Below are 51,474 nucleotides of genomic sequence, written 5' to 3'. Positions count from 1 at the left end.
ACCGAACTGCTCTAATTTCACCGTGCCGCCTAGCCACGGTTGCCGTCGTGTGGAGCTCATCGTCGGTGACCAAAAGGTCCGCAGTCGCCACCACCCCCTTTTTCCTTCTCCCCTCCTCTTTGCGAAGCTTTTGACGCAGTTACTTTTTATTTTCGAAGCACCAAAGCTCGAGTTCGCCGTCATGCCCGAAGCACGCTGCCGGCCGCCACCGTCCCGACCACCTAGGCGTCGCCTCCGTCGCCCGCGAGGAAGAACTCCACCGCCATGAGGTTCGCCACGTCAAGCCGCACCTCCCCCACCTTGTCCGCAATCCTTGGAGCTCGGGAAATGGCGGGGAAGAAGTGGCGTGTCGTGGCGGTTCTCCTGGCGGTCAGGTTCCTCCTCGGGGTGGCCGGAGACGAGCGGTGGAGCTCGGGTTCCTGGCGGCGGCGGCGTGGAGCTTCGGTCGGGTCGGGTCGGGCGCTACAGTGCACAAGAAAAAAAAAGCGAGCGCGTCACGACGTGCGCAATGAAAAGAGGAGAAGGAAGCACCAATTAGCAGCGGCTAGAATTCACCGGTTAGTCGACGGCGACCAAGAAACACGGCGGTGTCCAAAGCTTTTCCGGCGAGCAATTTGGGCAGCCTGGCGGCGTGGAAACGGTCGAGCGAGAGAGGGGAAAGACTGCGGGGCTGAGGGGCTTTATACTAACGCGGTTAGTTGCGGGGATGGGGGTCGTGGGCGAGGAGGACGCGGGGTGGAGTCGTGGGCGTGGCGGACGTCGCCTGCGTGTGGAATTCGGTCGGCAGTTGAAGGAAGAAGGCGAAGCTGACAGGTGGGGCCCGCCTGGCAGCGGCAGCGGCTACGGCTCGGGCACGCGCGGAGTTGGGCTGCGCGTGCGGTTCGGTAAGTGGGCCGGCCCAGTAAGGGCCGGTCCGGTTCCTTTTCTTTTCTTTTCTTTTTCCCTTTTTCATTTTCTGGTTTTAAACTAAACTTTTGATTCAAAGCTCCAAATTGAGTCAAATAAAAAGCAACAAAATTTGTAAAATCATATCTTCATATGATTCAACTTTTGGGACAAAAATTCCCTCAAAATAAAATATATAAAAATACTTTTGCCTATGAAATTGACTTTAGGGCTTTAAAACTAATAAAATTTGTAGTGTTTCAAATCCAAAAACAAATACCAAAATATGGGGTAGCATAATCATGCACTAAACCATCTTTATTAACATCACCCTCATGGGTCAAAATCAAATTGGCAAAAGAAATGTAACAGGTAAGATTCAAAAGGGAAGGAAACTTTGTTATTGAATTTTTCAAAGTTTAAGTTCATGGTTTTAAATGTGGTGAAATGCAAAGGTAACATGATGCTCATGGAATGCAATGCATTACGAAAGGTTTTGGAAATTTGGGATGTTACAGAGGAGTCCATCTCGAAGGACTCCATGAACGCTGCTTGATCTCCTCGAGCCCATTGCAGCAGCAGAAAACAGCTAGTATCGTGATCAACAAAGAGCTCTGATACCACTTGATGCGGACACGGTTATGGCGATCTTTCACGATACCAAATAAACAGCAAGAACAACTCAAGAATAGCCAACACAACACTCAATATTCGATGGTGGATAACTAGTTCGGTTTACAACGACGCAACCCAAACTATAATACTTGTGAACCTATGGAGAATCACAAGGAAGAATCACCAGGATCCTATCTAGATCAAAGGACATGCCCTTCAATCCACACACGAAAGCTAACGCTCAACAAACACGAGTCCTCTCAGCACATACACAACCACACATGGGTGTCTACAACTCTGAAATCTGAACCCCTGTCAAGTAGAAGGGTGGGGAATACTTATACTAGGAACATCCCTCCTAGTTAGGTGTGAAAGCAACCCAAAATAAGGTTAAAAAACGTGTGGCTCTGCCTTGGAAAGGAGAAAACTTGTGGAGCCTCGCGCAGCAATTAATTCCTGGACACCTTGCATTGGAACTCTCATATCTATTGACTTAGGCCTTCAAATCATGCTCCTTTGTTGCGCCTGCAAGCTGACTTCAAATACTAGTTATTATTGCCTTCCACTCATGCTGGACCCTTCCGGAATGGTGTGGAAAGAGATGGAAACTTGGAGCACGAAATCTGAAGTGGTATCTCTCCAATGTAGACAATTGTGGTATCCTCCTTTCGCTTTTCTAGCAATGTGACATCGGTAAGAACATGGTTTGCGACATTATCTTCTTTGATCATTACCTGTGCCGTATCTAATGGTCTCTTTTACGGTTTTTCTATAAAAAAAAGTATAATATGAAAATACAGACTTAGTCAAAAATCGACTTCTGGAAGAGCGCTAACCTCAGAGGCATCTAAGGGTTATAACTTATAATGGAGACTTTACTGTGGAACCACAACGCCTGGTCTCCATATTGGCCTCTGGCTTTGTTTGTTGTTTGACTTCCAGTGCCAATGGTACCAAGTACTCGGCGAGAGCTACACACGAAACTGTTTGATTCAAGCAGAACCTGATTGATGAATTCCATCGGCAGTGGCCAGAACATGGGCGTGAGCACCCCCTAGCACGCAAATACGAATAGTACGCATGGCGTGTCACCAAAGGCGCGCGACAAACTCCATGTTCAGTAGCACCAATACGTGCGCATTCGTGGAGGCATCGCAAAACATTTGAATTTTTTAAATATTTATGGATCGCACACGTATGCAAGCTACTCTACCTAGTAGGGTCTCTTTTCTCGTTTAGGGCAGGCACGCTAGCTACAACAGTGTACGGTGGGCTCAGGTTGGGTATACGTTGTGATGGGAAAACACAGCACAATTTGAACTTGTCGATCATCTCGAGGATTATGTATCGGTTTGTCTTTCACACGTAGTACATTCAGACGGCCAGCTGGTACATATACCCAATCCGACTATCCGAGGGGCGAGGGATCAACGCACATGCAATGCAATGCAAATATGCGAAGCGAGTGAACTCTAGGGCTCGGTCTTTTTTCGCTTGTACTCGTTCCGTCCAACGTTATATTCATATTATATTAAATAATTTTTTATTGCATGTAGCTAGACGTTTTTTATAGATACATTCATATTTGGATAAATTTGATTCACTTAATATGAGACGAAAGGAATATAAGACGACGAAGTAGGATCAACGAATTCGCAAGACTGTAACTCGTCCATGCACGTCGGCCACGTGCGGGTGAAGCGACGGCGAAGGCGACGAGCGTCTGGCTGGCTTTCGGAGCCGAAAGACGTCCTGCATCTTGCCACGTACTCACTCCGTCCTGCATCCATGCAGGTCTCACTTATTTTGAGACGATGGAGTAGAATTGACTGTCCCAGCCCACGAGCCGCACGATGTTACGACACTGTCCCACCAGGCCAGCGGCCGTACGCCTACTGTCACGTGACGAGTGGACTTAATCATAATTGGGCCGAGAGGCCGGGATCGTGGATGGCACCTAAATTAGTTTGGGCCATTTTATTTTTCGCTACAAAGTTTGGGCCATCTTTATAGACACCACAAACTGGAACCAAAAAACTCAAATACGTATCTCGTTCCATTTCGCTCTATCAAAATTCCCTAACGAAAAGAAATGGGACGAACATGTGAGAGAACGTTAAAAGGTTACATGAAAAGGAAGGGAAAAGAGAAGCAAGGATTTCAGCTCTGTCCCCCATACATCCCAGTATCCCACACACTTTTGCCGTTGTGGACTCTCGTACGTAGCAATGGATGGATAGCTTCTCCTTTCCTTTCAACCCAAGCAAAATAGTTGGAAAGCTGAGCTGCCATCATAATATTTTGGGGAAAGCAAATGTAGCGCCTTGATGTTCGCGTACAATCAAAAAGCTGTTGGCTTCTCTTCCAGACTGTAGAGTGGTGCGACCAGTTCTTTTTCACGTTGACTACTTATTGCTGCGAATCTATTTAAAAGCACGCACAAATTAGAGAGAGCAGAAATTCTCATAGAATGTAAAGTTATTAGTCTCATGAACCTATCAGCGGGATCGCAACAAGTACATCTATGTATCTGTGATTGTAATTAAGGCACAGTCGGTAAATCCAGGGAGCAAATGAGATCCTGCGAATGCTCCACTTCTAGTTTGACTGAGAACAAGAAATGGACCATTCGCGGGATCCGCTTGCATCCATGGGTGAATCCCCTAATCAGTTTATTACCAATAGATGTTCACAACTATATCCAAAACAAATCAAAATTGACACGTCATCGGAACTACGCTCAAATAGAGCACAACCCTGTAGATCTTCGCATTTGTATCTAAGCATATCACACCTGGCCGATTTGCATCATTCCATCGAAAGAAATTGGGACTTTATATCTTCGTAACTTTACTTAAACATACCAAAGCCGATAAATTAACATAAGAGTTTCCCAACTTAGGAGCCTTTGTAATTTAGAGTTGTAGACGGAACCAAAATGCGTCATTTGTTGGTTCCATTAATTTAGGATTCCAAATTATCTTCTGTTACATATACATTTGATGGTATCAACTCATTTTGGTTCCATCTAGAACTCTAAATTGGTTTTATTGATTCTATATGATCGTAGAGTTGCAGACGGAACCAAAATGACGTGCAGCAATGTCTAAACAACTATAGCGGGATCGATTTGTAATCACCCAAGGATTTTTATAATTGACTGTAAGCTTTCCAAACTAGTCACGGCGTGAAAAGAATATGATTAATTGTGATTAGTTAGGTTTCTATGACCTGTTCAGCACACAACCATTGAAACAATCTAACTAAGATGTTGGATTTGGCCAATTGGATGACTGAGATCTTTTGGAGTTGTATAGATAAAAACAACATACACCAATAAATGAGTCAGAAACATATCTCCAACCTCTTATGCGATAATCTAATATCTAATTAAAGTAGCAGAAATTCTATGGCGTAGATTGTTTCAAAGTAATCATACGGCTGAGGATAAATCATGCTTGAACATAATCTAAAATCTTATTGGGATGCCATACGTGTTGGTCCAAAATCAATCAATTAGTATTGTAGTAGGAGCCACTGAGTACGATGCGTGTACGTGTTGAGTCCGAAATGTACACCGATTAAGAACTTTGAAACAATCTACACCATATAATTTCTGCTAGTTTAATTAGATATTGGATTAGCTATTAGAAACTATGCGGTGTAGATACTATGTGTAGCGGATGAAAAAACATGTCTAGCAAGCACATTCGCCTTACATAAATCCGCATATGCACTGCCACGCGAATCCATGCATGCTTCAACATCCGCTTTCCAGTGACAGCATGCCCGCAAGAAAATGTCAGTCGGAAGCCAAACTACCATAGATGTACCGAAATCCACGACCACGACCGTAAGCTGGAGGACACCCAAATATCTCTCACTACCCGACGCCAGAAGCAACAAACATCACCAGAAACAACATGACAAAATAAGAGAGATTTCGTGTCAAACGTAAAAGGTAATCGGAAAAGTCATAGAGGCCAATGGATGATGGCCCTAATAGATACAAATTGGGTTGGATAAAATTAATGCTTAATTAGTGCATCATCCGTACAAAAAAATTAAGGATAATTTTTTTAACGTATATAATAAATGTCTAAAATTAAACTTTTCGGATATCTAAAATAGACGCAACAAAATCACATACGTTGCCAATAGAAGCTCAATACTTTTGTATTTCACAAGTTATTAATAAAATATGTAATGACTACCTAATCTATAGTATGTCATGAACTTAAGCCCATCTAAGTATTCAGATCATTTAGTCTTATCGTTCAGAAGATTCATAGCAACAAAAACAAACGAAGAACTATATATTTTGATAGATAAAAATATAAAAGAACTAATATTTCATAAATAAAAGAATTTCAAATACAATACATCTAAATTGCAATATATAATGAATCTATTAGCTAGGAAACAAAACATAAAAATATCATTTAATTATAAAAGTCTGCACGGCCACCGTGCTAGTTACTATGGAGTCGAGGGTGTAGCCAGATTGGCGAAGTGCAAAGAAAAACTGTTAAAACCAAACGCGACTATAGCAACCAATTCAACGCAATGCCCCCCAAAAAAAACCAATGCAACACAATGCATTGAGAATTTTACTGCAACGTTCAATCAACAATCAAGTTATTGTTCGAATAGAATTCCGCAAAATTCTCATGGTAATCTCTCAAATTATCAGCTGCATTGCATACATTAAAAAGTGTATATGTACTGTACATGATTTGTATCCTCCTAGAACAACATCTCATCTGAATCCGTTCAGCCGCCCTTAAGGCCCTAAGCAGTGTTTGTTAACCCTCTACTACTTTCTCTGCTCGCCGTTTCTCATTCGCAGATAAAACAGCCACTGCTATCCTGGCTGGGGGCAGTTTGGGGCGTACGTCTCAGCCATGTACAGTACAAAACGGAAGCTTCCCATCAGCTGGCTCGACGGAAACGGCGTAGTCGAACGAACCGCAATCAGTTTGGGATTAAGACTTCATTTTTCTACCCCCGACGTGAAACTCTCCTCCAGCTGGTGCTTCTCAGTTCTCAGGAGGCGCGGGTAGCCAGCAAAGAATATGCGTACATACTAACTTGACCGCCACGAGCATATACCGTAAATAGGTTTGGATTACAGGGGCTAGATTTGGAGTAACTTTCGAATTTGAAGTTTTACTGCTAAGTAGTAGTGGTGTCTTGTAGTACTACTGGGGTGGAGAGCGGCCGGGACGGTGGTGGCTCAGCCGCTCAGTGTGGCTGTCTCGCTTTATTTACTCCTTAAGAATCGTTCCCTTCAGCTGACCTCCTCTTCCGTCTCTCCGCGCTCCAGCTGCACGCCAATTAAACCCTACTCTCTCTGACTCTCCCTTCTCTCTCTCTCCCCGCTTTGCGTTATCTCCGCTGCTGCCGTGCCGCCCCCCTCGCGCACACGCAGAAAACGAACGAACGAACGAACGAACAAACAAAAAGCGCCGAGTAACGCAGAGCCGCAGATAGAATTGTCTAGTGCCGAGACCGCTCTCGCGGTGTGCGGCGCGGCTTAGAGCTACCGAGAGAGAGAGTCCGAGATGGAGGCGACGGCGCCGCCCGAGTACGACGGCTACTACGGCCGCGACAAGAAGGCCGTCGTCGCCTGCGCTGGGGACCACTTCGTCGTGGACGACCTCCTCGCGCTGCCGGCCTGCGACGACGACGACGAGGAAGGGGACGGGGGCGAGGCGTTCCTGGCCGTCGACACCCAGCAGCTGCCCCCCGCCAAGGAGGAGGGCGGCGGCGGCTTCGGGAACGCGTCGGGTGACTCCTCCACCGTCACGGCCCTCGAAAGCTGCACCAACTCCTTCTCCGGCCTTGCCGACGGCGACTTCTCCGGCGGCCTGTGCGAGCCGGTAATTGAAAATTCTTTCATTCTTCTTCTCCCCGTGCGTGTCAACTAAGCACCTTTTAGAGTTTAGACGCGTCAAACATTGTTTCGTCACTATCTTCCTCCGTAAATTCGTCTGAATTCTTCTGTTTTCAGTTTGCTCAAGTGACCGAATTTCTTTCCGTACTGCACGAGAGAAATGGAAATGCATAATTGCATATACGATTTTCCTTTAGGAGAGCGATGTTACAAGATTCCACAATATTGCCATTAAACCACTCCAAAATTATCGTGCAGAGAAACTCGACTTCAGTTTTTTTGTCGCGGAGTAACAAATTGGAAACAGCTGCCCCGCATAAATAGTGTACTAATAATACCAAAAATAGCAGCTTTCAAATTCAACGCTTGAGTCTGGAGTCTGGACTGGACACTCCCGTGCATGCACACACAAGAATTCTGTTAATTTTCCAAAGTTTGTTTTAGCTCATAAAAGCCTCCGATTAATCAAGCACATGCATGAGCAACTGCTAAACTTGCTGTGAATTATGGCGCAGTACGACCAACTGGCGGACCTGGAATGGCTGTCGAACTACATGGGCGAGGGCGAGGAGGCCTTCGCCAGCGAGGACCTCCAGAAGCTGCAGCTCATCTCCGGCATCCCTTCCGGCGGCTTCTCCTCGGCGGGCGCACGGCCGCCTGCCCCCGCGGCCCAGGCGGCGGCGGCGGCCCAGCAGCCCACCATGTTCCTGCCGGAGGCCCCCGTCCCCGTCCCCGCCAAGGCACGTAGCAAGCGCTCCCGCGCCGCGGCAGGCAACTGGTCGTCCCGCCTGCTCGTGCTCCCGCCGGCGCCGGCCTCCCCGCCGTCCCCAGCTTCCATGGCCATCTCGCCCGCGGAGTCCGGCGTCTCGGGCGCCGCCCAGGCGTTCCACGTGAAGAAGCCGTCGTCGAAGCCGGCCAAGAAGAAGGACGCGCCGCAGGCGCTGGCGCCGACGAGCGCGCCTGGCACGCCCACGGGCGTGTCGGCGGCGGCGAGCGAAGGGAGGCGGTGCCTGCACTGCGAGACTGACAAGACCCCGCAGTGGAGGACGGGGCCCATGGGCCCCAAGACGCTGTGCAACGCGTGCGGGGTGCGGTTCAAGTCGGGCCGGCTGGTCCCCGAGTACCGGCCCGCCGCGAGCCCCACGTTCGTCACCTCCAAGCACTCCAACTCCCACCGCAAGGTGCTGGAGCTGCGCCGGCAGAGGGACATGCACCACCATCATCACGGCGGCCAGCAGCAGCAGCAGCAGCCCCCGCAGCACGTCGTCACCGGGAGCCTGATGCACATGCAGAGCCCGCTGCTGTTCGACGGGCCGTCGGCCCCGCCCATCGTCGCCGCCGGCGACGACTTCTTGCTCCACCACCGCTCGGCGACGGATTACCGGCAGTTCATGTAGGTGAATGTGGTACTGTGCTAGAACTGATCAGTTAGCCAAGGAATAAAGTAAAGCTGCAGCAGCTGAAATGCCCGAGAATTCCGAAAAATCGGAAGAACTACAGACTCTATTTTCTCTTTAGGACTACTCCTTTTCTCAGTTTTTCTCTTTGGTTTGCTTAGCATGTGTGCTTTTGCTCAGCTCGAAATTTTCGTGTCGATTTTGTTTTTTTTATCATGTTCAGCTTAATTTTAGTTCACTCCTAATTACCCCTTAGAGACTAATTCTAGGGACCGGATGTTTTTCTTTCTTTTCTAGCATCTTGTAATACTCCGTTCAGGTCTTCTCGAGAACCTAGTAAAATATGAAAACGAGCTGATTTTCTTTTCGCCTCGTCGTTTTGAGACAATTCCGTTGATGCGATCTCAAGCACATGCATCTACCATGGTAGTAATACTCCAGTACTAATTAAGGACGATTCTCTTCAGCTAGCGTCAGCCATGGCACGCTGTTGCATCAGGCGTGCCAGTGCGTGCGTCGTCCATGTCACAGATGTTGTGTGCGCAACCAAACAAGCAAATTTAAGCCGTAGCGCAAGAGGGCACGAGACTGCCATTGCCCACCCACGGTTCGTCGGAACTCGCACGTGATCGTTAGAATCTCGCGTGAAAAACTAACATATGATTCTACCCTCTAAAATTGTGGGATCCAATCAGATCGCCCTTCCACGCTGTAAAACTTTGGTCCGGCCTTTTTGCTGTTGGTGTTGGTGGTGGCACATATTGTTGGGTACAAGTACTAGCAGTACCAACTTGGGTTCATCATTGCGCTAGCTGCACCTCGCGCGGGTACCACCTGCCGTGGATTTCCGGATAAGCAAATTTACATGCCCTGCAAACCTGCATTGCCCTTGCCAACCAAACTGGCCAAGTGAAGCTTCGTTTTACCTTGGCGTACGTACGTAACTAAAACTGACGACTGTCAGGAGTCAGAAAGCGCAGCCGCAGGACAGAACAGGCCAGACAAAGCATGCAGGCTGCCGTACGCAAGCCACGCTGGCGTATTATTATCAGCACTCCATAAAAAGAACTGGACGTTTGTCTTTTAGCGTACTACTAACAAGCTCACCACCGGCTCTCAGAGAAACGTGAAGTTTACCGCGTGGATTTTACCCGGCTGGCTGGCTCTGAGACATTGAATGCAGGTGGCGAAGTAGTGGGAGCGGTAATCCGATCTCCGTAGCAGCGGAAATGCGAGCGCATGTTGGCGCCCGGAACGTATCAGGCGGGGACAAGTGGAGGAGTTGTATAAAAATGGGCGTCGTGCTCGATCGGGGCGGCATGCAGGGCGCCCGGCGACGCGCGGAGGCGCTCACATGGGGAGGGTGGCGATGGCAATAGAGAAACCCGAGATAGAGGAGAGAGAGAAGAGGAATGACGCAGTAGAATACTCGTAGTACTGGTACGAGCGAAAGGAGGTCTGAATTCTGACGGAGCGCGGAGTACAATATTTGCGTTGGCCCGGGCGTTCCTCGTGATCCCAGACATGCAGGCAGGGAGGCAGGCGTTGGCGATCCAAATGGAACAAACGATATTCCACTATGCCATTGCCATCGGGTGCTGTACTTTACGCTACTGGAGTACTACTACCCGCGTCAATCCGGTTTGACAAGCGTGACAAAATTTTACGGTTGAATTATGCTCCCGGTGTTGGAGTTTGTACGCACTCTCTGCTGGCCTCGGTAGCACAAACTATATATCGTGCCTTGGTTTTACCAGCATGCATGGTGATTTTGCTAGGAAGCCATATATAGCTACCAGCATTGGACGCACAATGTATTGTATCTGTCTGCTCGATGCATAGTCTACGGAGAACAAGATTGCACGGATCAAAGCTGGGCTTTGCGCATCTTCGATATGCACGGACGTACGTGTGCTGGCTGGCTGCTCCGTGCGTGCCTACATACATGGTCAATGCCACGGCACCTCCAAATATACTACTGACCAGCCAGAGTGGTGCTGATCAGTAGTTTGGTTAGTATCGGCAAAAGGCCCGGGCAAGATCGATCGAGGGGATCAAATTTAAGAGTAGATAAGTGCACAGATTCGTCGGGGAATTAAGTAAGCGCGAGAGGGCGCGTGCAAACCGGGCAAGCGTAGTGGGGTGTGTCGACGACTCACATCACATGCATGCGCCGTGGCCGGCCGGGGGGGAGCGCTGCCGTGGGCTTTTGTTGGGGGGTAACGTGCTTGGCCCCCGTGCATGCATGCAGCTGCTAGCTCTTGCCTCCACCGCTCGGTCGCCGGCGAGTGAGGTGAACAGTGCGGCTCACGACTCCCGGCACGTGCGGGCACGTGGGCGTGCGTGAGAGCACCCACCACCATGCACCGGCCCTCCGGGGCCGGCTTTTCGTGGGGCCGTGCCGGTGAGAACTGACTCAACTGAGAAGCTATAGGCAGATGCATGCATGCGCTTGCCCCGGCACTGCAGGCAAGAACCGCTGAGTGAGCTTTGCCATACATATCAGCATATACCGCCACCGCCAAAGTTGATTGCCGTAATTACGCCTAGCTATCTGCTTCGAGTTCCTGCTGCCTGCCGGTCGGCCTAACCTGCATGCTTTTCGAGGGGATGATCTCTGATTCATTATCGAACTTTTTTACTTACGTACTCTCCCCGTTCCAGAAAACAACGAAAAGATAGGATTTTTACTTCAGTTTTACAGTCCAGATACGACCGTAAACCGGACGCACACTTTTGCTCGATCTTTCTGTAAGCAAAATTAGGGTCAGTGTAACCCGCAAGGAAGAGTTCCCGTGATTGATCGATTTTGGAGTGGAATGACCTTTTCCTGGAAAAACCGATATGTTCAGAGAGGCACTGTACACGATAGCACAGGAAACAGACGCTTGCTTCGCTTCGGATGAGAAAAAGGCTCTGTAAAAGTCTCACGCGTAGCAACATATACATCCTTCCCCTAGTTCCACCGATGCACGTGACGTGCGTGCACCCTTTTCGTTTCATCCGGGGAAAGATGAACCGTTGCCGCACTCCTCAGCTCGATAGTTACTTGAGGAGATCTCTTACTTGAGTTGCTCTCCTTCTGTTTAAAATGTAATAGTAACAAATTAACAATTGGTCAAAATCATGTAAAACAGAAACTGCCCCCGTGTGGCGACCCCCGTCGCCCACCTTCGGCTCCTCCTCGCTATAAATACGTCCGTTTTAGATAAATTTGAGTCACTTAATACGAGGAAGGAAGTATCAGAAGGGGCGACTGATTAAACCACATAAACGAGACCTTGAGAGGACAAGGGAAGAAAATACTGATATTTATGCGGTCAGGACAGCGAGCATATGCATTCGAGAGTTCTTTTCGGTTTCCACAACGATTCAAGGCATTATATGAAATGAAGCTACTGCTCACCCGTTGAAATAAGCATTTATAGGTATCCACTGAAACAAGTGAAAGGAAACGGAGATCATATATCATATAAGTATTGAGTCTAATGCCAATCTCACACAAAAAATATCTCCTCAGAATTCACAATTGGTTCATTTGAACAAATTTTCTCTGTACTTTTATTTACCACACCTGACCTTTTTTCTCTTGCCTTTTTAAAGGGAAGACCGAAGACCTTTTGGTCTTACTGGAGGCGGCAGGAGATGATGGGCCAAATTAATCGTACCAAGCTTAAATAACCGAATTAGTTCCACTCGCCTGTTCGCTCAAAAAAAAAAAGTTCCACTCGCCTCTCTCGTTCATGGCCCATCTGATCTAAAGGCCTGATCTTGCTCACGGGCCATGCTCTTTCTTCGGTTCATGGCCTACTTACACTGTTGCGCGCAGCTTGATCAACACCTAGTATCTAATTTTGTTGTTTCTTCTTATTAGGTTTGTGTGTTATGGACCCTAGAGATGCGTTGTCTAGAGTTTTATTGTCTTGGACCCGTCTTCGTCTTGGTGTAGGTGCCGCGATCTATACCGTGGAGTCATTGATTCTTGTGGCTCATCTTTGATGTTTTTGTTCTTTTTCTCCTCGATTCATTGATGAGGCATTGGTTAGACAACTTTTTTCACGAGTCATGTCCATGATGAGCTCATTCCACTGCTTGAAGTGGGCAGCTCATGCGGCTTTTTAAACTCTACGAGATTAGCTTAATTTGTATAAATATGGTGTTTTTCGATTTCATCACCGAGTACGCGAAAGGACGTAGAGACGCGTAAAGCGGATATAAAGGCGTTGATTTCCAGGTCTATGATATGGCTTTAGTCTTGCCGAGTAACTTCATTGTTTGTGTTTATTTCTATTGTGTCGATCTACTGTATTTTCTTTCATGAATCAATAAAACAAGCAGAGTAATTCATTGTTGTGAAAGAAAAAACTTGCACATGTTCCTACGTAAAATCGAAGAAAGAATGTCCTTAAAGAAACACAACTGATTAACTCTTTTAACATAAGCTGATTAAATGCTACTCCCTCCGTTCCTAATGTAAGAAGTCCTATCTTTGTCTTAAGTCAAAATTTTAAAGTTTGATCAAATTTATAAAAAAAATGTCAACATCTAGAATACCAAATATGTATACTATGAAAATATGGGTATGTTTGGTTTAACCCCAAACTTGCCATACCAAAAATTTGGTTAGTCAAATAATTGGTTATGATTTACTAACCTATGAGCTGGCCAACTTTGATAAATAAAATGTACTACTCCCTCCGGCCGGAATTACTTGTCGTTGATTTAGTACAACTTTGTACTCCCTCTGATTCTAAATTGTTGTCGAAATATTACATGTATCTGGATGATTTTTAAGAATTGATACATCCATATTTGGGCAAATTTGAGTCAAAAATTTAGGATCAGAGGGAGTACTAAATATGAGACAAGTAATTCCGGCCGGGAGGAGTACAAGAGTTGGCTAAAAAGCATTGTCTTGACAAATAGTTGGCAACCATCCAAACAAATGCCAAAGTTTGGTCAATGACAAAAAAATTGGCATGTTATCTTTTGGCAAAGCCAAACACACCATATATATCATGATGGATCTAATAAATTATTTTGTAGTCGTAAATGTTCATAACTTTTTTTATAAAATTGATTAAAATTTAAGAAACTAGCAAGGTAACGCGCGGGAAACGCCTTCATAATTCATAATTTTTTTTGGTTTTTGGCGCATATACATATTTCTATTTTATTTTAAAAACGCTTATCAATTTGTGAAGTCACAATAGCCATATCCTCCATGCATTTCGGTGACTCTTCACCATATGTCATTGACATGACGTCTTGACTAATGTTTTCATAACTCGTCAAAATAAAAATGTATCTATCTCCCAAAACCTAGTTGTTTATGTTCCAAAAAAGCATTTCCGCTCCACTGCTTCCCGCAGACGTTGCGAAGGTCCCCTCCTCCCCCGTTTGCCACTACGGTAGGAGGGGTGGGACTGTGACCTGCGTTGAGGGGTGGTATAGTTAGGTTTCTTAGAGTTAGTTTTGGTTCCTCGGCTGCGACGCTATGGTGGATATCGCGATGCCATGCGGTTTAAGAATTATGTTTCCTCGACTAATGATCCACCTCATCAGTGACGATCTCGTTGGCGGCGACTCTTCTAAAATAGTGGATTTGTTTCTGTGTCTTCGTGTTTTGTACATACTATTCTTGTATGTGTGCATTTTCTCTGATCGGCGAGGTTCGGCCAACTTCGGCTTCGCCTCGGAACCAGTAAGTTTAGGTCTCAACTAATTTGATTGGCCGAATCTAAGAACGGTCTGCTTCTCAGATCAATATCGAAGGCGTCTTCTGGCTCAGACCGGTTACTTTCTGGCTGCTACGTCAAAAACATTGTCATACCTTCGACGTGGTTTGGAAGTGCGGAGTCATTTTCCTCATGGAGTTGTGTAATTTTATTTTTATCCAATTGAATATAGTACTGTAACAGTTGATTGCTTTAATATATGACATTTTCCTTTCGCAAATAGAAAAATGGTTGCCAGAACACAGGTCGAATGAATTTGAGCCTTTATCTATTAGACAGAAAAGTTGTTTCGCTACCGTGAATTTTGTTTCTGTTAGTGTCAAGAAAATACGCTTTATGATCAATCAGAATGTTTTCTTTTATCAATCAAACATAATGTTTCCCTGGCATAAATCATGGTCCATGAAAAAAAACATGCATCTTTAAAACACAAATTTTTATTGATTGTGTAAATTTTTTTTTCAAAAAGAAAAATCATCATGGAAATCATGTCAGACGTGATTCACGTAAGCACATAGGTCCAATTACAAATCATGTCCGGCAACTACCTTGCACATGTTTATTAATTTGTAATGGCCGTAAGTGATGTTTATTTCTAGCCCATCAATGAAATCAAATTGCCATCCCGTGATGTTTATTTCTAGCACATCAATCAAATCAAATATGTCATCCTCATAAAATCTTGACCAGGTTTCAATCTTCATCGGTTTCCATCGTCTCTGATAGCCTATTGGGCGCCCAGAGGTGTGGGAATCCATGGATCAATGTCTAACCGTTGTATTAGTAGTACCTTTTTGTAAGAATTTGTGTGTCCTTGACGGCGGCCTACGATGGAAGCTACGATGCACGGTAAAGGTTTTCCGACTCCATCCTTGTTCCAGCGTGGCTATCATTGTATACGACATGAAGATTGTGGATATGGAAGCGGCGATGCAAATATCGAAGGTCTTCCGACTCCATCCCCGTCCTGGCGTGGATATCATCGTATACGACATGAAGATTGTGGGTCCCACTGCTCGTGATTTTGTACGTCTTGTCCTCTTCCCCATCGGCTCGGCAACGATTCAATGGCCTGACAACGTTTCTTGTGAGGGGTTTATCTGGCCACCGTGCGTTCGATGATCTCAATTTCTCACCCGCTAAGACGGGCGGCTCATGCTTCTTAGTAAAACCTAAAAGGACAGTCTAGCATATGCATGTTTGGTCTTCTAATGTTTCGTTACATGATATTTAAAGAAATATCAAGATGTGAATTGCGCAGTTAGAGAAGTTGGCTTTAAAGTTTTTTTAATTTAATTTTAGTTGTTGTTATTTCGATCAATTGAAATTCTAGAGAAAAACATTGCTTGTTTTTTCATGGGAACATTGCTTGTTAGTCAGTTGCAGAAAGAATAATCCGATTTACTGATTCGTGGGACGCGGGGTCTGGTACTGAAACCCATATAAAAGACTAATGTCGCATGTTTGCTTTACAAAAAGCTAACGTCCGTGCAGCTAAAAAAAGAAGCTGATGTACGTGGAAGGCGTTACGTGGCTAAAAAAAACAGCTAACGTACGTGCAGCTAAAAAAAACTAACGTGCATGCGTGGGAGGCGTGGGATTCAGTCGTTCCGGACTTCCGGTTCTGTTTTAAGCAGCTTTTTTTTCCAACCTGACATGTTAAACGTGGACTCTTAATCTCATATCTAACGATGTACGGATCTTGTGTTTGACACAGTACAACTAAATATAGATTATGACGGATGGGGCTAGCTTGCTACTTAATATTCTAACTATTTGTGACATAGATGTACTCAATCCATCCACGAATAAGTTTTCTTGTAGTTTTGTCCTAAATCAAAGATATCATATTTTGACCGGTTTTATTGAAAAACGTAGCAACATTTATGATACTAAATTAGTATAGTTAGATCGGTTTTGAAATTTAGTTTCGTAATATACCGATCTGATGTCATATGTGTGCTATTATATTCAACAAAGTTGTCAAACATGAAAAAAAATATGACTTAAAACAATTCTAGAAATACACTTATTTGTGGACGGAGAGTATCGTGTTGGGCCTAGGTGAGTTCTAGAACAATTTGATTCCTTGCATCTCTAATGGATTTGACTGAACAATTTGATTCCTTGCATCTCTAATGGATTTGACTCCTAGCTTCTCGGTTTCTGAGACTGACATGCTTCTTCTTTTTATCTAAGGATTCGCTTTTTGTTTTTCCGCAGCCTACGTGACATTTTTTTTAAACCAAAAATCAACGTGCCATGTACAACAACGTAGCAGCCATGTCACATGCATGGTTTTAACGTAACGTACATGTACGGATCTTAACGTGTTTGATGGCAGAAGGGCAATGTTTGCAACGGCCCTTTGATCTCAAATCTAACGGTCCAAATAATTCGAATGATGTGGATCAACGTGGTGACTTCTCTCGATACCCCTCGTATTGCTTTTAGTATATAATAGATAATAGATTTGAATTACCATAAAACTCGTTACGTTCAAGAACGGAGGGACTAGTACTAAATCATAATTCAACGCACGAGAATAGACCCGTCTCGTCCACACGCTGGGCTGAATGTGCGAGTACCAACCGTCCGATTCCCATCGCATGCACGAAAATGGTTTCTGTGACGTGTACCGAGCCGCGTTGGGCCGGAAGCTAACGGAGTAGTACTACGGAGCAACCGCGAGAAAAAAAAGGCAGAGAGTTTTCCGCCAGAGAACCGAGCGAGATGGGGTTCATCGGCGAGCAGGTGGAGTCGATCCGCTCGATGCAGGTCCGCCAGGTGCTCACGCAGATCATCAGCCTGGGTAACGCCAGCTCTCCCATCTCTTCTTCTCCCCGTGTTCTTAATTTCATGTCTTCTTCTTTCTTTCCGAAAAGTATTTTCCTCAACGTATTTGTCGCTCAGATTGGTGGGATTCGAGGCTAGGGGTTTACTGCGTGATTCCATTAGGTTTTCGATGGTAAAGGTGGGATTTTCTTTTGTAGCTTCAGGGTTCTTGCTGGTAAGATTGGGCAGGGAGGTTTTCCGGTTCTTCATCTGCTTCCGTGAGCTTTATTAAGGGAGTATTATGGAGTAAAAAAAATAAAAGGAGCAGACGTGTTGGATATGCCAGCATTAGAGATGTGAATTTGGGGCATTTTCTACCCTCTGCGCATCATTGAGTCTGTTATCAGGGATCCAGGAGTGTACAATGTCAGGTTACATGCCACAAGATGATCCAGACAGTGACATAGAAACAAAAGAATACTCCTCAAGAGCATAAGCAAATCCGTTAATCTGCCAATTGTTGATCTAGCAAAAAACAGCTCGCCTTTCCAGTTGTTTCACCCGGTGGATCCAAAACTTAAAAAGTTTCTGCAAAATTGTCTCGCAGCCACCATGGTTTTGATGTTGATAGCACTAAACACCTTATGATTTCCTGCCAACTAGATATTCCATAAGGCGGCGATGATTTCAATTTTCAAAGTCCGTTGCCTATCTGTATCACATCATCTTTGCAAGTGGAAAATAAGTCTCCAGTATTTTGTGCACCTGCAAAATTAATCCCCAGAGTCTGAAGAATATCTTAACTGCTATAAAGATGTCAAATGGTGGTGGTGCCCCGTTTACCTTCATATCTAACACAAATGTTTGGGATTTGAGATGGATATGAATGGTGGAACAGGCATTGGTTCTTAGTTCGAGACCAGCTGAGAGCAAAGTGACCCGCCATTTGTTTGCTTGCACAATCAAAAGGACATTTATAATCATCAAGGAGCCCTTGCCGTTGAAGAACTGTTCTTACTTTAATTCTCTGCATTACCCATAACCATGCAAATTTTTCTAGTTCTTGAAGAAACCCATCACCTATGTATTCCCTCTTAAAGTGTGCTTGCCTGACCCAAACAGTATGAACTCATGATATTTATGGAAAAGGGGCACAAGGTTATTCTTTAATCTTTTTTGTTAGTTTTGCGTTTTGCTTCTCTTGGCCTTATATATGTTGATTATTGATTGCAACAGTGCTCTTACACGAGTTTTGAATATTTTTTCGTAGGTATGATTGTTACGTCAGCATTGATCATATGGAAAGGGTTGATGCTCGTGACTGGGAGTGAGTCCCCGGTAGTCGTGGTTCTTTCTGGTAGCATGGAGCCTGGTTTTAAAAGGGTTAGTTACCTACTTACACAATACAAGAATCGGCTCAGATGTAGTGTGCTTTTGTTATCATTAGGCATTTAAGGTGGACATAAGTATTCAATTGACTGCTTGTATGAAAATACGCACTCACCTGTGATCAATCTGAATTTCAGAAGCTTTGCAATAGGTATAGATGATTCCGTATATTTTTAAGAATATATTCAGAAGTCTACTGTTTTGCAAATTGTGTAAGATTGCATTATTGCCTTGTCTTCTACCGTAAGTCTTGCTCTCGTTCATTCCATTTTTTCCGTTTAAGCTCTCTTAAAAACAATCAATTTCATATCATCTACTTGTACTTAGTTTTTCTTTCCACTTCAGAGTACATTCTCCCGTCCTGGAATGTGCCATCATCTTTTACACGCTGTTCCGGAATGATTCATTATTTGCTTTCCAGGGTGATATCCTGTTTTTGCACATGAGCAAAGACCCCATCCGCACTGGCGAAATAGTTGTTTTTAATATTGATGTAAGTCCTAGTACTTTGCAAGCCAAATCATAGCAGGATCATGAATTCATCAGTTGTTGCTTCTATATTCAAATTTACTCTGTACATCCTCATAACACTAAATGTGCATCCGATTGTTATGTATGTAGGGCCGTGAAATTCCAATTGTTCACCGTGTTATTAAGGTAATTGTTTCCTTACTTCATCACATGAGTAATCCTATTTATGTTAGATTATATGTTTTTTTTTTTCCTTTTGCTTGGTTTGAGTTTATTCTTCTTCCTTTCCAGGTTCATGAACGCCAGGAAAGTGCAGAAGTCGATATCCTCACAAAAGGTATCCATGCTTTATTTTCCAGTGCCTTTCTTCAGGGATCATAGTGCTGACTTGTAAAGCAGTTTGTGCAATCCTGCATTAATAATCAACAGCTATTAACACATAACTTACATCAGATGCCGCTACACGGTTCTGTCTCAACTAATCAACTGTCTTTCAGGTGACAAAAACTTTGAGGACGACCGATTGCTATATGCACAGGGTCAGCAATGGCTTCAGCAGCATCACATTATGGGGCGGGCCGCAGGGCGAGTATCCATGATATTTGCATCACTTATCTGCCTTCATGCTGGTGAAAAATCATTCAGCCAACATTACCCTTTTGTTCTGTGAACAGATATCTTCCATATGTTGGGTGGGTTACTATTGTGATGACTGAGCAGCCGATCATTAAGGTATGTTTATTCTTGTCAAGTGTACTGGCCAGCCTGGAGGTTAAACAATGATTATTGCAGTCCATGAAGCAATTTTTCCATCAGATTTTGATAAAACTTCTCGCTCATTTACCTTCAGGTTAAGGGGAGATCTAAAATTGAAATAACATAAATTTACGCTTATTGCACGTAGTAGGGTATTCCTGGGAGTTCTTAGCACTGCTGAAATGTTGATATATGTTGCTTCTTGCTGCAGTACATCTTGATCGGTGTGCTGGGCCTGCTGGTCATAACATCGAAAGAGTGAAGGTACCTACCTTGCCACATGGTTTGGCCTTGTGGTGCAAAAGTAACTTAGGGCAGAAGGCATTCTGTTGCATCGTGTACCAAATGAAAGATTTCTTTTATCTGTTTTGACTATGTATCTGCCCTGTCGAATTGGGTCTTATGCAACATCCATCTTCTGATAGCCCTTCCTAACCAATGATTTCAGTTTCTTTATTGCATTGGGTAAAAAGTTAGGCTTTTCAGGCAAAAAAAGAAAAGACATTCTTATACCAATGAGAAGTGAAAATTTGCCTAATGGTTGGATAATACCCCTGAAAAGAGAGTGAAATAAGGATTAGAATTGCATGATTTCACTAGTGATCTTTCAATTGCAGAAATGTCATTCTGGCAGTGATCTACATATGACGTTTGCATCTACAGAAGTCTCCACTGATTCAATGTGCACCTGCTGCCTGAAGAAAATATTGGCAAGTAACAGGCTAATGCTGATTTTACCATGAGCTGGTACTATCTGTACTTTTCATACTTCACACGAATGGTGCTTGGGTACCTGCAATACCATGTCTCTGAACATTGTTCTCTCAGATAATTGAATAGATTCCCCTCTCTCTCAAAAAAAAAAACATAACTGAATAGATATTTTCTGTGCACTGTTTGTCACCGGGCTTGTGGAGCTTGGTGCTTCTCAATACAGCAGCTGTACTCATACAATGGACGGAACAAGTTAGAGATGTCTGATGGTTCAATCAGCTTATAGTTTCTCAACATCGGATGTCTCAAGAAATGTTCCACTTATTCAGTAAGAAAGCAATTTGTTACAAACACCTCATTTTTATGGATAAACAGGAGAAACCAGATTCACAACATGCATAGTATTCTCAAAATAAAAGCCAACGAAATAATGGGTGCAAGCTGCCTTGCACCTATTCGAAGAGGCCGGACTTCTTCCTCGACACACTGCTCGCAAGAAGGGCAAGCGAAGAGCTGACTGAACATGTCATCCAGAACGATGTTCCTGACGCTAAGCTTTGGTTGTTTATGATGATGGAGTCTATGCGGACATGCAATTTCGCGGTAATTTTCACAACTCTGTGGGCTCTGGTGGGCGCGCCGTAAGGCCATTCATGAAGGACAGTTTCAGAGTCCACTGCCAACCTTTTCTTTTATTCAGCCTTTTCTCGAAGATCTATCGCTGATTGTTGATGAGAAGGTTGCTGGCCGTAAGCTGCTGACTGTGCCGCGGCCTGGACCTCCTAAAGCTTCCCACCGCTGGATCGCCCTTCCTGTGGGTTTGTGCAAAATCAATGTCGACACTGGTCTCGTGGCGTCAGGTAATCCAGGTGCTTGTGCTGCTATTTTTCGGGATGAGACGGGCAAGTTCCTGGGTGCTTCATCAATATCTTTGAAGGGCCTGTCTGATCCGACCGCCGCGGAGGCGATAGCGTGCAATGAAGGCTTGTCTTTAGCTCAAGATCTTCAGTTGGCTCGTTTTGTGCTGGCGTCTGATTGCTCCAATGTGATTAACGACCTGAAGACTCGGAGCTTAGGCTACTAGAGCGCTATTCTGAAGGAGATTGATGAGAAACAGCAGTGCTTTGCCGAGGTATCTTTTAAGCATGAGAAGCGCTTGTTTAATGCAGATGCCCACAAGCTTGCTAAGGCAGCCTCCACGTTGCCTGCTGGCCGGAGGATGTGGCTTCTTGGAACCGTAGATATTGCTCGTATTCCTATGTTTGCAATTATTGAATAAAGTAGGGTTTTTCCTAAAAAAAAACTTGGCATAACGACACCAACCTTGGCTAAATTGCATGTGTCCACTAACTGAGAACCAAGAAAACCACATGACATCAACAAGCGCCACGACAAATAGAGTCAAGAAAACTAAGATGACATGTAACATAACATCCATCTGACAAGTGTGACAGCCTTTCCCTTGTGCACATTTCGTGTTTTTCTTGTTCACCATCTCCGTATTTTTTACAAGGCTTTGTATCATGAATAATCTCATTGGTTTCTTCAAAAAAGTCACCATTTCATGCCGCCGGCCAAGATTTCTGTTTTGCAATTGCTTATTATTGGTGTATGCTTTTGTTTCGCTTTATGTTTTCTCTTAGAAGTGGGCAATTTACAATTGTGCAAGGTATCAAAATGGAACCAAAAAATTTATTCGCCTGAGTAAACAGAGGCCACTGGTTTCTTGAAGCTGTCACCATTTCAGTCCCCAGCCATGATTTATGTTCTGCAACTGCTTATTTATTGGTGTATGCTTTTGTTTCGCTTTATGTTTTCTCTTATGAAGGGGAAAGTTTGCAACTGCGCAGGGTGTCAAAATGGAACAAAAAGAAAAAAAAATTCGCATGAGGTAAAAAGCAGTGACGCCCACCGTGGGGCTCGAACCCACGACCACAAGGTTAAGAGCCTTGCGCTCTACCAACTGAGCTAGACGGGCTTGGTCGAGTTGTTTAAAAATTATATATTAAAATACTTTTTCAAGTCCAGTGCCTCCGTCCCACCACGCAATCAACCGGTCGGTCGGATCCGAGCCCCGCCAGCACCAACCATCCCGCGAGAGAACCCCACTGCCGCGGCCGGAAATCTCATCAGCCAGTTCAGCTATCTAGCTCGTCGTTCTCGCCGGGGCGGTGATCCGATAGCTCCCGCCATGGCCTCCTGGCTCAAGGTCGCCGAAGGTACGCCCCAGACCTCCCTCTTCCCTCCCCTCCTTTCCTTCTGGTTCACCGCCGAGATCCAACACCTCCTCCCGGCTAAGATCTGGCCATCCCCCCTCGTACTGTATTGGCGGCGATTTCTCCGTGGGATTATGATGCCAGCTGCTAAATCTGGCGAACTAGACTTGATGCTGTGCTTTGTTCGGCCGCTTTTGGTGTGCAGGCCAGTTGCACCCACTCCGAACCAATTGCCATCTCATTGCCTGCCTGAATACGCTGTTACGCTGTGATCGAGTTATTCTTAATGTGAAGCTGTAAGGGTTGCCTTTTTTTGTAACAGACTTGCTCGAAGTTGTCGACCGGAGGGCGAAAAGCGTGGCTACCGAGTTGTCCGATGAGCAGCCTAGTTCTCAGCCCTCAGGTATAGACGATTCCTTGTTTACTTGGTGCACATTTTTAGCTGTTCAGCGAGTGGGATAACTAATTAGTAATAGCTAATGCTTGTTTGGTGAAGGATCGAGTGGCCAAGAAGGGCAAGCGAAGAGGGGAAAGTCGAGTGAGAAGGTCACAACTGGATAGGCTTCTTGAACATACCCTATGTCTTTGCAGACTGCGTGCCTGATGTTTAATATTTGCTGTAATTTGCATTGCAGGGTCCATTGAAGCTCACTACTGTGGATGCCAGCAAGAAGACAGTGGCTCAGAAGGAAAGGAAAAACAGGCAACCACCTCGGGAGAGGATTAAGATTGAGAAGATCAAACCTTCGCCCGGTGGAGATTCATCCAATGTTGTTGCTATTGCTAGTGCCAGTGAACCTGAAGTCATTTCCATTGATTTTAAGGGAGCAAATGATGAGGGTACATCAGACAAAGCAGAGAACACCACTGTTGACCTTAAAAATGATAGAGGTGTGAATGCTATCGATGGTGTGGTTGAAGTCCAGTCGTTGGAGAAAAACCCTGAGGATGCAGGTCCTGTCATGGATGGTGTCGCAGATTCTGGACATTTGGAGAGTGCTTCCGAAAGCTCTGTTCCTTCAGTTCCGGATGAAAAAAGTGAGCCCAGCAGCAGTAACCAGGCTACTGAGATTGCTCCAGCAGTCAGTTTGGACGAGAAAGACATGTCTGTGGCTGTTATCCAGGAGAGAAATATCTCTGAGATACCCGATATACAAGGTTCTGGCAAATTACAAGAATCAATGAAGGATAATTTGTCAGGTTCACCAGAAATCATAGAAAATCAACAGGAAGATAAGTCCGATTCAGTTCCTGTGAAAGATCAAGACCAGCTTGAGGAGGTAGGCTGTGGCAGATTGCACCCATAATTTGCCAAGATGTGCTGATTTTAAATGTTTCTCGTCCCAACTATAGCATTGTCTTGTTGATCTTTTCCAGGCTCAGGGATTATTAAAGAGTGCTGCAAAAACTGGCCAATCAAAAGAAGCTAGATTAGCTCGGGTAAGAATAAGCATAAGCTTAGTTACCCTGCCATGTTGCCAATGTTGTGATTAGATCCATATGTTGAATCGGCGGTCTATTTTCTACTTATCAACAGGTCTGCGCTGGACTTTCATCCCGTCTCCAGGAATATAAATCTGAGAATGCGCAGCTAGAGGAACTTCTTGTTCACGAGGTCAAATTATCTTACCAGCACATTCTTTGATTTCATTTTTGTTCTATTTACCTTAACCCCATCCATGATAGAGGGGTTTTCTCTAATATATATTGATGTTGTAACACATAACAGAGAGAGAAATGTAGCTCATATGAAGCTCATATAAAGCAACTACAGCAAGAACTATCAGTGTCCAAAGTACAAGGTTCACGAGTTGAATCTAACATGGTTGATGCTTTGACGGCAAAAAACTCAGAGATTGAGTTTCTAGCTAAATCACTGGATTCCTGGAAGAAAAAAGCGGCAGCTTCAGAAGAAATGCTCGCATCTTTACAGGTTTCATCTTTCATACTATTTTTAGCTATTTTTATTTTTCTAAAACACTACTACCTTTACTAAAGGACCGTACTAGTAGAGTTTGTAGTGCGGAGTATAGACTCCATAGTGGCACTTCACCGTTGTCTTGAATCAATGGCGGAACCAGCCTACTACTGGAGTCCAGGCAAACCTATATGAATTAGTATCTGGTCTAAGAAAAGCCACCTCCTTAGCCTTCAGATGACTGTACCAGTTAGCAAAATGTTTTTGGTTGAGCTTGGGCAGCTGCCTGGGGTCACCAGGCAGTGGGTCTGCCACTCTCTTGAATCATTATAATTGTTTGAAATATTCTAGTTTGTAATATAGTGGTTATTGTTTCTGGGATTTGCTATAGTTTTCACCTGATTTTATCTAATCATGACTACTTTGTAATATGTGTTTTTATTTCCTTTTTGGAATACCTTAGAGGTGCACATAGAGTTTTCTTTCTACTCTCATGTTGCTATAAAGTCTCAAGTAGCCATGATTTGGAACTGGACGAAGAAGATTCTGGATCTTTTGCACTCATTCCAATAACTCAAGCTGCCCAAGTGATGTGCAGATTCTTGTGGCTTTGTAAATATCCATTGTATTATCTCTTAAATTTTGTAGATGGTGTTCAACTTAGCATAAAAAACTAGTGGTGATATAAAAAAATCTGGCCCCTAGTTCCGGACATGGGAGTTGTTCATTTTCAATTTTATGTACGTACCAGCACTTGACTGATGTTCTTCTCTGCCTTTCTCAAGCATCAACGTATGTAGAGTCAGCCTTTTGTCTTCATGGTTTTAATTAACAGGCCTTCAAGTTTAACCTCCTTCGAGTTTAACCTTTCCAAACTGGGAGCTCGAGCTGAGTGTCCGTGTAGCAAATGGGCAGTTATGAACCCAAAATATCTTAATCCTCTCTCAAATGTGGATTTTTTCAGATATCATTGGAAGTTTTGGACTCATTCTCAGGAAATAGTACCAAATTGTGTTTAAGTTGTACATCGTGATATTTTGGATATAGATCTTAAACAGTATGACTGGCCACTTTAACATTTTCTTGTGTCATCAGATAGATAATAAATTGATTTTTGTTGTCTACTGAAACTAGGAAGATATGGATGGCCTCAAGAGGAACCGTGAGCTTACTGAAACCAGGATCATCCAGGTTAGTAAAATAGGCCTTCTGGAGTAGGAACAGCCTTATGTGTTCAAGCAGCTACATGATCTTCATATGTTACATTTTAGGCTTTACGAGAGGAACTTGCTACCGTAGAGCGCAGGGCTGAAGAGGAGCGGATTTCACATAATGCTACCAAGATGGTAATTTGTCGAAGTACTCTTTTTATGGTTTGTCTTTATCATATTTTATTCTGTTATGTATTATCACTTTCTACTACATTGCAGGCAGCTGTTGAGAGAGAAGTAGAATTGGAGCATCGGGCTGTTGAAGCATCAAATGCTCTTGCTAGAATCCAGGTAATTTTACAAGGTATAAATATCAGGCATCATCATGATTTACTTTGCAACAATGTCAACGTTTTCTTTTTTTGCGGGGAAATGTCAAAGTTATCTGCCAAATCTTTTGAACACTAACAGTAAAACTGCATGTTGGTGCTCTTGGGTGTTTATTTCATGGTCAACCTCTTGCCACATCATGCACGGTGGAAGGGGCATTACAGCCCGATCTTTTTTGTTTCCAACAACTTTAGTTATGCTGCAGTTATGTTTACTCCTGTAAGATCAAAATGTTTTGGCATACACAGATACGCTGTCCTGTTCAGCTGTTTTCCCCATTCCTTGGAGAGTCATGTTCAGCTGTTTATTGGCCTATTTTGTTCTGTTCTCCAGAGACTACATTTGAAAATCTAAGTAGAGGTCGTCCTCAAAACAAGTTTCATACTCCAACTGCCAACATGAGTTAATGTAACATTTAGAAGGGCCAGTACTGTGACTAGATGCAAACATACCGATCTAACTTTTAGAGGTTCGTCTTAAAACTAGGCCAGCATGAGTACTGAGTAAACCGGGTAGAATATTAGGTAAATTTTATCTTTCAGGTGCCGTGCTCCACTCAATATATGTGATCTATACAAATCCAAGTCACTTGTTTCCGGACGGAGGGAGTATGTTTCCACCAATTTATTAAGCTCTTATCTTTTAATACTTTGATCGGAATCTTTCTCTCTTCTGGAAAACAGTTTAATCCGAATCTTGTAATTTGGGCAGAGTTAGTTATTTTAGCTGATTGAGATCATATTTTAGCCGATTGATCTATCATGTGGCAATGATTATGTTCCTAAAGAAACAAATGAAGTTCAGTTTGATTTTGACTGTTCTGTTGCCATCCAGAGGGCTGCTGATCAAAGCTCATCAAGAGCAATGGAATTTGAGCACAAAGTAGCTGTGCTTGAGGTAAATTCCTGTCCACACTGTGTGCCATCTCTGAACTGTTCAGTTTGTTATATTCACTACCGATATCATGGTTATCTCAGGTTGAATGTGCATCGCTGCACCAAGAACTACAGGAGATGGAAGCTCGTAATCGTCGTGCCCAGAAAAAGCCTTCTGAAGAAGCTAATCAAGTTCTTCAGGTTATTTATTTTTTCTGAACCGAGTCATCTCATTTTCCATTACTTAAAACATATATAACAGTTCACTGCAAAGGGAGGAAGGAAAGGAAGACAGGTTTGATGCCTATCAGGGAACTCACAGTTTGATCAGGACCTTGTCATGAACTATGCGGTGAAACCTGATAGCACCTCCCATTAGTTTTAGCTACCCCATTACAGACTCTCTCAGCCAGAATGAGATAGCAGAAAGGAAGTAGCAAAAAGCTGTAACAAGTGAGAGACCCCCAATTCCGCAGCACTGAGATTCCCATTCCAGCTCAAACCGTTTCAGCATGATGACCTCTAGATCCATCACTAGACACAGGGAGTGAGTGCATGACGGAGCCAACTGACACAGGGAGTCAGGGACCGAATTATTTTCTTGTCAAAGCAAGCACGATTTCTGCACTGCCAAATATCCCAACACCCAGAGGCTAAACCAACCGAACACAATTGTTCTCCATGGGCCAAAAACTATACATCTGGACACATAATTGCCAAATGGGTCTGGATCTAATCCCAGTCCCTAAATAGGATTCAATACTATCCCAGATGACACGGGCCACAATATATTCAAAAAACAGGTGCGAAGCTGACTCCAAATGGCGGTGATAATAACATTGGGGGTTCTTCAGGTTAAAACCAATGGAAATGCTCTGTGTACGACAAAATCGGTACAACAGAGTTACGATGCTTCTTCGCTGCATTTATTTTCTTCCGCAAGAGCCCCTGGCCCCAGCTAAACTCCCAGCCCAGCCAGTCCAAGCCATATCTCATGCCCAGCCTCGCGTCTGTCCGTGCGCAAGCCGGCTGCCCCATCTCATGATTCTCATCTTCATCTAAACCACGCAAGCGCCTAGCTTTCCAACTTCTGCACGCGACTCTGCCCGATCCAAGTACCTGCGGACACCGCGTGCGAAGTCGGTGATGCCATAGGCCAGCTCAAGCGCGAAGCCGGACAAGCGGGCAGCGGCGGAAGGGCCAGCGCCTCGGATATGAAGTCCGGGGGAAGGCGGCCCGGCCGGCATGTTGCGACCGTAGGGCAGGAAATCAAACTGCGTCGTCGTGCCGATCTGGTTGTTGTTAACATCATTACTGCACACTCGATGCTGCCACCCATGGTATTCTTGATGCGCGGTAGCCATTGGAGAGAAGCTTAGCCCGCGGGCTAAGAAGCAGCAACTTACAGAGGAGGTGGAATCGTCAGCATCGTACAGAAATCGTACGATAAACATCGTACATATAGCAGCGCCGTAAAAGCAAAGCACTTTAGTTTTTCATGAGATTAATATTTAGTTGTACTTGATGTCTGATAAAAAGTCCCTTCTTGTACAAACAATTTAGTGCTGCCTCTACAAATGCATATCCGTATTTTGTGTATTTTCCTTGGAAATAACAGAACTAGCACAAGAAATGTGATTTTTTTGGTGTTTGTTTTGCTTGCTGCCGTGCCTTTTGCTGCAGATTCAGGCATGGCAGGAGGAAGTGGAGCGTGCACGCCAAAGCCAAAGAGAGGCAGAAAGCAACATATCTTCTTTGGAGGTACTATTTAATTCATGAGATATCAAAGAATCAGTTGTCAAGTTATAACTAGGAGTTTTGTTAATAGAAATTCTAATACAATGATCAGTTATAATGTTACAGAAAATATTATATTTTGATGGAGTTGTTTTCATTGTAGTAATCATAATGTTTTGCCTTGCGCCATTATTCCTTCCACATCTTTATTTGTGATGTAGGCTGAGTTACAGAAGATGAGAGTTGAAATGGCTGGAATGAGAAGAGACGCGGAGCATTATTCTAGACAGGTTTGTAATCGTAGCCAACTCACACTTCACTACGCCCCAGCTTATTACCAGATCATACTTACATGTTACACTTATTTATGCAAATGTGTTTTGTTTTTAGGAGCATGTTGAGCTAGAGAAGAGATACCGTGAGCTTACTGACTTGCTGGTATGTAATGAATCATATCGATTTCTTTTGTATCCTTGACATTTTGAATAACGAGAGCTTTGATTATGTATGTTTCCTTTGTTCTAGTACCATAAACAAACACAATTAGAATCCATGGCCAGTGAAAAAGGTGCATTAGAGTTCCAACTGGAGAAATCATTAAAGCAATTTCATGAAGTGCAGGTTTCTAATTTCTCTTCCTCCTATGTTGCTTTATCTATAATTAATGTCCCACAGATGTCCTTATCCTGCTACTATTTTATCAACTTGTTTCATGTGATAGGTAGAAGCAGAAAGGAGCAGGGTTTCTCGCAGATCAGCATCGTCTTGGGAAGAAGATACTGATATCAATGCGCTAGAGTATGTTGACCATTTTCATTTTGTTGTTTAACATTTTGTAATCATGTCGTAGTTTTTGGACTCAATGAGAATGTTCGATCATCAAAGCAGAAGCCTTTTGTTGTAAATAGTAATTGAAGATTTCTATAGTTTTAACCGTGTTCTTTTATTTGCAAGTTTTGTACAGTTTTAGACAATTAGTTGTGCATATTTCAGGCCTCTTCCTCTACATCATCGACACATGGCAACGGCAAATCAGCAGGTATTTGTGTCCGATTGCTACATCCTGATAAATGATGGGGAAATTAATAGCAAAATTACCTTACTTTCTTGGCATTTTTGTGTCCCAGTTACAAAAGGCTGCAAAGTTCCTAGATTCAGGAGCTGTGCGTGCTACTAGATTTCTGTGGCGGCATCCTGTTGCCCGAGTCACCCTTCTATTTTATCTGGCAAGAACTACATAAATTTTATCATCTGTTTTATTTTAGATCATGTTAAGGCTGATCTTTAACTGAATCTGTGCATACCTGTACCAGGTGTTTGTGCATTTGTTCTTGATGTACTTGATGCAGCGCCTGCAGGTACTTAACCATGCTATATTGCTATTGCATTTTTTCCCCATCCATGTCGTTTCAGGCCCGTGCTGTGCACACAATCTCGTTTCTTTTCTGCTAATGTATTATCTGTGCATCGTCACACAAATCTCATGACTCTTGTCGAAGGTAGCTGATCACTGTGTTCGGATGTTGCAGGACTTCGCGGCGAGAGAAAGTGCGGCATCATCCATTGGGGAGCTGACCAACGTGAACTTGCCATAGGCTTTGTGGTCTCCTTGGCTCTCAGAGAATTAGGCATTGCTTGATTGTAGCTCTACACGGCCCAGTTTGGACCAATGGATTTGCCCCCAGCTCCTACCGGAGTTTAGTGGTCTCCTGCAAAATCCCAGCGTTCCAAATAAGCCATTAAGTGTTATTGGTTTGATGCAGCGTTAACCCGCCCACCATTTTTTCTCCTCCTCCACACCCCCCCCCCCCCCCCCCCCCGTTTTGTAAAGTAATGTTCTTTATTTGGCCATGGGTTATATATCAAATATACATATTCTTTCATACTTCATATTGATCACAAATGTAGCAGCTCGTGTAGTCGTTTTGACAGCATGACCAAATAATGGACATCATGCACACAAGTCAAGAGTCACTTGAGCCCATTCTTGTACTCTTAAACAAACTGTTGGGGATCGATGGAGCAAATTACTTTATTAATATGAAATGTGGAAAATCATGACACTTGAGTTTGTACAGGCTGCTGCCCATCTGGATTCTGGTGCACAGTGGTTTAAGCGGCGGTCTTAGTTACAATCGGGATCTTGTCTATGTCCCGCTAACTTTTTTTTTTCAGCGTGTAAAACCTTCCGTTACTTGAGTGATAAGAGTTACATCATTAACCAGCAAAGGAAGAATTATGTTGGGAGGATCATCTACCCAGATAGCTTCTGGCTGCACGGCGTTTTAGCTAGACAATCAGCTACAACATTTGTTTCTCTGGGACTAAACTTGAAAGAAATCTTCGCAAAATCACGCGCGAGGATAGAACATTCATCGATGATGGCTGCCGCTGGACCGAACGGACTTGTTAGCACTGTCTAGTCTAGATTTGGAAAACAGAACTTACATATATAATTTCTAATTAAATATACCCAGACAAGTGACACGGGGATGTTTGTTACCGATATCCACCGACATAGACCATGAAAACCACATCCACCTTAATCTCCTTGAGCTATTCCCTTAAAAAAAATCTCCTTGAGCTAGGTCCATTATGTCTCTTTCCTCCATTCTGAAGATGACGAGCTCCACAACCACTCACAAGCCACGGACCTCTTCACAATCTTCTTGAAGAGGCAGCGACCTTCAAGCTCACAATCACCAGGCCGTCTAGGAGGTGGTGGCCTCCAAGAGTAATGAATTCTCGGATTTCTATTCTAACACAAACGATACGGATAGCTCAAATTGAAGCAACAGTTGCAATGCCAAGTACAAACACAATGCACCAACTCCTCTCACACCTCACCGGGAGAAAGTCTGAAACAAATGCCCATGAGGCAATTAGCCGAGGAAAAGCGGCAAGGATGACTCACAGAGAGGTTTCAAGGGTTGCAACAACTCCCCAAACCCGGCCAAGGTTGGTTACTTATAGTCAAACTCAAGAAACAAGTTGTTGGGGAGTTTCTTTTGTTGGCCTTTAAAAGGACTCCCTCCAACCGTCACAAAAGTGATCGTTGCACACCCAAAACTCAGATTGCTCCCTTGCAGTAGAAAAGTGTAGGTTGAAACCATTACAAAAATGCTCCCCCGAAGCTACTAAAACATCATCAACAACAACATCAGAAACTTCCACTTATAAAAAACACCACCAACAACAACATCGAAAACTAGATGAATAATTGAAACAATCGGGTTGGATTCAGATTGAAAACAATCAACAGACAATAGAACTTGAAACTTAAAGAGTGCTATTTGACGAGCTAATCTTCTTGTATTGTGAGCAGTGCGACCTACCAGCAAGGAATGGAAAGTTACTAATTCCACAATAATGGCTCGAGTTCACTAAAGAGAAAAAAGACGCCAAAACACATCCAATCGGGATCTTGTTGAAAAGCGAACGCACTAATGAAAATAGTTTTGATCTGGACGTTCCGGTGAAAAAGTGTAAGGGCATCTTATTGAATATTCCAAATGGGGTCTAAAAAGGACGACATTATCTATCCATCCATGTAGGTAGTTTTCCGTACAAAGGAACCATGCACCATAAGGGTTTTAGGAGAAAAACTTGCCAAAATTGGATGGCAAAAACACGCGGAAATAGAAAATCACCAAAAGAGGAAAGCCATGTCTCTAGATTTTGGGGTAAACATGTCCGTTGGCATTTCCACCATCGGATATAAATTGTCATTATTGGTTTAGGTCATATCCTCTGGAACATATGTTCCATCTATGTACTTGTTATCAATATGAAGTCACCCCAACATTTCCTACTTTTGTCTTAGACATCCGTCACATCTCTTATCTCTAGTTTCCTTTTATGTCTTCTTCCAAGTATCAACATATATCTCCATATGACTAACTGCAAATCTAATTGTCGACCTCGTAACTAGCGTCCATTAAACCACCATTGACATGCCCAACCACTTGAGGAGCAACATATCTTTCTTATGTCCCGCTTCTAGGGATTTGCTAGTTTAAATCTTTTACTCAAAATTTAACTTAAACATTTGAATGTTGGCCTAGAAGCAGAACATAAATGGATTCACGCTTGCATCCCCACCACCACACAGTAGTGCTTGGCTGCCGCCAGTATGTTAGTTCTTTTACTTTTCAGAAAACACAAGGATTGCATTTTGATGCATCAATAGAAGCTATATAATTACAAGCTTAAGACTAGGCCGAAATTAACAGCCGACCACTCAAGACAAAAGATCGAAACATACCGCTGCAAGACTTACATTACAACAAATGTGACCAAACAACTCAGGGTCTTAGGGAGCTGTTCGGATAGTGGCCAAATTGTGTCATACCAAGTTTTTGGTCATGACCAAATAGTTGGTCTTTGTTTGGACGAGACAAATACTTTGGCATAGTAATGCTTATTTTTCCTATCAATGTTGACCAATTCATGTGCAAGCAAAACCTTAGACAAAATTCTGACTAGCCAACTTTTTGATAGGAAAACCTAGGATAAAACTAAACACAATTTAGATGCCAACCACACAAAAAACTGCCAATACCCCTATAACAAGAAGAGAGAAACCAACTCTACAGAGGGGCAAAATTGAGCCACTTCCGCTACGGAGAAAACAACATGCCAGGAACTTAATAGACCATTGGCTCCGAGAGAGGCCTCGAAATTGCCAACAACCGCGTGCGTCTAGAGAGTTGCACTACCACACATCGCCGCATCCCAACATTCGTCTACGACCATCAACTAAAATGACTCGAGTGCCGCATGCAACTAAGACATCACAATGTAGGATCTGCTGTCCTATGCCACACAAGAAAGCCACACCAGCAGGATGCTAACTCGGTTGGGACTTCCCCGCAAAAACCTCATCGTGTAGCACCACCATGCACAACAACCAATGGTCAAGCCTCCAAGAACAATGCCTCCATGGAAGGAGCGATGTCTCTCTAACGTCGTCGTCATCAGATCCGGCTAGCTAGATCTAAGTTTTTAGCCAAGTATTAGACTGTGAGAGTTGGAAGTGAATCGGGACTTCACAATGACGTCAGTAATAGAAAGATGCCGTCGTCACCAGCACCACCGGAAGTCAGGCAAGACCTTTAGCCGAAATGTCGCTACCATCACCCGCGCGCACCAATAGCCACACGGGTAAGGTCTAACCAAAGGTAGCTCGGCAACCTAATTAACCCGCCATCCCACCAACAGAGACCACCACCAAACTCATCTCTCGTTTCTGTCTTTCAGTATTCAAATCTCAGTACAGCATTCAGAAATCAGAACTCATCTCTCGTTTCTTTGGCTTGTGAGGTCCTTGGAGCAAAATAAGAACACATCCTGTTACGTTTTTGCAAAAGTTCGTATGTTTCCGCACAGAGACATGCGCCAGATGAGCACACACGCGGTGGCTTGGTGGTGCTATAGTCCGTGCCGTCCTCGCAACGAACTCACTCCGCGTCTAGCCGGTTTTATGTCAGCACCACCGCCTCCCCTTGCTCCAGCCCCTCACTCATTCCATCTCATCTGCGCCGACTCCAACCCTAGCCTCGCCTCCCGCTCCCCGCACTCGCCGCCTGCGTCGCCGCACCGCACTTCCGCACCGCACCGCGCGCCCCCCTCCTCGAGATCGGCGGTGTTGCTGCTATTTGGCGGTGGAATCTGAGGAATCGGGACGGAGACGGAGAGGGCGTGGGCCATGGCACTCCATGGCTGACGATGCCTGTGCTGCGTAGCGCGACTCGGAAGGCCCGAGAAGCGCAGGAGAATCGGGCGGCGCCGGAGGCACCTGCACCACCGGCGGCGAGGAGGCGTAGGGCGGCGAAGAAGAAGGAGACAGGAGGCGTCCGTGAGACCCCCGCGAGGGACGAAGAGAAGAAGGAGGAAGAGATCAAGCTCGCGGAGGCCCCGCCGGAACCCTCCGGCGAGAAGCCCATGGACGACAGCGCCGACAAGCAGACTCTCGAGGATACCAGTCCAATCCCTGAAATGGTGAGATGCTCCTACTGCGTGTAGATTCGGTACAATTATGCCGCCTTTTTGTCATAGTGAAGCGAGTATTTGCCTATTTGGTTTTAACTTAGAATTGGTTTCTGGCTGCTGACTTGTGTAATCTATCTTGCGTTGAACTTATTTTTATAATCTGCCGATTGTAAATAGCCACGAAAGCAAAATAAGAGTCATCAGCTAAAAGGTAAAATATGCAAAAGCTGTCTATTGGATTTTCATAATCCACTGCAATGCACAGCCTTGCAGTGAGAATTTTTAAGGCTAAGTGGGTTGTTAGTTGGGACTTCTTCTTTTTAGGTTACTTGGTAGATTTTGATTGGATTGTCAAGGACATGTGGATTGGGGAAGTGCTAGGAGGGCCCTATTTCCTCAGCCTTAGGTTTGGATCTTCTGTGTTTTAGCTCGCAGACTGCAGTCATGTCCAGTTTGTTTTACCTCCAAATGTGTTATATAGCTTGCCCCAAATGTGTTAGCTTGCATATTGCCTCCAATCGACCCAAATGTTTTTTCTGGGGGTTTAATCTTTGTATATTTGTTGTATACAGGTCCAGGTGAGCAATTCGCCAAAGTATAGAGTTGACAAAAAGCTTGGGAAAGGAGGATTTGGCCAAGTATATGTTGGTCAACGCATTTCAGCTAATGCTCCTGGTGCAGATGAGGTAACAGATGATTCAGTTAGGAACCTACTCCCTCCGTCCCAAAATAAGTGACGTGGATTTGTATAGACGGAGGGAGTACTTAAAACTGAAACTGTTGGCTTGTGACCTCTGGGGGCAATGTCAGCAGTGGTGAATAAATTTTCTGCTTTTGTTTATAGGTGGCGTTAAAGTTTGAGCATAAGAGCAGCAAAGGATGCACCCATGGCCCTCCTTATGAGTGGCAGGTTTACGAGTAAGTGGATTCATGATCTTGTGATTTGGGGTACTAGGAAGATGTATGTTTTGTTGAAATTCTCTTAAGAAATAGGTGCTGAATGATAATGATTTATATGGTTATTATCACATGTGTAGCATCCTCGGTGGCATTCATGGTGTTCCTCGAGTCCACTACAAAGGGCGCCAAGGGGATTATTTTGTTATGGTAATGGCACTTTCTTTCCACTGTTAGAATAGCAACTTCTTTCTTTCTGCTCATTTCTAGACGTTTGCTTAACCTCTGTTAAAAATGCAGGTTATGGATATGCTTGGTCTCAGTCTGTGGGATGCTTGTAATAATAATTCCCACACGTGAGTTATCGCTTATTAGCTTTAACATTTTCCATAGTATTTTTAGCTGAACATTAACATAAACTCTTTTCCTTTGCAGAATGTCTGTTGAGATGGTTGCTTGCATTGCTATTGAAGCTATCTCCATACTTGAGAAAGTGCACTCAAAAGGGTCAGTGGCATCCAACTCTTGGTCATCCACCCTTCCCTTTGTTTCATCTGTTGAAAAACGGTAACAGAAATGTCTTGCAATTGCAGATATGTACATGGGGATGTCAAACCTGAAAATTTCTTGCTAGGGCCTACTGGAACTCCTCAAGAGAAAAAACTCTTTCTCGTTGATCTTGGCTTAGGTAAGTATTTTGTACCAGATGTGCTGTTTGTAGGTCGCCTGAGAAATGGTTATGTCTAAACAAATGTAAAGTTCCATACAATTTGTAAAATGTGCATTTATAAATATAAATTTCTCAGTCAACTTAGAAATGGACCCTCCCTATTTTTAGTTTTTTACTTCCCCATCAAGTAACCAACAGCATGGGCATGCTTTGTATTCACCTATTCTTTAGGTTGGTGACAGATTAAAGAGTTTGAATTAATTTGGTGTTCTTTGATCTTCTGATGGCAGCTACCAAGTGGAAGGATAGGTCAACAGGTCTTCATGTTGATTATGACCAGCGACCTGATGTTTTCAGGTGAACATTTGTAGCTTTTATGATAACTGATATGTATCATTTGTATTGTAGCTAACACTCTACCCATGACATTGAATATTGCGTGCTATTTTCCCTATGCATTCTGTTTCCTGTTTCTCCATGAATCTAGCTGTCCAGAGACCAGCCATTTTTGTGCCTTCCTCCCTACCATTATCTTCATTACGTTTCTTTTTTTTCCTCAGTTGTTTTTGATTCGCTTAGTCTCGCACAACACTACCTTATATATTAGTCTTAAGATCACCAATATACCAGATGCCTGTCCGTACCAGCCAACAGATCCTGTTTGGTATGTAATTGCCCAGTTCTCACCAGGAAATGGAAACCTTTTTTCAGTCAGATCATTGGGATGTCAATCTAACTTCATGTAATAGGAATTACTAGACATTCTTTGTCGGTGCCCCTCTGTGAGAACATACCGAGCGTTAAATCTAACATCTACTCCCTCCGATCCATATTAATTGTCTCAAATTTGCCCAAATATGGATGTATCTATACCTAAAAAGCATCTAGATACATGTAATATTTCGACAATTAATATGGATTGGAGGGAGTATTTGTGAATACTGAATAGTGCCTCTCCTTGTTCCTTCTATTTTAGAATTTTTTTCATCTTTTATTTTTTGTTTCTCAAAATTTAGATATTGTAAAAAAAATCTGAATATTTCATGTCCATTGAGGATATTTTGTAAGTTGGTTGCATAGTACTTCCTCCTTCCCAATTTCTAGGTCGCTTTAGTTTTCCGAATATCAAGGAGGTCACGTGCTGGCTGCATTAGCACTTGTTTCGGGGGTGTGGAGATGTGTGGGTGCTAGTGCATGTGGGGTGCTTGGCCACTGCATTTCCATGTATGCAATCGTGAGTCTTTTTTCAGGGCCTTAATTAGCGCGGGGGCTGCCTTAAATATCGCTAGGTATAGGCCAGCCTTGATTGCTCATAATAGGACATCTTTTGTCGGAAAAGTATAAAAAAGTTAGAACAACCTCCTTTTTTGGAAAGGAGGAAATATCTTTTAAGACTTACTCCTTCCCAATTTAGAAGTCGTTTTAGATTTGTTGTGAATACCAAGGAAGGATTTTACGGGTATAAACATGCTGCGGTGCTGCTATATACACCATGAAAATTGTGCATCGCATTGGCCCAGTCTCGATCTGCATGTGTACGTAAACAGCCTGCTTCAAAAATGCGTGAGCTAGCAATCGCCGTTGGCCTACAACTTTAATTGCCTGTGCTTTTGGCCACTGCATGGACTGTATTAATCACCCAGATAAACTAAAGCCAGCGCAAGGGATGCGTGATGTACTTATTGCAGCTAAAACAACCAATTTTCTCCTCAGAGAATATATAAGAACTAAAACGACTTGTTTTTTGGGAAGGAGGGAGTATCATTGTATTTGCTCTTGTGGCTCAAGGCTTGGTTGCACACATTACTAGATGAACTGAATGTCTACAGTGGTCTTATTTCTTGTTACTTTGCTGTTTCAGGGGCACAGTTCGTTATGCTAGTGTTCATGCACATCTTGGGAGAATAGGTAGCAGGAGGGATGATTTAGAATCTCTAGCTTATACACTAGTCTTTCTTCTACGGGGACGTCTACCTTGGCAAGGATACCAGGTAATTTGTGGGACCTACCTTTCCTATTATATTGATCTTAGCGATGCATTCATGATTTCATGTAACTGTAGTTCATTTTGCCTGCAGGGTGAAAATAAGGGCTTCCTTGTTTGCAAAAAGAAAATGTCTACCTCTCCAGAAGCTCTCTGTAGCTTTTGCCCACAACCCTTCAAGGAGTTTGTAGAGTATGTGGTCAACTTGAAGTTTGATGAAGAACCCAACTATGCAAAGTGCATCTCTCTTTTTGATAGTGTCGTGGGCCCAAATCCAGATATCAGGCCAATTAACACAGATGGCGCTCAGAAGGTACATTTTTTGTTTTGCAGTTTGCTATTTAAACGTTGACTTTTTCTAACCCCCCTTGTGACTTCTCTAAAGCTTATACACCAAGTTGGCCAAAAGAGAGGACGCTTGCCGTCGGAAGAGACAGATGAACAACCAAAGAAGAAAACCAGGATTGGAATGCCTGCAACACAGTGGATAAGTGTTTATAATGCAAGGCGGCCTATGAAACAAAGGTACGATTTTTTTATAAAGCCCAAGAATTTTCGTAATGTGATGCAACTTTTTTTGAGGCAAAACATTACACAGAAACATAACTGATCTGGATTTTGCAGGTATCATTACAATGTTGCAGATACCAGGCTTGTCCAACACATTGACAAAGGCAATGAAGACGGCCTGTTTATCAGTTGCGTATCATCTTGCTCAAATCTCTGGGCACTAATCATGGATGCTGGGACTGGGTTCTCTTCTCAAGTTTATGAACTTTCACCACATTTTCTTCACAAGGTGAGTAACCTGCAATCTGTTTCTTTCATGGCTGAAATCTTTACATAATATAATCACTTAATCTTTTGAGGCAAATTACTTAGTAGTCTGTATAAGCATTCCCTATTCATTAATTTGTGGTTATTTGAAGGAGTGGATAATGGATCAATGGGAGAGGAACTACTATATAACCGCACTTGCTGGAGCAAACAATGGGAGTTCCCTGTTAGTGATGTCAAGAGGTAACAAGTTAAATCTGTCAGTTTAAGAACCCTTTCTGTCCTATAGTAGAAATATTCTTTTGACGATGGGGCATGGCTTATCCAGGAACAAATTATACGCAGCAGTCCTACAAAGTAAGTGAAACGTTCCCCTTCAAATGGATAAACAAGAAATGGCGTGATGGTTTCTATGTGACTTCCATGGCAACTGCTGGAAGTAAATGGGCAGTTGTTATGTCTCGCAATGCAGGCTTTTCTCAACAGGTACTGCCTTTTTTGTGGTGTCCTACTTTTAGCATTTACTTTGACACTACCAAGCTAACTGTACCATTTTTTCGCACTCGTTGTATGGCATGCATATATTTTCCAGGTTGTTGAACTGGACTTCTTGTATCCGAGTGAGGGAGTCCATAAGAGGTGGGATAATGGTTATCGGATAACAGCAACTGCTGCAACTTCAGATCAGACTGCATTAGTTTTAAGTGTACCAAGAAGGAAGCCTAATGATGAAACTCAAGAGACACTGAGAACATCTGCTTTCCCTAGTCATCATGTGAAGGTTCATCTGCCTCACCTGTCTGTCATACTGGCTACTAATAATGTGTAATTCCTATGTTAGAATTTGTTCTGACAAATTGTACTGTTGTTTCGTTGCAGGAGAAATGGTCCAAGAATCTCTACCTTGCATCAATATGTTATGGACGTACTGCATCGTAGGAGTCCAACAAGGGTTGAAGCCATTTCGCGCCGAATTCAGTACTTCAGTCAGGCTCATCTTTTAGTCTAGCTCACCGTAGTAGCTTCTGTGGTCTGGGCAAGTTCTGAACGCCACCTATCATGTCCCCGTGAAGATGTTTCTGCTTATCGTACCTAATTATAGAATACCCGTGAAGATGTTTCTGCTTATCGTACCTAATTATAGAATAGTGTGTACAGTAGTAAATGTTCCGTGGTCCGTTTAATCCCTAAAGTAGTGGACTATTAACTTTAGGGGGGTGTCGTCAGATGTGTACACCTGACCGTTATGATCGAACTCCTGTCTGGTCGTGTGAGAGCCTCAAAAGGTTCCTGCTTCCAACTATCCTTTTGAGGTATAGTTTACATTTTCTTCATCCATGCACTTTTTATCCTGTGCTAACCCCTACCTTTATGGAATGTTCTTCTACCGATGGTTTTAGTTACTCTTAGTTTATATTCGTAATTGGAGAAAGCATTGTACATAAACTCGATGATTATAGGGTCAGGGAAATGTCGGGCTAATCGATTCTGGCCCAAACTGGCACGCTGGTTCCATTGAACCTTTTGCAAAAGCCAACCAAAACCTTTGAAAGAACCGAGCTGCATGTTGAGGAAACAAATTCTGCGGCAGCTCAAGATCACCAAATCGCATTATAACAAGCGTGCCAGAAGAAAGTGGTAAACGAGTAGGAGGCAAGCGGCAGCTATCATCTGCAGATTCAACGGGATGATCTTCCCGGCATCGGCGGCCAGGTGCCACCTGCAGGCCGTGCCGGTCGAAGCGCCGGAGTGGAGGAACTCCACCGAGACGACGTCATCATCGCCGCCGTCTCCTCGGAGATCATCGTTGCCGTAAGCCGGTTTCCCGGCCACGCTCTTGTAGAGCCCACTGCTCCATGCCTACATACGTACGTGGAGAAGGAAACACGTAAACCAAGTGGAGCGACGCAAAATGGATGATTCTGAACGTGCACAAGGTGACTTTGCAAGTTGTTCTTGAGAGAATGGAGCTGTGGAAAAGAGATTCACGCATCACCTGAAGCCGGTCCCCGACGGTGACCACGACGGCTCCTTCGAGCGGGCGGAATCCGGAGCATCCCCGTCGGGCCGAGAAGACGTGGAACGTGGAGGCGCCGGGGCAGAGTTGGAGGGCGAGAGCCCGCGGGCAGCGCGAGCTCCGGACAAGCATCCTCAGGACGTCTTCCTGGCTCATAGTCATAGTCATAGGGCCAGAGCCGCTGCCGCCATCGCGCTGCTTACGATGGTGCGTGCGGATGCAGAGGAGCGAGGAGCCGTCTCTATCATCTCCGGCGGCCAAGGAGTCGGCGGCGCCGGCGCCAACGCTGTCTCGCTGCAGTGCGTCCATGATTTTGGCCGCGGCTCGCTCGAGCTGCGTGAACAGATCGTCTGCTCTGTTCCTGGAGGACAGAGCAAAATCAGGCGACCACCACGACTCCTCGACATCTTCGTGGTCTTCTCCACCGGCCTCCATCTCCACGGACGCTGGCGATCCCGCCCTTCTTGCCGCTGCTGATGCTGAGACCAAGCACGTACTGACCCCATGGCCAACCACCTGGAAGCAGCCAAACGAGACGGACGCCGACCTCAGCGCCTCCACCGCCGGCCCGCCGGAGGCCAGCAGACGCATGTCGATGACCGGAGGGGCCCACGCCGGCGCCGGCGCCGGCGCCGCTGCCTCCTTCTTCTTCCGTGGCATGGCTCTCTCCGGCAGCCGCAGCACCGGCACTCTGGCGGAGCGGCGCAAGAACCTGCCTACATCGTCGTCTTCGCGGACATCGGGGAACTCGCCGAACTCGGGTGATCCCGAGCTACCGCCTGTGAGAACGCCGGTGACGGGAGACGGCGGCGGTGCCCGGAACTCCAGCGCCGGGAGCTCTCTATGCTTCCGATGATAGGTGACGAAGGATGCAGTAGTCATGACACGCCAGCGGTCACTGATCAGTGAGTGTATTATGCTTGCTTGTGTTAGTTCTTGCTGCTCTAGCTTATGTTATGGTTGGCAATGGCATAGGAAAATGGTGCCAAGTATATGTAGTATATGGAGTACATCGGAGGGAGTACCTGCTCTGCTGGTCTTGAGTTCTTCTGTCCCGAGGCCTGAGTATTGAAATATGGCGATGGAAAGTGTGGGGTTTTGAGCTACTTTTTTCTTTGTGGTAAGACAGGAATGATAAGAGAAGCGAGATGCCAGCTGCAAAGAGAAGATGGTGCCATGATGCTACTACATCATTGTGTCAGGTCAGGTGTGGTGCTGTGGTAAAACTGTGGTGCTGAGCTAGCTGTCTGTACGATCCCAATATATATCCTTCCGTGCATTCTGCTAATAGTGGTCTGCAACACCCAAAGTGCTCTGCTTTCTTTGAACAGCTTTAGGTTGTTGCACGTAACGTTGTCAGTCGGCTTCTTTTATGGCGCGCCTTCTTTTATTCCAAGTTCCCCTGAGTATCAGTACTTCAGTGGGCAAAAGCAACAATTGATGGCTATTGGGATAGCTCTTTTATTGGTTTCCTCAAACAATAGTCGTTTTAGCATTGTTCTAATATAGGATTGAAAGCCAACAAATTTTACGTAGTAGTACTATTTGTCAACATGGTTCTTTTATTCTCGCCGTTCCAAACTAGTGTGTTTCAGAGGATTAAGAATAAGTACATGTATTATTTCCGGTTCCAACAGTGTATAATCATATAGCGGGGATAGCTCAGTTGGGAGAGCGTCAGACTGAAGATCTGAAGGTCGCGTGTTCGATCCACGCTCACCGCAAACATAGTTTTTGCAGATCCTGCATCTAATCCTCTGGGCGTCCTGAACATCTCAAGCACCGAAAGGATTTATTTTTTCCTTGGCGATCTTATCAACGACGAACTCCTACAGTCATCCAGAGATCGTCACCACTCTACTCAGTAACCGTTAGCTAATCCAACAATCCATCAGGACATGTACAATGAGTTGACGTCATCCCTTCTTAACGTGATAATTACTGGTGTGAAAGAAAAAGAAATGAAGAAAGGCATTAGCTTTCTCTTAAGTAAGAGACGATTTCTTCACAAGAAAGATAAGGCAAAAAATAAAGAAATGCAAATTCCTAATGTACTAGTTTTCACCTTTTCTTAACATTTATTTATTTAATTTTATTCATCTAACCATCAACTACAAGACAAGACAATAAAAAATGAACTATTGTACAATATGTTTTTTTTCTTTTTTAAATGACGTGGGACAAGTAAGAAAAGCCTGTCTTATCAACATGGTACATGCGGTTTACCAGCTTACTACAACCGCTTCATGGAAGTCTTGAAAATAGCGCCAGCGCAAAGAAAAACTACGCCAGGCACCTACACTGTAATGGCAGGCCAAGAATACATATCTTATGTCAAAAAAGAAAAAAAAATACATAGATATCTCATCGCAGCGACGAGCCCGCATAACTCGGCTGTTCATCATCGATCAGCACATGGCTGCCTGGCCATGGCCAATGGGGTCGATACAAAGCTGGTACAGTACTTCCTAAACTGCACCTTGTGTTGAAGGTTTACAGCACAAAACATTTTTTGGTTGCATTACAGGTGATGCAAGATATCAAAATCCATCTACTGGACTACCCGTCTTTTCGGAGGCTTGACTGAAGATCCTCCAGTCACCTGGCCGGTTGTAGATTTCGGGCGACCTGGTTTGTGAATATCGCTCCAGTCAGTAGTATATTTTTGGTTTGATAATTTCATGCTTAGGCATTTTTGGTTTCTGTGATCTTGCGTATTTTCAGAGCAAGGGTAGATGGAAATCTGGGCAAGTGCTAAGGCACCTGATGACCTAGCACGACAAATTGTCATGTGGTTTACAAACAGATGCGTACCTGTAGTCTTCGGAACAGGTTCCTTTGATCTTGTTCTTGAAGCTGATGCTGGCTGCCCATTCTTTGTGAGAAAAAATCTGGTTAATCTTGATGGAGCTTTCTGCCTGCAGCAGTAGAGATGTGTTAAATAGCTGGCTTTATTAAAAAATGTGAGGTGTTTTTGGTGATGCATATGCGGAGAAAGAATAATGGGAAAGCCTGCGGATTTTGATTTCAAGGTATGACTTTTTGCCAAATAAATTTCTTCACTAGATCATGATGAAGAGATAGAAAAGAAAGCAGTGCATACATCCGTTCTGCTGCTGTTTCTGAAGCACTACCAACAGAATACTCAGTTTCACCTACTGAGCAGCCATCATCGGATGCATTATCTTCATATTCGGTTTCACCTGATCCCATGGACCCTGCATTGGTGGATGGGGCCGTTATTGCTTCCATTAATACTGTATAATTTTGAGGGTTTGACAGAAGTCTACCACTGGACTTCAGCAATCTTTCACCTGATATTAGTTGGTTCTGTTGACTTGCCATGGTGAGTGCTGACAAACCAGTAGAGGACGTAGACTGTTTAAGCGAGCTATTGCCACTTTTATCTGTTAATGAACTAGGAGATTTTGATTTGTCTTTCAAGACTTGGAACTGTTCAATTTCCATGTCCTTTCGTGCTATTGTGTCTTTCAAAGATGCAACCTGGATACATAAGGATGAGACTTTGAGATCTAGATATAGAGAATATTCATAACTAAAGGTGGATAAATAGAACACATGACTTAACTCTACTAAGAAGCATCAGCAAACAATATTAAGAACGACAGAACAACGTATTATATAAAATATATAAAGGGAATCCTTAAAGGCTAAACAATTTATGATCTAGTTTTGTTCCTATTAAGGCTAGACAACCTGGATACAATTTAAACTAACCATAGATATGTTACTCCTGTTAAGGCTAGGCAACCCAGACACAATTTAAACTAACCATATGAACTTTACATAACGCTTGCTTGCCAGTTTTTACAGTTCATGTAAAACACAAGTAATTTGGTTTATCAGAAATGGGAGTGCAAAAACCTGTTCTAGCAGATCTTTTATGTCTTTTCCCTCTTTGTTGCTCCTTGCAGCACCTAACTCAACCCCTGAAACCCTCTCAGCAAATTTTAAAGTGCTTATTGTTTCTGAACATGATTCCACATCAGGGTTTATTTGAACAAACATTAGTGTCTTTGCTTGTCCACCTACATAAAAAGAAAGAGAGTAAAACATAGGAAGACAAGTAAATCTATCCAAATATACATCTCGCAACAACTGTATGTTACCTAAAGAACTCTGAAGAACTTGAGTCAGTTTGCTATTTCTATAGGGCACATGGGCATTCTTCTGAGCTAAAGCAAAGATGACATCTCCAAGAGCAGAAAGGGACTTGTTAATATGTTGTGCTTCTTTTAATCTATCTCCGGTTGCTTCAGATCGCTCAACTCTCTCACTCCCAGCAAGATCAATCAGATGTAGACATCCTCGAGATGTAGATCCATTCTTCAAGTCCAGCCCTCTAACATGCACAGTTAGAATGCTGCATGGAAAGAAAGCTTTTAGGACAGCATCTCACAAGATTTTTATTGGATTGCTTCACTTAGTAGTCAATCTACATACCTATGGGACCGACTACTCCTTTCATTCAGTGCTGTTGATCCAACTGCTCTATTTGCTTGTCCAATTTCCATTAAGTCTAGTACATCCGATGTTGATTTGACAGGAACTAAACTCGCATCGGGTACGACAAGTCCATTAGGTTGAGAAGTACTCCAAATTCCAAGTGTTTCTTTATGTCAAGAATAACATGTTTTACTAATAGCGGAACAAAGAAAGACATGTTAACAAAAATGGAATATATGTTTCAAAAGGATATCTTTTTTGTGCAATATCATTTGATAGAAGATCCCGGACTTGTTCGTTGTATATCTCAACCATCTGTACTTCCACCTCATATGAGAAAGTGTTTCTCCGTTTCAAAGAGATATCAAACAAGTCATTTAAAGCTCGGTAGTTAACACCCCAATCTTCTTTTGATGTTCCTGGGCCACTCTACAAAAAATGACAGCAGGTACCAATTACTAATGCATATGGATTTTATTTTATTTTTGCTTCTATGGGTGGGTGCACACTATTTCTCATTTACTACTACTTTTGCATCTTAAAAAGAACCTATAATTACCAAGAAAAAAACGAAGTGTACAAAAGATAAGAGTGCAGCTGCATTGTTAAAATAAAAGCTTGAAATAGTCGTTTGTGCAATGCACATTGAATCATTTGCTCTTCTATTTACGGTTTTCTCACACAAAAATTGCAGGCGCACATGTGCACATCTATGGTTTTGGGGATTTCATTAAATGCACAACTTTAACTTCTAGAAATTGTGTGCACTAAGCAATACAAATAACATAACTCAGTTCTCGTAATAATATCCCGAGTGAAGTTATTGAATCAATTTTGTTGTCTTGAATAAGTCAAAGAGAAGTTAATACCATTGTGTATGTTTTTCCAGAACCAGTTTGACCGTATGCAAAAATACACACATTGAATCCATCAAGAACTGATCTGATCAAAGGTTGGATATCGGAGAAAACTTCAGCTGTGAGTTGTTACATAAGTTGTTAGTGATCAAAGTTCAAACATACATAAAATAATAATTTTTCAACCAAATATTTAGTTTAATTCAGATATACCTTGAGAAACATGTGTACTAAACACCTTGTTAAACTTGAACATTCGATAGCCATCCTTTCCTTGCTTGGAGGGGTTTGAAATGAGAATCTCACCATTTTCACCAATATAATCAACTGCGGTTGATTTTCCATCTTGACCAGGAAGAAATGGTCTGACACGACAGTATACTCTTATATTACCTGAGAAGAAGCATTAGAATGGTAAATTTGTCAGCCATAAAATGTGCTCCAAGAGTAAATAGTCAGCAAATCACCTTTCAATTCTTGCACTTCATTAAATAACTTCTGATTTTCAGCAAGAACCCCATGGTAATTTTCAGCAGCATCTACCAAACCTTTTAGTTCAAGTCCTACACAAGTTTGAACATTAAGAACAAGCAAACAAAATAATTAAAGTAACATGATACAATTTGTGTACATGGACTATGCAACTATACACGGCATGGAGATTAACACACATACCGACATTAGATATTTCATCCCTCCATTTCATCTGAAGGGCAAACATTTCCTGCTTAATAGACTGAGACGATATCCTTATGTCCTGCAAAAGTTGAATAAAAAATCATATAAATTAAGATACAAAGAACTTCCTAACACAAAATATAAAATATACTGTGCTAACCTTAATAGAGAGTTTTTGTTTATCCATAGAACTATGAAAAGTATTTGCTTTCTTGCTCCAGAGTTGTGATTTTAGTTCAGAAGCAGCTTCAACTTCTTCGACTCTCTTTTTCGATTGCATAAGAAGAAACTCAGCCTCCTTAGCTCTTAGAGTCAATTGTTCCTCCATCTGGCTTGCTTTTGTTTCCATCTGCTCCCGGTATTCTTCAAACATCCTACTCATGACTTGAATTTCTTGCTGAAGATTAGTGACTGTATTCTCTGCATTCTCCTTTTCTCGCATCAGCCGAACCATGTCTTGCTCACCTAGTTTTCTTCTCTCATCAATTTTTGACTTCTCTACCTATAAGAAAAACACATAGATAATATATTTTTTTTCATGATTTTTAGCACTGCATATAGTATATAAAGTGATGTGTAATCTTAATTTTATGTGGTCCAAAATAGAGTTTCCAGTATTTTGTTGAAATGAGATAGTTATAATAGTAACTTAAGCAAGTAAAATGCATGAAGACATACATAAGAAACTAAAATATAAGAAATATATGAGGATCCATCGAATACCTTAACTAGCTCAAGCCGGTTTATTGCCATCTGAAAAGGGGACCACGTGTTGTCAGTATATACAACGAACTCTGAACATTTTCTAACCATCGACAATTTGGATATTTACCTCGTTTTCCTCATTTGTCCCATTTACTAATGTCTCAAGCGCTTTAATTTTTGAGCGGTACTTATCCTCACGCGTTTTGATGATGCTATTTTGCTGTTGAAATAAGTTATCTGATTAAGGAATTAAATTTAAATGGAAAAGAGAGCAAGTTCAAAACAAATGGTATCCTTACATTTCTAATGTGGTCAGCTTGAATAGAGAAGCGGCGCTCAATCTCTTGAACAACATTCCTTAGTAAATAAACAACTCGCTGAGACAAGTAGGAAAAAGTTAGTAGCTGCTAATTAAGGATAAATAAATACCAGTGTTCCATAAAATTCATTTACTGGAAGTCACCAAAGTAGACATACATGTGGTATTTCTCCTCTTTTCCTCTCAATACTTTCATCCAGAATGCCATTAACAACTCTAAGAAGTGATTGAGTAGGGGCACTCTGAAAAAAAAAGAGATTGTCATTAGGAAAGGGCAAGACAAAAAGTAACTAGTGTTACAGTATGTGATGCTAAATATGTTACATCTAAACTATTTGACTGGATCATCTCTGAAATCTTAGCACTAGGAATATCTGTGTACTGTCCACGCTTAAATTGGAAAACCTCATTGACCTTTTGTCCTGCAAATGATGGAAAGCAAACATTGATTAACATAAGAAGCCTCCTAAGTCAAAACTGAAGGGGATGATAAGCATCAGAACCTGGAATAATAAATGTTACTTGCATCATCAAACGACATGAGTAAACAATGTTACAAAGATATGACAGCCATGCTAAAATAACAGCCAATAGTAAAATACATAGTATTATTTGGAAACAATGCCTGGTTATGTAATGAGAAAATACAGAGTATTATTTGTTTTTGAACTTGGTTATATAATTTTTCATCACCATGGTTAACAGGCTGTGTTACTTCTAGTCAATTGCCAGTGGTGTTTTCGCAAAAATATAATGTTAGTGGTAACAGCCAAATGGACAAATACTGAGTCTTATTTGTTCGAAATTTCAAATAAGAAGTCATTACAGTGTTTGATAATCCAAATGATCTATGACATTTGATGTGAAAGAATCACAATATGCGCTTGCCTGAAAGAAGAGGACTTCTTTGTGGGGTTTTGGGGTCCCAAAGGCCCCTTCTTCTGTCCTCTCCAGGAGATCTTCCTGGTGCGGAAACTGGAATCACAGGCCCAACAGTTTCTCGAAGTTCCAGTTTCCTTCTTGATGGAGTCTTAGCAGCATAATCAGAAATATTTTCACCCAATCCTGTTGTCACACTATCCTTTAGAGCCAAGATACACTCTATTATAGAAGACATTGATCCCTGTAATCATAGGAGCTACCAGCGTTAACAGAAAAAAGAACAATGCGAGAAAATAAAGGACTATGTTACAGAACTATAAAAAATATTTGGCAGCTCTAAAGTGAGTCTGATGTAATCTAGAGCTTTCCAGTATCTGCCTTCTATAAATATCTGAAGCATCTCAGAAAGGAGGCACATTGAGTCAATACTTTGTGCAAACTTGCTTCCTATGCTCAATACAATTCTACAGAAGTATAATACTCCCTCCGATCCTAAATTCTTGTCGTGGTTTTAGTTATTCATGATAATTTAGGATCGGAGGGAGTAAGAACTAATTAAGACCACTTTGGTTTCATATCAATAAACACCTTCTTGCCTTGCTAATAGTGACTGGGGGGGGGGGGGGGGGGGCATTCCATTACTATATGGAATACAATTAGTCATCCACATAAAGCATAAAGACGCAAGTGCTACTCTGTGCCACAAGATTAATGACAACAAGGTACACCTAATAGGCTACCATATTGCTGTACAGCTTGACAGGAGAGGAAATCAGTTTTAGTTCGAAATCATACTAGCATTGTAAGTACAGTATGACGGGAGCAAGCTCACCTCCTCAAGATCCTTCACACTGAATCCTGGCAGTCCCATCTCCGCGACAACGGAGAGGAACTTCTTCACATTTGACCGATGGTCTGATGCATAACCTCCCCATACCCCCTGGAAAGGAAGGCAGGAAGCTAAATCAGCACAGCAAGAGCAACATGCAACAAGTATCCACCATTAATTTTTTTATATCAGTTGGCTCACCTCCAGAACACCAGGCATGAGCTTGTCCGCAGTGTAACACAGGGCCGTGCCATCGATGAGGTATTCCCGCAGCTCCTCGTCTGAAGAATCCAGCGGTAGATTGAACTCCGGTAGTAACCCACCGAGCCAATCTATCACCTCAGCACGCCGGTCGTCTGGAAATATTTGAATCGCCAAAGGGAACTAGCGTGAGAAACGGGCACAAAATCACAATCCTCAGCTTCCAAATTCAATAGTCACAGTCCACTGTCAGCTTCCAAATTCAAACACTAGGCCTAACCGGAAGCTAAACAAGAACTGAATCACCTCCCGGTTGGTAGTTTCGACAAACATCCGCACAAAAAGCGCATGGAGCTTTTCAAAGACCCAAACTTTGAGCTCCGCAGCGCGAATTTAACCATTCCCCCGAGGCCGAGAGAAGAGGAGAGGCTCAGATCGACGGCCTCACCTGCATGGAAGTCGTCGAACTGGCCACCCAAGGTCCCCATGCCTCACCACCGGGACTGGAGCATGCACAAGGCCAAAATGCCGGTCGATCCGGTGCCAGATCGAGCCTTCCGGCGGGGCAGCGCCGGATGGAAGCCCAGATTCGGCTGAATCTGGAGGCTTCGAGGCAATGCGGTAGGCGGATCCGGAGCTCTGGGGCTTTTGCTCTGGGTTTTCTTGGCCTCTCCCCTTCTCCCCCCTTCCTCGTGCTTGGACTGTGCTTCGGTTCAGCTCATCCGTTGTTTTGTCCTTTTTCTTCGGCGCTTTTTCTTTTGAAACATTTTTCTTCGGCAGTTAGTTGGGGCTTGATTTCGTTCTTGCGTGTGCGTTAAGGCCGGTCAGGTCAGTGGTCAGTGCAAATGAGCAATGCTCGCTCCTGTACTGTCTCTCCCGTTGCCCGTTGGGGGGATTAACTAGGTGTCTAGGTGGTTATGGGGTCCTTTAAAAGTTAAAACCATCCAAAATTACCGACCTGGTCTATTTAATCAACGCATATTTCTCTAAGTGTACAAGGACCACACCGGTGATTGATTTTGTAAACATTACACTATCACACGCAACTACAAACCTCCAATGTTTACTTGTATGAACTTCACAAAGCATTATGCATCAGAATTGTGTACGTTTTGTTTGCACAAGCAGCAGAGGTGCCATGGACTGTTCGGCACATACGCTCGAACTTACAGGTTATGCTGATGCCTCAAATACTGCAAGATCCAAGATCCAACATTCTAACGTGCACAGAAGAGGGTGAGAGAAAAGCGAAAAAGAAAAGGAAACAACCGGACCGG

General features: G+C 43.4%; 6 protein-coding genes and 2 non-coding genes across 12 annotated transcripts; 5 read left to right on the top strand and 3 right to left on the bottom strand.

The window, feature by feature from the left end:
* The first annotated feature begins 6,767 nt into the window (after window positions 1–6,767).
* LOC100846806 (GATA transcription factor 12) lies at window positions 6,768–9,160 on the top strand. Its single transcript, XM_003567060.4, has 2 exons — window positions 6,768–7,382; window positions 7,912–9,160. The coding sequence occupies exons 1-2, from the start codon at window positions 7,065–7,067 to the stop codon at window positions 8,791–8,793; spliced, it is 1,200 nt and encodes a 399-aa protein (XP_003567108.1). The 5' UTR covers window positions 6,768–7,064; the 3' UTR covers window positions 8,794–9,160.
* Window positions 9,161–17,187: 8,027 nt separating this feature from the next.
* Window positions 17,188–20,930, top strand: LOC100829703 (signal peptidase complex catalytic subunit SEC11A). 2 transcript variants are annotated; one of them, XM_010234011.3, is made up of 9 exons: window positions 17,188–17,343; window positions 18,577–18,689; window positions 19,117–19,188; window positions 19,317–19,352; window positions 19,458–19,503; window positions 19,664–19,751; window positions 19,841–19,898; window positions 20,134–20,186; window positions 20,540–20,930. In XM_010234011.3, the coding sequence occupies exons 1-8, from the start codon at window positions 17,265–17,267 to the stop codon at window positions 20,182–20,184; spliced, it is 543 nt and encodes a 180-aa protein (XP_010232313.1). In that variant the 5' UTR covers window positions 17,188–17,264; the 3' UTR covers window positions 20,185–20,186; window positions 20,540–20,930. The 2 variants fall into 2 exon arrangements, with proteins under 2 accessions (XP_010232313.1, XP_003569791.1); XM_003569743.4 differs by lacking the exon at window positions 20,540–20,930 and having other exon boundaries at window positions 20,134–20,460.
* Window positions 20,931–22,541: 1,611 nt separating this feature from the next.
* Window positions 22,542–22,614, bottom strand: TRNAK-CUU. The gene has a single exon. It is a non-coding gene; the product is annotated as a tRNA-Lys (tRNA).
* A 79-nt stretch (window positions 22,615–22,693) lies between these two features.
* LOC100829396 (golgin-84) lies at window positions 22,694–30,998 on the top strand. Of its 2 annotated transcripts, XM_003569742.4 has the most exons (21): window positions 22,694–22,855; window positions 23,175–23,255; window positions 23,349–23,398; window positions 23,488–24,132; window positions 24,230–24,292; window positions 24,390–24,467; window positions 24,582–24,785; window positions 25,905–25,961; window positions 26,042–26,116; window positions 26,201–26,272; window positions 27,146–27,208; window positions 27,289–27,387; window positions 28,870–28,947; window positions 29,145–29,213; window positions 29,314–29,361; window positions 29,449–29,544; window positions 29,645–29,721; window positions 29,917–29,962; window positions 30,051–30,149; window positions 30,237–30,281; window positions 30,453–30,998. In XM_003569742.4, exons 1-21 carry the CDS (start codon window positions 22,828–22,830, stop codon window positions 30,516–30,518), a joined length of 2,139 nt encoding a protein of 712 aa, XP_003569790.1. In that variant the 5' UTR covers window positions 22,694–22,827; the 3' UTR covers window positions 30,519–30,998. The 2 variants fall into 2 exon arrangements, with proteins under 2 accessions (XP_003569790.1, XP_010232312.1); XM_010234010.3 differs by lacking the exons at window positions 30,237–30,281; window positions 30,453–30,998 and having other exon boundaries at window positions 29,649–29,721; window positions 30,051–30,148.
* A 3,374-nt stretch (window positions 30,999–34,372) lies between these two features.
* On the top strand, window positions 34,373–40,576 carry LOC100829097 (casein kinase 1-like protein HD16). The gene is made up of 16 exons (XM_003569741.4): window positions 34,373–34,923; window positions 35,487–35,600; window positions 35,759–35,832; window positions 35,952–36,021; window positions 36,112–36,167; window positions 36,247–36,318; window positions 36,405–36,499; window positions 36,772–36,838; window positions 38,343–38,472; window positions 38,560–38,778; window positions 38,851–38,990; window positions 39,090–39,264; window positions 39,395–39,485; window positions 39,571–39,728; window positions 39,835–40,023; window positions 40,122–40,576. Exons 1-16 carry the CDS (start codon window positions 34,651–34,653, stop codon window positions 40,179–40,181), a joined length of 1,983 nt encoding a protein of 660 aa, XP_003569789.1. The 5' UTR covers window positions 34,373–34,650; the 3' UTR covers window positions 40,182–40,576.
* A 152-nt stretch (window positions 40,577–40,728) lies between these two features.
* On the bottom strand, window positions 40,729–42,500 carry LOC100846196. Its single transcript, XM_003567058.4, has 2 exons — window positions 41,239–42,500; window positions 40,729–41,102 (listed from the first exon to the last, which is right to left on the bottom strand). Exons 1-2 carry the CDS (start codon window positions 42,139–42,141, stop codon window positions 40,854–40,856), a joined length of 1,152 nt encoding a protein of 383 aa, XP_003567106.1. The 5' UTR covers window positions 42,142–42,500; the 3' UTR covers window positions 40,729–40,853.
* Window positions 42,501–42,910: 410 nt separating this feature from the next.
* On the top strand, window positions 42,911–42,983 carry TRNAF-GAA. Its single transcript has one exon. It is a non-coding gene; the product is annotated as a tRNA-Phe (tRNA).
* Window positions 42,984–43,442: 459 nt separating this feature from the next.
* LOC100828795 (kinesin-like protein KIN-14C) lies at window positions 43,443–50,951 on the bottom strand. 3 transcript variants are annotated; one of them, XM_003569740.4, is made up of 22 exons: window positions 50,646–50,945; window positions 50,198–50,352; window positions 50,000–50,107; window positions 49,174–49,408; window positions 48,610–48,707; window positions 48,444–48,527; window positions 48,266–48,343; window positions 48,094–48,186; window positions 47,985–48,014; window positions 47,422–47,763; window positions 47,259–47,340; window positions 47,051–47,146; window positions 46,797–46,976; window positions 46,596–46,702; window positions 45,980–46,155; window positions 45,724–45,888; window positions 45,390–45,643; window positions 45,145–45,308; window positions 44,574–44,763; window positions 44,363–44,477; window positions 44,074–44,177; window positions 43,443–43,887 (listed from the first exon to the last, which is right to left on the bottom strand). In XM_003569740.4, the coding sequence occupies exons 1-22, from the start codon at window positions 50,683–50,685 to the stop codon at window positions 43,811–43,813; spliced, it is 2,973 nt and encodes a 990-aa protein (XP_003569788.1). In that variant the 5' UTR covers window positions 50,686–50,945; the 3' UTR covers window positions 43,443–43,810. The 3 variants fall into 3 exon arrangements, with proteins under 3 accessions (XP_003569788.1, XP_014755138.1, XP_010232310.1); XM_014899652.2 differs by having other exon boundaries at window positions 44,363–44,763; window positions 48,700–48,707; window positions 50,646–50,951; XM_010234008.3 differs by having other exon boundaries at window positions 44,363–44,763; window positions 50,646–50,950.
* Between the last annotated feature and the right edge of the window lie 523 nt (window positions 50,952–51,474).

Source organism: Brachypodium distachyon, chromosome 2 (genome assembly GCF_000005505.3).
Source record: "Brachypodium distachyon strain Bd21 chromosome 2, Brachypodium_distachyon_v3.0, whole genome shotgun sequence".
Taxonomy (NCBI): Eukaryota; Viridiplantae; Streptophyta; class Magnoliopsida; order Poales; family Poaceae; genus Brachypodium; species Brachypodium distachyon.
This window is presented reverse-complemented; position numbering and strand designations above follow the sequence as displayed.

Coding starts and splice junctions, on each gene's coding strand:
- LOC100846806 (XM_003567060.4), top strand. CDS start 7,065: ATGGAGGCGACGGCGCCGCCCGAGTACGACGGCTACTACGGCCGCGAC. Junction 7,383..7,911: donor CCGGCGGCCTGTGCGAGCCG/GTAATTGAAAAT, acceptor ATTATGGCGCAG/TACGACCAACTGGCGGACCT.
- LOC100829703 (XM_010234011.3), top strand. CDS start 17,265: ATGGGGTTCATCGGCGAGCAGGTGGAGTCGATCCGCTCGATGCAGGTC. Junction 19,189..19,316: donor TAGTTGTTTTTAATATTGAT/GTAAGTCCTAGT, acceptor TTATGTATGTAG/GGCCGTGAAATTCCAATTGT. Junction 19,353..19,457: donor TTGTTCACCGTGTTATTAAG/GTAATTGTTTCC, acceptor CTTCCTTTCCAG/GTTCATGAACGCCAGGAAAG.
- LOC100829396 (XM_003569742.4), top strand. CDS start 22,828: ATGGCCTCCTGGCTCAAGGTCGCCGAAG. Junction 24,786..25,904: donor AAATGCTCGCATCTTTACAG/GTTTCATCTTTC, acceptor TACTGAAACTAG/GAAGATATGGATGGCCTCAA. Junction 26,273..27,145: donor ATGCTCTTGCTAGAATCCAG/GTAATTTTACAA, acceptor GTTGCCATCCAG/AGGGCTGCTGATCAAAGCTC.
- LOC100829097 (XM_003569741.4), top strand. CDS start 34,651: ATGCCTGTGCTGCGTAGCGCGACTCGGAAGGCCCGAGAAGCGCAGGAG. Junction 36,168..36,246: donor TGTAATAATAATTCCCACAC/GTGAGTTATCGC, acceptor TTTCCTTTGCAG/AATGTCTGTTGAGATGGTTG. Junction 38,991..39,089: donor AGGCGGCCTATGAAACAAAG/GTACGATTTTTT, acceptor TGGATTTTGCAG/GTATCATTACAATGTTGCAG.
- LOC100846196 (XM_003567058.4), bottom strand. CDS start 42,141: ATGACTACTGCATCCTTCGTCACCTATCATCGGAAGCATAGAGAGCTC. Junction 41,103..41,238: donor CCGTCGGGGACCGGCTTCAG/GTGATGCGTGAA, acceptor GTACGTATGTAG/GCATGGAGCAGTGGGCTCTA.
- LOC100828795 (XM_010234008.3), bottom strand. CDS start 50,685: ATGGGGACCTTGGGTGGCCAGTTCGACGACTTCCATGCAG. Junction 50,353..50,645: donor GTTCGACGACTTCCATGCAG/GTGAGGCCGTCG, acceptor AAATATTTCCAG/ACGACCGGCGTGCTGAGGTG. Junction 48,708..49,173: donor AAGAAGTCCTCTTCTTTCAG/GCAAGCGCATAT, acceptor CATCATTTGCAG/GACAAAAGGTCAATGAGGTT.